This window comes from Anas platyrhynchos, chromosome 1 (assembly GCF_047663525.1).
Source record: "Anas platyrhynchos isolate ZD024472 breed Pekin duck chromosome 1, IASCAAS_PekinDuck_T2T, whole genome shotgun sequence".
In the NCBI taxonomy this organism is placed as follows: Eukaryota; Metazoa; Chordata; class Aves; order Anseriformes; family Anatidae; genus Anas; species Anas platyrhynchos.
Window position 1 is genome coordinate 124313361 of NC_092587.1, and position 72089 is coordinate 124385449.

Here is a 72089-nt window from a genome sequence, read left to right on the forward strand (position 1 = left end):
GAAAATGTTCAGAGGAGCAATCAATACACAGAATGAATTGTCTGTTGTTAGATCTGAACTGCTTATCTGCAGATAGTACATTTTCTTACTCCAGTGTGCTCTAATAAGCATCATGCCTGAATCACAATGAACATCTGATTCCCCTATCAAAAACACATACACATAAAAACAAACAAATTTCACTCTACCTTCACTGTCTTTGACAGCTTAAATTTTAAATACCTGAAGGGATTTTTAAAGTAGTTATAATACGAAATCCATAGTCATAGTCAGACCACTAGGTTTCAAATACCTTAGCCTTTAAGAGATGGAAAATAGCTGAGCAGAATGCAGTTGGGTAAATGCTCCATTATCTTTGATTTCCTTGCATTGAGAAAGAATCCATTAAAGAAAAAATAAAATCCCCCATTTCTTCTATATCCTATCTAATAGAAAATTCTTTCAATGTGCACATCATTACTGGGGATTAAATACTTATATAAGCGAACCATTCTCTTCTGTCTTTCCCTTACTGCTTCCTTGCTCTTGCTTAGGTAACTGGCTCATTTGGTGGAGGACTACTTCTCTGATGCTTTCTTCTGAGGATGGGCATTGGAAGAACTCAGAGACCAATGTCTCCATCCACACCCAGTCAAGGCTGGTGGAAGTTACCACTTCCACCAAAAAACTAGGCTGGAGCTTACCTGCCTAGGTAACAGAACAGGAGGTGGGTGACTCTGGTGGGTTCCTGATGCTCACTTAGCAAGAGCTTGCTGCACAGTTACACTCCTACTTTCTCTCTCCTTTTTAATGATAATTAAATAAGCATACTAGCTAGCTAATAGCTGGTGCTGAATCCTACTGAATCATCTTCCTAAGATATACCAGCAAAAAGACTTGTGTCATGATGAAAAATCCTACCCACTATCAGTTCTTTAAACCAGCCTCAATTAAATCAGCCTGCTGGCCGGGACTATGCTGCAAAACACACTTGTCTTGATAGTTCTGTTTTGACGTGGGAACCTTCTCATTTTGGTCTTGTTAAAAAAAGTTTTTACTGATTTAGTTCGGAGGTGCAGAATGGGAAATTCTGTGATCAATAAGGGCACAAGCACTTGCTGCTTGTTTCTAAATCTTACCTAGACATATATTTTTTTGCTTGAATGTTTCTGAAATTTGACATTTCAAAGTACAGTCATTTGTAAATTAGAGGGAACTGAAACTGTTAGACTTGCAATCTGGAAGCTGTTAGGTCTATGGGGAATGCACTTACCTCTTTTGCATTCCCAGATTTACCGACAGACCTCTAAAAGAGAACTGGATTGAACCTCTGAGGATTATGGTAGCAGCACCTAGAGATCTCCATGGTGAAAAGCTCTGTACAAACACAAGGCAATTGAGAGTCCTCAGAGATACAGTGTAAGCAGATGAAGAAGAGCGGTGAAAAAGAGACACAGGAAAATAAAGTGCTTTCTGCAAGATGATACCAAGACTCAGTGGAATAGCCAAGCTTTAACTCCAGGTTTTGTGATTTTTAGTCCAGTGTCCTATGATATTTCACGCTGTCCCCTAACATTTGTACTGTGTGCTTCCTTTTTATACTCTGAATATCTCCATCTGTCTATATAGACACATCTACACACAGCATAGAGGCATATCTCTCTCTCTCTATGTAGATAAATCTATGTGTATATACAAATTTATCATATAGCCCACATTCCAAATAATGTTGATATTTTAAAGACTTCTATTGAAATAGTATAAGTTTATTTTTCTCCTTCAGAAATATCCAGAATGTCGCACTCTTTTTCCTTCCCATTATGGAAAGGAATCCTTTCTTGCCTTCTGAGAAAGAGGCAGTGATATTGAAATTTCCACAAAGAGAGTTCGTCCCTTGAGTGTTTTTACAGGCATTTGTGCTGAAGAGATGTTAACACAAGCAGCATTTCACATGAAATATATTCCCATTGCTCAGGATTCTGCTACTTGATGCTTGCAGTGCCACAGCTCCCCACATTTCCCAGCCCTCTGAAGATCCCTATAGCAGAAGTAAGAAGCCAGGACTTAATATTTGGATTATGGAAAAATAAAATTAAAAAAAGAAAAAAAAAAAGAAAGAAAGAAAGAAAAAGGAAAAGAAAAGCAAAAGGAACAACATTTCAAGGTTTTCTTTATGTGCGATGTGGGAGGGGGCAAATGATAGGTTTGCTTTGGGACCACTTTAAATCAGCTTTTCCAGTCCTAAGTGGCTAGGGGATTCTTTGTTTGTAACGAGGACCAAGGCAAGTGGGTGCTACCCCCAGTGCTGTGTTATCCTCAGCTCCTCACGGTGGGTTGAGATGCCATCCCCTCAGAAAAAAAGAGAGGAGCTCCCCTCTGGCAGACAAGGTGTCCCCCCCACCTCAGCCAGGACAGGCCTCGCTCATGCCGTCAGAGTGCTTCCAAGGTGAACCGCCCGTGTTATGTAAATGTCGATTTTCATTGCTGCGGGTGCGAGCAGGGATGAACCACCCCAGCTGGCAAGGGAACTGAAGTGAGGCCTCGCTTCCTTCCCCACCTCTGATCTCAGATCAAACGCCTCAGCCCTGCCTGCCGCACCCTGCTCCTGCAACCAGCAGCGCCGCCAGGCTGATGCCGGGGGCACCCGCATGGCACGGCCCCACCAGCAGCACCAGCTCTGGTGGGACAGCACGGGGCTGCCTTCTCCTGATGGCCCCTGCCATGGCGCTTGGTACTGCTGAGGGCAGGAGGAGGATGTCCAAGTGGGAAAGGGAAGGCAGAGGAACAGAAAACACCATATCGGAGCGTGATCCCAGGAGCATCGCTACTAATTGCAGCAAACTTGGCAGAATGGGGGCCTAATAGGCCTCCTTCACAGGATTGTGTGACTAAACACCAGATGCCCTCAAGGCACAAACTGACAAGGCTGTGTAAATCTTCCATAAAATGTCTGTGATCCTTCTGACAGAGACAGGATGTTGACAGGAGGCCATCCTCCTGTGGGGTAGAAGCTGCTGACGTAGGGGTAAAGGTGCATATTTCATGAAAACATCCATTTTCCTGGAAAAGTGGCAAGGCCTCAAGTACTTTCTTTCTATTTTTCTCCCATAGAGCATCATGGCTGTCCATTGCCATGTAGAGAACCGGATGCCTTATGGATGATCTTGGTGTGTCATGGGAGGAGAGGGTTACTTTGGATTTATCTAAGAGCGTTGCAAACCACATGGCCCTTTTCTCTCCAACCTTATCTTTGAAATGTCTCAAGAGACATTTTATTTTTATGACTGCTCAAGGACTATAAGCCCGAGGAGCTGCTTTTGGGAATGCATATGATCCCTGTCACATCAGATGATTGCATCGTAACGTCAGCGCTGGCTGTGGAACACCGAGTAGCTGCTGGGTCTCAGCTCTCCATCTGCAGCTCCCCAAGCTCCAGGGTTTTGCATCTAGAGTTTTAATTTTGGTATTTTCAATAATTTGAAACCATTTATTAAATGGGTTAATGCATGACATCTTACCTCCATGTGTTCTGTGGTCAGCAAAACATATAGAGATTGCTCTTGAGAAATTTTTATCTGTGTTTGTGGTTAATGTGGATGATTCCCTTAGGGAATGTTATGGTACTGTGCCAATGAGTCTTCTTGTTCCAAAGCACAATAAAACTTCACAATTTTAAATCATTGGCACAAAACCTTTTTAGGTTATGTCAGAAATACCAGGTATCAGTTTCAATAAAGTTGCAGCTTTTTTTTTTTTAATGTTTAAATTTATTAGCGGCATGAAAACAGTAATCTGCAATATACCTGCAGGTCAAAATGAGGAAACTAACCTTCTTGAAATGAAGATTTGAGTGCTTTTTTCCTCTTTAAAATTCCACAAAAATAGAACCTTGAGCTTTTTAGAGGCACAATTTTCTGATGGAAAAATATGTAACTAACATCCTACTGTCAGAAAATCTGGGAAATTTAAACATTGTTAGAATTACAAAAAAAAATAATAATAAAAAAATCAAATGTGTATTGGTAACACTTTGACATGAGTTACTGCACACATGAGTGGAAGTGGAGTTTGAGGTCTTGTAATAACATTTTTTTCTTTTGGAAGATAAAATCAAAGTGTTTCTCCAAGCTGCTTTTGTGAAACTGACGTCAGATACAACCCCCTTGATCCTCCATTGGATCTGAATCTCATGGAGCACATCACTAAGCTTCAGAGGAGGAAATAAATACTTTTAGCAAGGGCATATTCCTCTCTGGTTATGGTCAACGTCAGGCTGTTGAATTTGTTCTGGCTCTCCCTGATAGAGAAATAGCCCACAAAATGATACTGTTATGTCAAAAGATAACTGGTTAATCTCATCTTCCAAACTACTGCACCTATTTCTCACTGTGAGCTTGATTACTCATTTCAGACATTCATTTCTTTCTGTTCCACACAGACCTACATTATGCTGCCATATGTCACTGGCAACCTTGACGTCAGGAATGATTACTTTTGTACCTGTGAGTCTAAATGTTAGGGGTTAATTAAATATGTCTCTAATGATTGTTTTTCTTATGTTGCTGTTCAAAGTTTTGGTACCAGGTTGAAAGTGATAAAATCTAGAAAGAGAGAGCAGCCTGGGAAGAATGACTTCATAGGAATACTTATTTTTCTGGAATACGAAAACAGTTTGGTAATGTAGGAGAAGTAGATGACTGGGTTTTGTGCATTAATGACTAAGCATGTGTCACACCAAAGGTCATTCATTTCATATACACTGCAAATACGCAAGCCTAGGTCTGTCTGATGGTGACTAGTAGCAACATTTCTTGTTTTGTCTCCATCATCACGGGTTTGTGATTGTGGTGGGGAGGTCTCAGATCCATGATTTTGTTCATGTCAGTGTAATTATTGCACAGTCAATAGTCATAATTCTCTAGAGATGTGGGAATTGCTGTAGATGGGAGAAATCAGGTTGGATATTAGGAAAAACCTCTTCTCAGAAAGAATGGTTAGGCATTGGAACAGGTTGCCCAGGGAAGCAGTGGAGTCATTGTCCCTGGAGGTGTTTAAGGGAAGGGTAGATGTGGCACTTAGTGACATGGTTTAGGAGGTAATATTGGTGGTAGGTGGACTACCGGACTAGATGACCTTGGACGTCTTTTCCAACCTTAATGATTCTATGATTATATGAAATGGCTTCTACAACAATCAGATCTGTAACCAGGCTATTTTGCCTTTCTCACCAACAAGCAATGGAGTTGACATGAGTGAACTGGAGGATGCTTTATCTGGGTTCACAGACAGGTTTATACATTTCAGGCAAAAGGTGAGCCCATATTCTGAAATTACAATTTCAAAAACGGATCCCATATATACTGAATACCTCCAGCCAGATCATAGCTTGGGAACTATTTATGAAGCCAATATATTTGTCTAAGAAACTTAAGTGAGGACTTCTTCTCTATGAGCAATTATTAATGTATGAAGTTTATTTCTATCTGGCAAGCCAGCAGACACTCATTTGAATCTATCTATAGCATAAGAAAAAAAAAAAAAAACAAAAACAAAAAAAACTGTGCCTGAGCATTAGAATGACCATTTTATCTCATGATGTGAGCACCCTCTGGCAAGTGTTCCCCATCTACCCAGAGATGATGTGTAAGCAGGCCATTAAAACACAAGTTTGAGTACAGCAAGACAACAGATATCACGTGCATAATGAACATCAGTGTTATTGCCTCTGATCAGCTACAGATATAGTTGCAGTAAGGCAAGTGCCTCTGTGCTTCACAGAAAGGCCATGGCACATTGCAGGTAACAATTACTGTTCCACCATGTACCCAGTTATGCCATAACCTAACCTCTGAAGTTAGAATGAAACCAACTGTGATTTAAAAATGACTAGAACAGAGCAGTCCTTATATCAAATTGTCCCTGCCATAGTCAGGAGAAAGAAAGAGTTTTATCACCCAAATCTGAAGTTGTCCTCTCCTTCTGTGGAATTTGTCCTGTCCTTCTGTGGAAGCTCAGTTTCTTTTATACTAATACTGACATAAGTGAGCACCAGCTAACTATGTGCTTTGCTTTCCAGTGATGGCTGACTTTCTCTTGAGTGCAGACAGTTGTCGCTATAGGCTCTTTTTTATTTTATTTTATTTTTTTTTTATAGTCTTCTTCTTAGACTGGCATTTCAGAGCTCTTCTGACACAAGACAAGATTTCTTACAGTCTCACCTGCATTAGGTTGAATTTGACTGCACAACACTGATGAGTTAAAGGAGTGCTGAGGGAAAGGAAACACTATTCCCATGTGTCCCTTCTCTGAACAAATATTCCTAGAATGTCAGAAAAGGTGAGCAAGGGCTTCTAGATGGAGAGACTACTACTTTCTACAAATGCTACCTTAGCTAGGGCCTGGGGTTTTTCACTTTGCAAGTGAAAGCAGTAAGATCTTGTTGTGAAGATCCATCAGTACAAGCTTAAAGACGTGCCTTATTTGCCTAAGTCTAGGAAGAAACTACCATGAAGTTAGATACTTCTCCCTCAAACAACTGCATAGACAAAAGGGATCTGAGTGAACAATCTGGAATTAAAAAATAAATGCTATTCTTTACAAAAATATCCATACTGTTTCAATAAGTTTATAAAAGCAGGCTTTAATTGAAGTGTAGATTTTTTTCCTCACTTGTTCAGAAAAGGTCTGCTTTCCATTTGTAATCCTATGCTGTTATATATTTAATTTCCTTTTTTTTTTATTATTATTATTAAAAATGTATTTATTGAAAGTATTTCTGTAAGACTCAGGAATCTTGGCAATCATTTTTATTGGATTGATCAGTTCCACTTGCATACAAATTTCTGTATTTGAATTAACTCTTGCAACATTTTATTTTATTTTATTTTTTGTCATATAAACTGTTCTATTGATTCTGACATAAATAACACATGGAGTACTCCAAATCATAAAAACATAATTTGGGGGGATTATTACCAGTATCTTCTATGTACCATACAACAACAAGCCCATAAACAAAACGCAACTGTAAGGATCTATGAAATCACTAGCTTGTAAGAACTTTTCTCCTCCTGGCACTGGTAGCTGCCATTTGCCTGACTGGAATTATATCCTTAATTTTGCATGTCACTGAGACACGAATGAAAAACAAACAAAAAAAATCCTACTAATATATCTTAAGTGGCTACTGAGAGGAAAAAAAAAAACAAACATCCAGCTACTCCATTTTTGTTTTGAACTGTTATTTGGGGTGTGTAGGGAGAGAGGTTGCTGCCTTATCATTATGACTGCCTTTCTGATGGAGTAGAGTGACAGCTACATGCTCCTGGAAAGCATCTCTTCTGCTGCAAACATACCAGCCACTTTCAGGACAGCTTAGTCAAACTGCAGCTTAGTGCCTCATTTGCAGTGCTTGGATTCCTCAGTGTGGTTTGCTGTTCCAGAGAACATTTTAGGAACCACTATCTACTTGATCCGTGTTCCTGTTCCTTCATTTTTGCGTCATCATCAGCAATGGATTTAAGATTGGTCACTAATTCTCTTTCCTTACATGGACATCCCTTACATGTTTTTTAGGCATCACATTTGCATGCGAACCGCTACTTAGCTTTTGGGGTTTCTTTTATTTTTTTAGACCCTGCAGTCAGGCAACACAGATTAGTTTCCTTGGATGACTGTCAGGGCTCACAAACGGAAGCCTAGAAGCAAGGCTGAGCTGAAATTTGCTGAAACAAGTGCAAATTGACACAATGGGCTCTAGTTTATAATAAAAGTTGTTGGAACTGAGGTATAAAGATGAAAGTGTCTTCCAAGGGAGTACGCATCCAGTCCATCTGTGTTGGAAGAGATACAGCTGTCATGTGTCTGGGTTTTGTTGATCTTGTCTCATTTTCTGACTGGAAATATCACTCCTTCTGGACTGCTGAATATCTACAAATCCAGGCCAAATGGACATGTATTTTTCAGATCATGTCTGGACAGAGTTTCTGGGCAGAGAAAGAAGATATGGCTGGAAAGTCTGGATCCTAGGCAGATGTTCTGCCTGTGCATAGCAGTTCCACCAAACTGAAGATGGGTACAAGCCTCTGAACGTTCAGCACCCTGCATGGGCACATGCATTGCTGCCCAGGACATCTCTGAATGACCTGTAGAAGAAGAAAAGTCAATGTGATTACGAACACACAAAAAAAAAAAAAAAAAGGGAGAGAAATAAAGATGGAAGATCACTGTGCAACCCTGCAGCTAAATTATGTCTTTGCTCATGTATTGGCCTTGGTTTCCTACCTAGACATTATGCTAAAGCCTTGGACACAATGATTGCATGTCCTTGCCTTACTGATGCAGTAGTCTCTTGTTTGCTGTTGGTTATCAGCAGACATGGAGCACAGCTCTGATGTGCCCAAGATCATTATATGACTGGATTTCTTGCACCAAATACAAAAAAGCCTAATGTCGTGTTGTTCCATTTCACAAAACAGATCACAGCTGCTTTTATTATTACTATTATTATCATTATTATTAATTTTTCACTTTGAAAAGGGCTATTTGAATCAACAGGGAGATGCCCACATTTCATTAGATCACAGAGGAATGGATGAACGGATGGCATTTGTTTCTTCACATGGGGATTTTTTTAAAAATGCAGAGAAGAAAAGGAGAAAAATAAAACAAATGTTCTCATCCATCTGTCAGCAGTCCATTAGCAAACAAGTCCTTGGCAGTAGGGAAAGGAAGAGCATTTACCATGCTCTGAGGTAGGCAGTGGGGCAGAATCAATACTGGCTGACTTGTGGCAGCAGCAGTGCATCATGTCAAGTTGGACCTATCCCTCCAGCATCAGCCAGCTTTATGCTTCTTCCTCCTCCCTCCTCTCTCCTCTCTGCTCACTGAAATTTCCCTTTGCAAACAATGCAGTGTCAGGGGGTGGGTGAGATTCCATATCTCCTGCCAATGCTGGGATTATCTGATTATCACTCAAAGAGAAAGCTTCTTTCCAAGAAAACCTCCCTGTGTGAGCTTGAAATTCTTTGTAGAACTTGCTTCACCTACACTTTCCATGTCTCACAAGAAATCTGTTATCTGTGTGCTTCCTCATTCTTTGAGCAGACTCAGGAGAAGCCAGAGGGCAGTGTGGCTGCCCTCTCCAAGCGGTTCTGGCTAGCTTGCCTCCACTTCTTCAGCTAGCACGTTTAATAACAGCTTAGGTGCCCATAAGCAGATTGAGGAAAAGTTCTGTGAAAAAAAAGGGAAAGTATGATCACCTTAAATAGTGTACTCCAGGGACAGGATGAGGAAAATGAAGCTGTTTTTTATTTGCGTTGTGCTCCATGGAGACAGGGAAGCTTTACTAGGGCTCGGTTGAATAATGAGCTGCTGAACAGAGAACCCTGAGTATTGCTTTACAAACAGTTCCTCACAGAGTTCATATTAATTATCCCATTTTCTTATTAGATTCAGCTGATTTCTCACTCACTCTCACATGACTTTGTGAAAGGCTCTATGATGCCTTGTGAAAACAGCAATGACACATCTATGCTGATATAATCATTAGATAGCCTCACAACTCCTGCTTCCCAGTGTGGTCATTTGCTTGCAGACAGACACTGCTATGATGCTGTGAAAGTCTCTGTTTATGTAAAAATTGCTGCAAATCTGCAATGCAGATCATCAGTGGGGAATAGCCAGAGGGTGAAATCTGTTTTTCAAAGGTGCATAATTTTCCAGTGCTGGGCTATTGCTATGAAGGTTTACCCTCATTACAGATTTGGTTATACAAATATAGGTATTATTATTATATATTATTAACTTTCTCAGTTTTTATTTTTCACTCTTTTCCTGATGTTGCCTTGTCTCATGCTGCACCCAGGCAGGCAATGGCTTCCACATGACTGAATGACTGTAATCCTGCAGCAGGATGGGACAAGGATGGAGGAAAGCACTTTCCTGGGTACTCAGAGATGGTAATGGGCAAGTGCATTCTGATTCAGGCCAAAGCTATTTCTTGAATACAAAGAAAGCGGAAAAATAAACTTTCAAATTGAGTCTGTTTAATTGGTGCTTTCTTTGTCTGTCCAGCAACTCAGGGGTTTATCTGGTTTATTCTGACCATTCGCTTCCCAAGTTGTTATGAAATGGCCAGACCTAAACGGGAAGGGAAGACGGAACTGGCTATAAGTACAGACTGGGGGATGAGAGGCTGGAGGGCAACCTCATGGAAAAGGATCCAAGGACTCTGGTTGATGGCAAGTTGAACATGTGTTAACAGTGTGCATGGGCAGCCAAAAAGGCCAGCTGTGTCCTGAGGCGCATCAGGCATGGCATTGCTAGCTGGTTGAGGGAAGTGATTGTCCTGCTCCGCTCTGTGCCGGTGCAGCCTCACCTCCAGTACTGTGTGCAGTTTGGGGCATCATAATACAAGGAAGGACATAAAACTATTAGAATGTCCAAAGGAGGGCTACGAATATGGTGAAGGGTCTGGAGGTAAAGACATATGAGGAGCAGCTGAGGCCCCTTGGTTTGCTCAGCCCCGAGCAGAGCAGGCGGAGGGGAGGCCTCATGGCGGCCTGCAGCTCCCTCACGAGGGGAGCGGAGGGGCAGGCGCTGAGCTCTGCTCTCTGGGGACAGCGACAGGACCCGAGGGGACGGCATGGAGCTGGGACAGGGGAGGGTCAGGCTGGGGGTTAGGGAAAGGGTCTGCACCCAGAAGGTGGTCGGGCACTGGGACAGGCTCCCCAGGGACGTGGTCAAAGCACCAAGCTGCTGGAGTTCAAGAAGCGCTTGAACTAGGCTCTCAGACATAGGGTCTGTTTTGTGGGTGGTCCTGTGTGGAGCCAGGAGTTGGACTCAGTGATCTTTGTGGGTCCCTTCCAACTTGGGATATTCTGTGATCCTCATATTAGAGGATGTTGTTGACCCATGTTCCTGGAGTGTGCAGAATACCCTTGCTGCCCAGAGACCATGAGCATGCCAGAGGCACTCACTGCTTGGAGCTCATTGCAGAGGTGCTGGCAGTCCTGCTGCCTCCGTGTGGGAAGCTGCATAGCTGCTAAAGTGCAATCCTGTTGGTGAGAGTCTGGTGCCTTGGCTGAGCTGTTATCCCCATTGAAGAGGGTGCTGGGCTGTCTGACCTACACCAGTGCTTGCTCAGTGCCTGTTGAATCACACTTTCCTGCAGAGTAAAGACATTTCTAAGGTATTTGTTTCCCCTAACAATGAAGGTTTTACTGGTTACCTCTTCTGAACCCTTCCTGGTGGGCTCACAGCTCATTTCTGTCTCAGAGGAACAGGAGAGCAGAGTCTGGCTGTGAGCACAAACAGGGCAGTACCCTGTCAGGGCTCCTTACCACCCCTGTTCTACAAGGGAAAGGTCAATGTTTTGTTTGATATATTCCAGACTTGGAGATGAGAGGAAGGGGGATGGGGTGGTGGTGGTGCGGTGAGAACAACACTTACTGACATTGTTGAGGAAAAAAAGAAATGGTAGCATTTCTTTTGTCTGCTTTTAGTAACCATTCTTTTATGCTAGCAAATAAATACTGATTCCATCCTTTGCCTGCATATTGATGTTTGTCTCTAAAACAATTTAGCTACAGCACAAGAATCGGAGCCTTCTGCATTAACCAAGGCAACAAGTGCAGTTGTGGACCTCTCCTTCACACCACTGCTTAAAACGCGCATAATTGTGGTGCATATGAACTTTGTTTATAATCTCCTCACTGTGTATATGCATTCCATTGCAACCTGTGCAATATATCATTACATCTCTTACACTGTAGAAATACTGTATAAAAATGAGATTGAGTTCTGTATTTATAGTCATCTAGAGCCAGATGATGGGAAACATTTTCTGCTTAAAGAATAATCACTGTTAGTGTTTCCTGGAAACCCCTTTCATCAAACAGTGGGAATGTTTCTTGTCCTTAGCATCACATCTGCAAAGTTATAGCCAAGAAAATGTCAATAATTCCATTATTACAAATCCCAGTTTTCAAAGATTAATAATTTTACACATATACAAAGACAAAAGCATTTTGAACTGAAATTTGGCATAAACATTTGTAACCCAAGAGCAAAGCTTGCTTCTGCAAAATGATCTCCACAGTTTTGAAGCTGAGAGAACTCTCAAGGTGCCTACATTTTTTTATTTGCTTGTTTTTTCATTACTTTATTTAGTCAGTTGTTTGGAACTGATACAATCTCACTTGCTATCTGGCAAGAACTCATTTGTATGTCTGAGGCTTTCAATAGGAAAAGAAAAAAGTGGTTTACTGTGTCATGCTTTCTTGTTTTTATAATGGGACTTTCTCTAGATACCAAAGAAAGGGAGATGGTGAAGTTCAACTGGTGCAGCAGAATCCCTTTCTCGCTCATTAATTTTCCCTTTAAATATTCCAGACTACCATTTTTAATGCCCCTTTATACATAGCTGAGTAGTATGTGTAAGGAGTATTTTTCAGGAAAATGTCATTGCATAAAGAAACCAAAATCCCAAGTAACTCCCCAAGCACTTGGAATAAAGGAAACCTAATTTATTGTAGTTTTTGAGTTAGAACCACTTGATTTTACAAAGATACAAACTGTAGTTGAAGTCTTTTCCATAGCTAGACATTTTGTTTTTCATTCTTTCTCTCCTTCTTGCCATTTCTTTTCTCTAATGCAGATTTTAGTTAGCTTGCTCTCTGTTTTTATAAATTTGGCTGAAAGTTGTATATTTGACATCTCTTCCCTTCTTCCTTCTTCCTTCTTTTTTTTCTTTTTTTTTTTTTTTCTTGCGAATTGGTGAACAAGATCAGGAAGTATTGCCAGGTACTCCTGTTTCTACATAATTAAAAATACACATACAGCAGGAATGCACAAATCTCATTAGCTTAGAGAAGAAGGCTTAAAAAAGCCTTCTGTCTTTCTCAGTTTTTGTGTGACAATGTCTCAGTTGTCCAAGAACCCCTAATAAATTAAGAACGTGCAATAATAGTGTGAATTTCTCATCAATCATTGCCCGATTATGTTTGGGCACCTACGCAAAATGTAAATAAACCAAAGTGCCAAACATAAGGCAACATGCCCAGTTTCATTTTATTATGCAACTGGCAAGTTGCTACACTACAGAAGTGCTGGTGAAGATGAATTTGAACAGATGTTTTTTTTGTGCTGGCCTAAAATCTTGTGTCAAAATCTAGGACTTGGCGATATTCTGAACACCCACATTGTTCATGTTGATTATGAAGGAGTACAGCCTACTTCAGCTTCTTCCAAGAGACCTTGTATCCCTGCTTTGCATTTCTGGACTGTTGGCTTAAACAATCCACTTGCTCTGTACACATGCACTTGCTTCCTCCCTCAACCACCTCTCCAAAGCATGAACAAACTTCCTGAAGTTATCACTCTGTATTTCAGCTTGTAAAACACAGCATTTCAGGATTTTTTCACTAGCTGCCTTGGCTGCTACTCCTGCTGTGGAGCTGTGGCATGACGGGTGCCCGGAATCTGAAACCTAAGTGGAGGAAGTGGCAGGCATTTGATACACCCGTCCGTGCACGTAGCACTGCAATAATCATCCGTCAAATTGAATGCTCAACATCACAGACTAGACAGCTTGAGTAGGAAGTGTACGCTTTCATGAGGAGTAGTCTTTATTCTGTCATTAAACCGATACAACTGGGTCAGAAACAACCAAAGTGAGTTCATGATTAATGTGTTAAAGGCAATCGACTGTAACTCTGTCATCTTTTTCCAGCTGAGGGAAGGGGCTAAGTGAACTCTTGGTCAATCTGTGCATAGAACACCTCTCTGCTTTGAGTTGTACTTATGCTGGCTCGGAATTAAAAATGTTTCTGAGACAGTCATTTTTATTTGGATTGACCTTCAGATGGCACAATGTGCTTAAGAGAATCTGCAATAAGAAATGTCTGCCAGACAGAGGTGCCCCTTCCCCTGAGCACTGTCCACACCAAACCCAGAGAGAAAGAAACAAATCCACTGGCCTGCCAAGAGAAGGTAAAAGTGCGGAGAGGAACGTCTACCTAGACGATACTTACCTGGATAGACCTGCACGCCACGCCAGGTCAGCTCTTCAATAATACAGAGAAACCAGAAAGCCTCATCACAGGTGATCTTCATATAAACTCAGTGGGAAGCACTTGAAACAACAAAAAAACTGATTGAACAAATTTCCTGAGTACTTTGGCTTCAGTTAGAGTATTCACATACTTAAACAAGCTGGAGTCTTCACCTAAGTGGTGACCTCAAACAGAAAACAGCATATGCTATGTAAGTGCTGCAAGGGTGTAAAACATGTGTGGACACCCTGTATGGCCTTCTGCCTTCCAAGAGAACACATTAGGGAATAATCTGGTGTTAACTGAGACTGTTCTTAGGACTTACACTTTCGGTAATTACTATCCCTATTATCATCAGGGCAGGGGGAATTTGTCCTGTAAAAATATTTTTTGCTGCAACACTGACAGGATACCTTTAGTATAATCAGGACAGATAATTCCAGACCTGGAGAACTAGAAGAAAGTGGAAAAGTCATGGCAGTTGTTTAATGTCTGATAAGTAAGTTGTGAGTATGTCAATGGCAGGTAACAGTGCTTGTCTTCCTCAGGAGTTCTGTAGCATGACGTGTCATCTATTCTTGTCTGTAGAAATCACCCCAAAACCTGCATGAGATTTTCTGCTTGTACTTTTTTTTTTTTTTTTTTTTTTTCCAATCGAATTATGCTGATATAAAACTGTTGGAATAGAGAGGAGCCTCAGGGTGTCTGTCATCAGTGTCCATACCAATATGACGAGCATTAAAAAGAGACCATTCCTCAGTAGTGCAGAGGACGAGCGCTGCAGTGGATTGTATTTCTGGTACTATTATTACAGAAAACTTGCAAGAAACATACATGCTGTGGATGAAATGGGTATGGAATCATAGAGGCTAATGATAGAAAAAGGCCACTTATGTCAACTGCTACATTTCCCTGCTGATATAGGATTGTTCCCAATGAGATTCAATGTATTTTTAGTGCTTTGTCCAGTCTGGTTTTATATGTAAATAACAAAGATTGTCTGTCATAAAGGAGCCTGAAATAGTTTTGTTCTAGTTCTGTCTTCCCTTTTCCCCTTCTTATTCAGGCTGAATGGGAACAGGAAAGACATTCATTCTCTCTCTCTCTCTCTCTCTCTTTTTTTTTTTTTCCCTCTCCTTTTTGTTGTTTGACCCTCTTCATAGACAGGATTTCTCTGACCTGATTTTTAAAAAACTGCATTTGGACAGTTCAGCATTATATCCTACTTTATCACAGGTCTGATTTAAGAGGTCTCTTCAAAATGCAGAGGCTGTGTTTGACAGGAAACAAACCCCTTGCAAACCAACCTGAAAAATAAGTAACAAACAAAGCAGTGATTTCTGCTCAGATAGGAACTGAAATGGAGCTTTTGCATGTGGTTTCTTCTATTCTGTGTCTCATGCCTCACATTATCATCGATGTTATTGAGGTTCTGCTCACTCTCTGCCTATCCATTAGGCATAGCCTTCCAGAACATTGGATGTGGTTCCCCTTTTTTTGACTTTGCACCCTTAGAGAGTTGCATATCAAGAGGACATAAACTGGTAAGGCATGGCTTTCAGAAAATTAAGTTTTTGGTTTGAAACTTATCTGTATTAGGAAACAAACTTCTGCTTAGTGGTTTGCCACTATACATACCAGCAACTCAAGTAAAGAGACCAAGGAAGTTACAGCTGAAGTGTGCTTATCTTGACAAGTGAATGGCCCTCAGCATACCTTGTCTTTGAGCCATGTACAGTCACATCTCTGCTTTGGATTTGGTGAACCTAATACCTTCTAGTCAGTGAAACAGTGGACAGATTAATGCTCTCTTTGTTTCTGATGGGAGACACAATGGGAGCTACCATCTAGATGGTAGCCTGAATGAAAATATAGAGAACAAAATGATCTAGGGATTGAATTAATACCAGCTGAGTGAGCATGTCCTATCTGCAGCAAAAGGAACAGAGAGATGAAAAATGAGGACACACACAAAAAAAAAAACTTGTCATTTGCTACTAAGATAAAGCTGTGGAGAGAGAGAGAGTCCAAGGAAAAAAGAACTTGTATTACGGATTGTGCTGGCTGAAAAGAGCCTTGAAATAGAAACTCAGTCCTATTTACTGTCCATGCTGTGTTCAGGGAAACAGGGCTCCTGATGTCCTCATTCAATAATCAGCCTTGCACAAAGCACCCATCTCCAGCACCAGTTTCTTTGCCCAATGCAAACAACCCTCAAGGCGTTCAATATTGTCTAACTGCTGCAGTTGCTTTCATAAAAGATAATAATAATAATAAAAAGTGCTGCTTTCTCTCAGAAGAAAACAAAGGCAAAGCTGCAGGGTTTTACCTGGTGCCCATTACCACCCAGTGACAGGCTGAAGTATCGTGGGCTTTGAGAAGTCCTCCCAGAAGCTGATGAGAGCAAAAGCAGCCTTGGCCCTTACTTCAACTTACTCCTGATTTACATCAGGGAAAGAAGAAACAGCATGCAAGGGCATGGGGATAAACTGTGCAAAGAGGAAGAATGTTCACCAGAGGGAGAGTGAAAATACACCAGAAATGGAAGACTATTGACAGCATGTATTGTATTGTCAAGCACTGTATTCACATAGGTTTTTTCCACTAAAACATCTGATTAAGGACACTTGACAATAAGTGTTGGAGCAGGACGTTTCTGTTCTCCCAGAAACCCAAACACCGGCCTTGGATTTATGGCTGTCCTTCCCAGTATGTATCTCCTCACATTTGTGACATTGATTTACATAACCACAGTGAGCCAGTCAGCTTATGAATCTATTTCTAATAGAATACTTACTGATAAACCAGTTTCAGGCAATCAGGAAAATCACATCTGTGTCTTAGCAACAGAAAATATTGCTAACCTGAAAAACAGTCACCAACAACTTCACGCTATCACAGGAGAAGTGAGTTATTTTAAAATAAGTTCAGATTTGTGAAATGGCTTTTTCTTTTTCTTTTCTTTTTTTTTTTTTTTAAATACCATAAGTCTAGTATGACCCAACTTTAAAAAAAAATAAAAACAACACTTTTTTTTTTTTCTTTAATCATCTTCCTTCTTGCCATGCCTTCTTACAGCCCTTTCTCCTCAACTTGTAGCTGCCTGCCTGGCTTTCTGAGTGTGGTCTTCAGGGTTTACCAGTATCTTTCCCAAGAGCTGCATTTTGTATTTTCTGGTGTTTGAGTTTGCTGCTTTTCTTCCATTGCAATTACAGACTGCATTTTACAGGGTTCCCTGGTTTTTATATGCTCTGCCTGCAACAGTCACCCAGATTTCCTCAATTCTTTTTTTTTTTTTTTCCTTTTTAACAACTCACTTCAGAGCACTCGTGTCCCTTTTTGTCTTCTATCACAAAACAACCAACATTTTGATTTTTTCAGTATATTTATGTTTCCATGGTGAAGAGAATATTATAATCTTTTCTTGTGGCTTACCAGCTTTGAATGGTATACACTACAGATTTACTTTTTAATCTTTTGGCATAGTTTTCCGCTTTGAACCCTTTGTATTCAAGAGAAACATATTTAAAACCAGGTGATTAGTAGATATCTGCACTTCAAGGCCAAAAAAAATGGTAGTCTGACTTCCAGAAAATTTCACCCAGCTACCCTTATCCTGGGTTCAACATCTTGTATTTGCCTAAAGCATGTCTCCCAGAAAGGCACCTGGGCTTGAGTTAAAGGATTCACATCTTCATGTGGTAGTCTGCACAAATAATTAATCACTACCTTGAAACATTGTTCCTTATTTCTCATTTGAATTTGTCCAGATATAACTTCCAGATACTGATTCATGTTTGGCTTCTGCTAGATTAAAGTACATAAGGTACTTATAATAAAATGCTGTTCAATCTTCTCTTTGACAGGTTAAACATATGGAGCTCTTCAAGTCTCTCACTTGATGCTCTTCCTGAACTGAATCATGCAAACGAATTATGTTGCACCCAGCATGCCATGGGGGGAAAACAAGGGGAACATGTTTTGCACAGAAACATTGTGCTTCAGCAGGGCTTGGGAGAGAAAGAAGAGGAGGAGAGGGAAGACTAGGCAGGGCAGGAGACAGACAGCTCCCTAGGCAAACTGCAAAGTCATCTGGGGATGAAAACAGGACTGTATGTGTCCCATTGCTTAACTTAAGCAGTTACTTAACTGCTGTTTTGAAAATAAATAAATAAATAAATAATAATTAAAAAAAAAAAAGACATGGGCAGAGATTGCTTAGAACATAATTCATCTCCAACTGCATCTGCTGGTGGTTTGACCCTAGCAGATCCAGAAACTTACCTGGGATGTACAGGCTGCATGGTTCTCTGCGACTTGTCCAAGTTATCAGACAGAGGCATTTGGTCATCTTCATAGTGTTCTGGAACAAAGAGGCTGTGCAGGGGAGAAAAATAAAACAGTTTTTGTTTCATTCTCTGTAAAGGAATATTCTGTCAGTCGTGTATCAAAAAACATAAAACTCATCTGGAAGAGCATTAAAATTGTACTTGTACTCTCATACCAATACAGTGTCATCAAATAAATAAATAGATAATAATAAAAAATCCTCAAATTAAAGTAGTATTTCTATCTAGGTTGGCATTTTTCATCTGCTTGGATATTTCGCTTCATTTTTTTTAATATATATTTGGGTTATATACTATGCATAAACAAGTAGAAGTATCACTTGTTTTTAGCTTTTTAAAAATTGTATAGAAAACACAAGGTTAAGGACAAGATCTGTGCACAGCAAAAAAAGTAGTTCCCAAAGATTCTTATAAAAGATGGCTCCAAGGAAACAGTATTCGGGTGAGCAGGCCCAGGTTACAGGTTTAAGATTACAATATTAAACTTTTAAATACCACATTGCCTTGTCTGAAATAGCTAGTGTGTGGTTAGTTCTGTATCCTTGTAGAATTTTAAAGCAAAACCAAAAATGAGCTTGGTGAGCCTAGACAAATACCTTGAAGCATATGAGATTTTTCCAAGCTAGGCCAACTTGTTTTTTCTGGGTTGTATAGTAAGTTGGTTGCGCACACGAAATGTTTCAGTTCTTGGAAAATTCTAAGTATTGCCAAGACTGTTTGATGTGATAATCTATCCCTCTTGACTGTTTTGAACACTTCTTATGTCTTCTATTTTCCTAAAGTGGAGTTTGATATTTATTATCGTAAACTCAGTGACTCAGAGATTGAGAGGCAGAGAGCTCTTTATCAAAGAATCATACAGTCATGGAGCACTTTGGGTCAGAAGGGACCTTAAGGACCACCTGGCTCCAACCCCCCTGCCATGGGTAGGGACACCTCCCCCCAGCCCAGGCTGCCCAAAGCCCCATCCAGCCTGGCCTTGAGCACCTCCAGGGATGGGGCACCCACAGCTTCTCTGGGCAGCCTGTGCCAGCGCCTCACCGCCCTCTGAGTAATGAATTTCTCTTTCTACTACCATCCAAAAAAAAAAAAAAAAAAAGAACAATTGTAGGACCCCCTTTCATCTAACTGTAAACAGAAAAGATGCTTTCTTCTAAGAAGGATTTCAAAAAGGGGAGAAGAAGAACAGGAGAATTCAGCAGCTCCACCAACGGTCCTCCATATAGGGTATCAGATAAAATGCCTCAGAGCAGGCTTTTGAGCTAAAAGCTGCAGAGCAGAGACTCAACAGTGCTTCCCAGAGGTACCTGGGGCTTGTGCTGCTGGCTGGCACCGGGGCACTGTGAGAAATGACCTCCAAGAAGCTGGACACAAGCAGCGAAGGGCCTGCTGAGCAGTGATGTGTGGAAGGTAGGAAGATGCACATGGACAATGTGTGGAAGATGGGCACCACACATGGGAAGTGTGAAATAAAGTTAACAGACTGCTATACAGACAGTGGCTACACTTGAGATGATGCTATGTTCCCTTTTCTCCCCCTCTTAAAGCTTTATTCCTTGTTTCACGCTCAGACTTACGAGAGGGAAAGTGCTGCCTCTTCAGGACAAACTAGGAGGAGTATCTTCTGCCTGCAAGGTTCAGCTGCAAGTCTTGTTTTTAGAAGGGACTCCCACATCTTACGTGGCCAGGTGCTGCCCCTCATGATTTTCCATACCTTCATGTCCTCCTAGGCATGTGGGACCTTACAGATGGTCTTCACATTTACGAACTTGTTTTGCATTACAGTGTGCTGAGTTTAACAAGACCTTAAATAGAAACTTTATGCTGGGTATTTTTGATACCGGATGAGATACATGTCTTTTAGGCATAGAGAGCGAATTATGTCCCCAGCAAAATAACAGACCCATGATTTCTGAGGAACCATCCAGCCTTCTTTTCTGCCTTTCTCTGACAGCCTCTTCAGAGAGCAAAATCTAGAAATGGTGGTAATATTTAATTCTGCACAATAAAGGTTTGGTACAGTGCTTTACACACATTGCACAGCATTTCAGGACTGGTAGGTGCTCTACTACTGCTATCTGAGGAAATTTAGGATTACCTCATCATTTCAGGCTACTTTTATGTAATACCTCATATATCCTGTTGAAATAAAACTGAATGCATGTGTATCAAAGAGCAGAAATCAGACTGTCATTCATTCATTCATTCAGTTCTCAGTATCAACTGACTCTTGTGATGAAAGCCCAGATTTGATGCATTGGTCTTTTCATTGCCTCAAATGACAAGGAGTCTGGTCTCTCTCCTAGTTCATTAAGAAACATGTAAAATTCCCTCTAATTAATTTTCTTTCCCCCCCTTTTCTCTCCCCTTACTTCAACCCTGAAAAAGGGCTGAAATCTAACAAACAGAAGCAGCATAATATTAAATTTTTAAAATATGCATACCAATACCATTAGAAATAATTTGTGTATCCAAAGACACCCGTAATTTGCAGTCTTCTGGCTAGTTCTCATTATCAGTTTCAAAGCCTGGCCCTACTTCTTTTGGCCTGGACTTGAAAAGATGTGGTCTGGGCACAAATCTCTGGCATTAACTATGTTACTGTAACTAAACAGGACATCTTGAGTCCTTTACATCTCATTGTTGAAGTCAGTGGATGGCACAAGGTCTTTGTTTTTCTTTGCAATTAGGACTACAGATGGCTGTCTTCCACACGAGGCAATTAGAGCAGTCCTCTTCAAAATACCCATTATCGGGTATCAAAAGGCCAGGTGATAAATTCATGCCCACCAACATGACAATTAAAGTGAAATGTGTAATGCTCCTTTGGATATGACATATGTGTAGTCACTAAATTCAACAGCTCAGACACCTTCTCCCAGCACTAGCTCTGCTCTGTTCCAGTTGGCTCCTTCCGTACAGTTTTGCAATACGCCAGATACTTCATTTACAGCACAGAGGTGTATGCCTGAACATATTTGCAGGCCAGGAGGGGTTTTTGGCTGGAGATATTTTCTTTGGATCAGGGAGTTAGCAAAATTCTGTGTGGAGCTGGCAGCAGTGGCTTTGTACGGGTTAAGGTGCCAATTCAGCCACGCTCAGCCCCTGCCGGGTGGCAGGCAAATGCTTTGCTGAGCAGATCCCTGGGTCACCTCTGAAGGCAGCCCCAATTGTCAGAAGGCCATGCATCTCCTGTGCAGGTCTGGAGTACTCATGCAGGCTATAAATGTACAAAACAATGCATCTGATCGAGGTGGAAGTGCCAGCATGTGGAAGGACTATGTTTGTCGGAAACAATTTTTTAAGCTGTCCTGTATATTCCCATTTTTTCCCCTTACACAGTATAGGAAGTGAGAGAAGAGAACAAAGTCTTCTTTACTGATGTTAAGCTCAGCTTGTGGATGAAAAACTGGCCCAAGTTTCAGCTTTCACAGCAGGTTTGAGAAGTCTGTATCCCGTGCTATTAAAAGTGACTGAATCTTGGAATTTTATCTCAATTTCACATAAATTTGAATAACCCAGAACTTTAACTCAAGTTACAACAAAAATTTAAAGAGATTTTGGATTCATGGATAGTTCTGTTTACAGAATCTCTTCCAGACCGATTGCACATGCATTTAGGAAACAGCTTAAGTTGTTCCACTGTCATTTTTTAAGTATATGAAAAGAGATTGTCCTTCCCTTGCCCCCTGGATGATAATTGCATTTTCGATGCAGAGAGGCCCCAGCCTAGGATATGTGGGCCCACAAGTCAAGCACTAGTATTTCAGGGCATGCAGATCTAGGTTTTTGTTCTGGCTCATGTACAGAACAGAGATCGGGATTCAGATTTCAAGCAATCCAGAATTCCTGAGGTGCCCATATTTATGGCTTGGTTTTGGGCTGAAGTACATTGTACAGGAGCAATAAGTGAACTGAAGCATGGAAGTACAAAGCACTACCAAAATCAACTTATGATAGGCCATTATTAACTTCATCACTGAACAGAGAAAAAAAAAAAAAAAGATTTAATTTAAACTACCACTACTTTCCTCCCGACTTTTCTCCATCACATTCCAATATTGCTCCCTTATAATCTCCCTGAACTTACAGAAGACTTGAAAAATAATGTTTGGTAAGCATAGTCATATGCTTTTGATCAATATTTTATTTTGAAACATGGTGAAGAGTTGTGTTGTAGTATGAAAAATGTCTCTCTCTAAACATCATTTTCTAATGGACTTTTTTATGTCCCATAAAATGTGCTAATTTTTACTTGTCCTCTGCTGTCAATGAAACAAACTATTATTTCTTTCCACAGAACCAAACTCAAAACAAGAATGTCTGGAATATCAAGAGTAATGACATACAAAGTCCCTTCTGGCCCCAGCTTCTATTGAAAAATAATTGGATGAATTGGTGATGCTTACATTTCATCTAGCCTGCCACTATGAGTAATTCCATGGTGCCTTCTTGGCCAAAGCTCAGCCATTTAAGCACTTGGTGAAAATCTATTTGGATGGACTTGGTGTAGGAATATGTCAAGCAGCAGCAGAGTAAGAATGAAAGCTCTTCGGAATACTGTTGCATATGTTGTTACAGCATCTAACACTCTGCAGACTGCATCCTGACTGTGACTTCAAGTTTCTGCTGCAGTATAAATAATAAATGACAAGGATGCTAACAATAAAAGTAAAGCTGACTTGGATACAAACTGTAATGTGATGGGCAAAGGATTTCAGACAATGGAATAGGCCCTTGTGTGGTGTAAATTATCACAGTACCATGTGATGTCATTGAAGCTATGATTTACCCAGAGAACTGCCTTTTGGATGTTGCCTTGCCAAGAAATCATGATATGGCTTGTCACATCTCAGAACGTATTAATGAACCAGAACAAAATAGATGCGAGCTTGCCAATGCTGTTATTGGGATCAGGATTTCATAGGATTCATAGGAAAAAAAATATTTTTTTTTCTTCCAAATTCTCAAATACTCAATTTGAAACATGTACATGTATATGAATATTTTTTTCTTTCTTTCCTTTACTTTTTTTTAAATCTTTTTTCCTGTCTTTTGGTTCATTTGTTTTCCAGTGACTTTTCTTTCTGTTCCTTTTTTCCTGCCTTATTTTCAGAAGTTGCCAGACTTCTGGAGCATCAAAGGAGAAGGAATTTGGGAGAGGACTGCAAGACAGGGATGCCACAAACAGAGGGTGGTTGAGATGAGCTGAGGGAGCAGGGGAGGCTGGTGCTGCAGGAAGTCCTTGGCATGGTCACTGCCTTGAGCCACTTCACTCAGTCAGCTTTTGTGCTGATTTTACCTGAGTTTTGAGATTTCAAGATGCAATCTGTGAGGGAGAGAATCAAAAACAAGGAGGGAGAAAAGGTAGAGATTTTGCCAAAGTCAACACTCAAGCAGCAGTTCCCTAGACCTCCCCACTGCTTAATGAAGTGAGAAGGTGAACTTGAGGCGTAGGAGGTAGCCTCTTCCTCCTGCTGTTTTGGAGGTGAAAGTGAAGAACAATGTGTTAAGTGCAACCAGCTCATTTCTACCTCTTATCTTTTTGAATAGGCATTTACTTCCATGTGAATAGTTGCATTTGAAAAGTTCTTTTAAAGTTCTTTTTTTTTTTTCTCTCTCTTTTTCTTTCTTTTTTTTTTTTTGTAGCTCAGAAGTCGTGTATTTTTTAACAAACCCTCCTGTAATGAAGAATCACAGGGTGACACGTACATCTGTCAGCCAGCGAACTCACCCGTTAAAGGCTGTGAGGCATGAAGCTTTGCCTGTTCATGCCTAAGGTGTGCATTTATAGGCTGATAGACACAGAGTGTGGTATGTGCTATTGCTTATTCAGGGCAGTCTGAAAAGGTGCTGTCTTGATTTCTCTTTGGCAGCAGGGTAACTGCTGAGAGGGGGGCAGGAGGATCAGAAAGGATAAGTGTCGTCTAGAGTGAAGCATTCTCAGACAGCCCCATGACTTCATATGAACTTGTCACACACCGAGTCATTCTTTTGGACAGAAATACAGCAAAGGCAAAGTTGTGGTCTAAGCTTTAGACACTACTCAAACACACACAAATAGATATATGAACTTAATTCTCTACCGAGTTAAATGAATGCAAGAAGACAAAACACACACTCAAATTGTAAAACCCAATGATTGAGATCAATTAGTGCAGGAACTCGAAGGATCTCAGACCAGCTTATCATTCTTCTCAACATGCACGAGTTCGAAGATGAATAATAATGAAGAACTTGCTTTTAATATAGAAGAGTCTCATATTCCATGTGACTTTAAGTGCTACTACAGTACTTCATGGGTGCTGTCCTTCAGTAATATACTGGATGTTGACTGCCTGACACTCTACCCTTTCTTCATTAAGCATCTCTTATTTCCTTCACTTAGTTGTAAAAATGCTTCCCAGCAAAGGCTCTTTCCATACGAGAGGTCTGTGGACACCTTCCAGACACTAATCTGGGAAGTTGCTCTACAAGGGTTTTCCCCAGGATTTCATAAGTAGCTGTGCTTCTGCAGTGGTTTGAGGGACCCAGGATGATCTCTTCATTGGTGGACAAGACCTTTATCGAAACAGGACAGCTGCCATGGACAGATCTTCTACCTGATGCTGAGGAGACCCCAGAGGAGGAGACAGTCCCACTGTGAGAAGATAAGGCACAGAAGGTCATGGAAAGGTAGCAACCAGGTGGCTGAAGTTGCTGTTTACTCTTTGTGAGAGCTGTAAAGAAATGGGGTAGTGCCTCTTGGCATGGAATGAATAAGGAAGCTGAAAAATGTGACTTTGGAGTGGAGGGGAGAGCTCACAACAATGACAATGTAAAAACAAAACCACTAAAATGTATCTGTGAAATTTGGTTCTGCTTTTCATGAAACTGGAGAGAGCTGATCTTACAAAAACAAGCGCTTGTTGAGGTTGCTGTTGTATGGAACTAGCGTGTGATGTTTTTCTAGCAGCCTCTCTTCACTGTCATCAGAGTGCAATTTCTCTAGAGTCGCTGTGGGATGCAACAGATTTCTTGGAAAAGAAGGCTGTGTTGACACCCACAGGCTAGTAATGTTTTCACAAGAAGGAACATGACTTTACATTTGACTCTCTTGAAAAGAGATTAGCAACACTGTGATTTATAAGAATTGCCAGGGTTTGAGGTTGTGTGTTTTTTGTTTTTTGTTTTTTTTTTTTTTTTTTTCTTTTTTCCTCTCTCTCCAAATCTAAGCTCCAGCAGGTAGGTGTTAAGTGAGTGAAGCATTTCTGGCAAGATTTATGTGCCCATACAGTAGATGGGAGTGAAATCTGACAGTCTAAAGGAGGAGGAGCAACTGACAAATAGAGGGGGTGGAAAAGGCAGATTGGCTTGGAATTTTTCTTTCCTATTCCTTAGCAGTCAAAACCCTTTGAGACTCTTCTCTTGGGTTGAAATTTTCATTTGCACAGACATTTCTCTTCCTTGTCCTTTTGTTCTAGCAGTAAACATGGGAACACAGCATACATGTGGAAAGCAGCCATAGCCAAGACTCCCTGAAAGAATGCATTTTCTAGAAATAGATGACAAGCCATTCCCCTAGAAATGAGATCCGTTCAATGATGAAGTTATCTTAGAAGAAAGAAGCCCTTTCTCACTGGGGAGTCTCAACGTTAAATAAATGGTACTGGAAGAAATTGTAAACTACAAAAGTGTAGTATACTGGAAGAAAGTGTATACTACTCCACGTATACTACAGTATAGGCAATCAAAGCCTTTACTCTCCAGATAGGTATAAACCATCCTGCTTGGTGTTTTTGATCAAATGGGTTCTTGTAGGGATTCTGGACAGCAGATTGCTTGCCCTTGTAGGACCATGGTAGTAAGCAGTGCAAGAACTTCTTGAACATTAAATAGGAGGCAACCTATAGTCTCATAAGATGCCCAGAAAAAGGTAAGGAACACTTGATGAATAACATATTATAAAACCAAAATGAATAGAAATAATTCCATTAGTCTCATGAATCCTAATGACCAATAATAGAGGAATAAAAAATAGAGATAAAGTTAGGCTGATAATGGCATTCCACTTACTGTACTAAGTCACATTTTCAAAGAGACAGAAATATAGAAGCAGGGTAAAATGCTGAATACATATTTAAATATTAGAATTTGATCTTAAGTAAGGATCTCAAGACCCTTCAGAAATACATTAATTCTGAGCCATGGATGGAAAATAAAGAAAAAAAGAGCCACACTTGTCAATTGAATCTTACTTCTTTAGTCCATGGAAAAAAAAAAAACCACACACACACATAAACAGATGGGTAATGATACAGGTTTTATCTGTAGCAAAATCTCAATGTGTGATTGTATCTAAGTTCTATCAAATTTGGAGGGCCCTTCAGCTGTGGAAACCCATTGCCTCCCTCATAGAAATGTAATAATTATGAGGCATTTCAGAGAAAACATTTTGACTGAAGTGGTGTATTTTTTGTTGGAGGTGCATCACCAAGAAATTTCCCTCCAGTCCCAAGGCAAATACAGGAAATTTGTTAAAACCAGTGTCTTTGTAAGGTGGAGGGAGTGACCTGTGGCTTTGTACAGTAGCATTGGTAAATATAATTAGTAAAACTGATCCAGAATCTTTGTTAATTCTCCTAAGCTGTGATTACTTTCAAGGTTTTAAAACATCCTGCTCTTCAGTGGGAAGAACATGACATGTTTTGAAGTTTCTCAGGAAAAGTAAACTTGTTCTAGTGAACTTGATCCAGTGAAAGATAGCCCTGCCTATGGCAGGGTGATGAAGGTCCCTTCCAACCCAAACTGATGACTCCATGATTTTATGAAAATGAGAAAAAGACAGTGAATTTTCAGAATTACTGGTTGCCTAGGGGTTAAGCTCTGAAGTGAAGCAGAGAAGTTTCTAGGATCAAGCCCTTGTACCACAGACTGTTTACTTAATAAAATAACATCAATGGGAGGCCACAAACTTGCTTTGTCTTAAGAGATCATGATTGTTATGGCAGTGTGTAGGTTAGGAAAACTAAATTTGGGTCCCTGTTTTGCCAAAAAGTCTACTACTCCTATGTCAGTGACCTGAATGCTAATGCCTTGGCTAAGCTGAGCTGTTCTCTTTCTTTGTTTGCAACAAGAAATTCCACTCTGGATGCAAACAATTTTTCTGATGAAAGCCTAAGCAAAATTGGTGTGTTTCTAAAAAAGATTTATGTTTTGACAAATCAACATCTTCCAATAAAAAATGTGTATCACTGGAAAATTCCCAGCTAGCTCTACTGATGAGTAAAGTTTTGCTTTACAGATGGAGTTAATAATAGTTTATAAGCTAAAGTGAAAAGGATTTTGGGTGAGCTTCCTAAAGAGGAAGTGAGTCAGTGTCTCGGCAGGAAAGTGTTCCAGATAGGCAGGGTTGGAAAAGTTACAAAACAACCCCCAACTGTGTGGAGTCACAGGGAGTGGACAAGGGATTATTGTGTCCCAGGTTGCAGAAAGATGGAAATTAGTAGGGGGTCTTGAATACCTCTCAGCCCATGTGTCTCAAGGTATGGTCTCCCATCTCGCAAGCTGAGAGCAGCTCAACTGAGTCATCCCAGGGAAGGCGTAATAGCCAAGGAAGAAGCAGGTGTTGCAGATGGGTGGGTGATTCAGTGGATGGTGTTATTCCTACTGAGTCAATGCTGAAACAGTTTGTAAGCAGGAAGTTGGGGACACTGTGTGGCTAGAAGATCTGCTTTCTAAATCCAGTGACATTCAAGGAGTCTGAGGCTCCTCAGTACTCTTTCCACAGGGTTAGTTGCCTTTAATTTTTCTTTGGACACAATATTTTCAAAAGCAAAAGCCAGAGAGGTGTTTCTAAGGTGACTTTCAGTGAGATTTTCAATCCTGAGAGTCCAGGTCATTTTTGATCATGGACTGGTGTAGTGGTTTTACTGAGCTGGGCAGCTGAACTCCACTACAACCTCTCTCTCACTCCCCCTCCTCAAAGGAAAAGGAGGCGGAAATATGATGAAAAGAGCTCAAGGGCTAAGATATGGACAGGAAGATAGCAATTATCATCATGGGCAAAACAGACCCACTATAGGGAGATTAATAAAATTTATTGCCTATCACTAGCAGACTAGAGCCATGAGAAACTAAAACAAATTTAAAAACACCTTCCCTCCACGTACCCTCTTCTATGTCCTCCCCCCGAGTGGCACAGGGGATTGGAGAGTGGGGTCTGTGGTCAGTCTCTAGCATTTTGTCTCCGCCACTCCCTCAGTGTCCCTCCCTGCCCCTGCTCCATGTGGGGTCCCTCCCACGGGATGCTGTCCTTCCCCTGCGGGGGCTGCTCACAGGCAGCAGCTCTCCAAGCACTGCTCCCACACGGCTCCGTCCCACGGGGTCCATCCCCCAGGAGCAAACTGCTCCAGCACGGGTCCCCCACGGGTGGGCGGCAGCTCCCCCCAGACCGCCTGCTCCTGCGGGGGCTCTCAATGGGCTGCAGCGTGGAGATCTGCTCCATGTGGGACCCATGGGCTGCAGGGGGACAGCCTGCTCCACCAGGGGCCTCTCCCTGCACAGGCCACAGGGGAACTGCTGCTGCCTGCCTGGAGCACCTCCTGCCCTCCTGCTGCGCTCACCTTAGGCTGCAGGGCTGGGTCTCAGTCCTTCCTCTCCAGTTGCTGTTGCGCAGAAGTCTTTTTCCTTTTCTTAACTCTGCTCTCCCAGAGGCCCACCCAGCGTCGCTCCCTGGCTCGGCTCTGGCCAGCAGCAGGTCCCTTTTGGAGCCAGCTGGAGCTGGCTCTGGTCTGACATGGGGCAGCTGCTGGGCCCTGCTCATAGAGGCCACCCCTGCAGTTACCTGCTGCTAAAACCTTGCCAAGTAAACTCAATACAACTAGTATTTCTACATTATGAAGACATTTTTGAAAAACAGAAATACTGTATTCTTGACTGACTTCAAAGCCCTTCTACTGGTTCATAGAAACTCTTGGTCCAACGAATGGGTTGGACCATCACATGAAAGTTCTTTCTAGTGGGAGCAACATATGTTTTGCTTTCTTCAGGGCACTAGGAATGGTGCTGGCATTCCACAGGTATACTTAATGAAACTGAAGTTCTCTATGTCCATCTTGTTCTTTGTGGTACCAATGCTGTCCTATAGAAGAAATGTGGAACTGCTACTTCTCTTCTGACTTACTTAATTCATCACAAAAATAGGAGCAAATTTTACAGAACATGTACTGTAATATTCACCAATTATACAATTACAAGAACCATATTACTTCCCTTCTGCTGTTCCAAAGCTCTCTTGTAATTTAACTCTTCTGAGCAGGAATGATGTTCCTCTCTCGTTGTTTCTCTGTGTATGTATAGACACACATACACCGATGTATACACAAAAATGTAGACGTTGTACAGCACTGAGGAGGAGGTTTTGACCTTAGACACTGTTGTTGTTTTCCCTGTGCTTTTCACATTTGGGTGTATCTTTCTTCTTGATGGAAGTATTAAGGGTTCAGAAGGTGGGTTATTTTTCCTTCCACACTTCAGCACTCAAAGCCTCTTCCTTTTCCTTTCATTCCATTACTTTCTCACTTGGTCCTTTCAATTTCACAGCATCTTTCCCTCCAGTGAAAAAGAGGAAGAATGACAACAACATCTATGAACCTTGTGAAAGGAGCCACAAAATTTTGTCCACATGATGCCTGGGAGCATGGAAGATAGTTCTGCATTTCTCTGCAACATGAGTAAATGGTCCTAAGATTTAGGCTGGCAGAGGTGGCCTTCCTACTTCTCGTGCATGGAGCACTTTCTGGGAAGAACACACTTTCTGAACCCTCATGTGAATGGGTAACCAGCAATCCCCTCCAGATTCAGGAAAATTAACTTGGTGTCTTTTCCTAACCCATGTTTGATATTTGCACTTACTGGTTTCCACACATTTTATGGAGCATTGCTCTTGGGTTTTATCTGCTAATGCTCTCATCCATTTTTCCTCTGCCTCCTCGTCTTCTTCACTGAGGGTCTGTGTACTCACACTACCTCTGTGGACTAAGATTCAGAGAACAGATTGTAGATGGGCTTCATTTCTGAAGTGTTGTAATGACATACACATATTGTTTTATTTCTAAATAGCTATTTTTACTATTAAAGTAATCGTTTATTTATTTATTTACCAAGAACAAAATAATCCAAACCATTATCTGGGGAAATTTTTCATTTCAAGATAAGAGGGGAAATTTTGATGTTCCATTTAAAAATTACATAGTTTTTAACAACCACTCTGTTGCCAAAGTTAGAATGCTATATTCTACACTTTTTGAACACTGACCACAATCAATTTGCCTTACCACCTTTCTGCTTTGTCTTTGTGCAGGTAATTTTTTTCAGTGTCACAGAGAAAGTTTGTGCCAGAGCCTGAAAAGGAACTGGTTCCTGTTGAATACTGGGCTGGTACTTTAGACACAGCACCATCCTTTTGCTAAATCACAAAAACCAGCCACATCTAAGGCCAGCTGAGTCTCCACAGGGGAAAGACGTGTCATAACAGCAGCTAGAAAAGAGAGGCCATCAGGATCCAGAGTCTTCCTGCTATGGCCTCTATCTCTTGCTTCATCATTTTTATTACAGTCTTTTTAAAATAAGTATAGACTGTATTTTGCTTTCTAGAGAGGAGATGAAACAACATCCACCATGCTCAATATCAGTTAAGTTCAGTTACATTTTCCTCATCCCTTTAATGGAACAGATATTGTGATGCAGGCTGAACCTCAGATAGGATGCTGTTTCCTTTCCTCCTTGAATCCTTTCCAAACAAAGTCAGAGTTGAGTGACATGGCTTGAATTCATCTCAGTTATTATTCAGAGAATAAAATGAAGAGTAACAGCATGTATCAATTAATTTTTTCTCATCCACATCCCAGCACTGTCTTTCCACAGTGAAAGTATCAAATACAGTCTCTGCTTTCACAAAGCTGCTCTATCGTGAAAGTATTTAACAACTGCTTCCTATTGAGTTTAGTCCCAATTTCTCTACTGAATACCTTTACCAGTCAGGCATGGCCAGTGGACCTGACTGAGAATTAGACAGGAAAGTAAATTCTAATGAACTCTTAAATCATTATTTTTAATACCTGTACAAAGCTCCTGGACCATTTCATTTTACTTATATCAATATTTGTATTGTTCTTTTTAATACAGGTCATGAAGGAAAAGATTTCAGAAAATGAAACAGAAGTGTTTACTATCAGTTTTTACTACATATAAGTCAGCTAGACTTGACAACTGCTTTTTGATGTCTTGGCCTAAGAGCACCTTGAGGAAACAATCCTGGACAGCAGGAAAAAAGGAAATAAGGTGCTGATCAAAAAAAGTACAGAACAAAGTTGATCATTACAGTAATTTTTACTTTGAATCACAGTGAAACAAACAGCATGCAAAAGTCCTATAAACACTCAGACTCCGTAGGGGGAAAAAAAAAGAAAAGAAAAAAAAAAAAACAAGTTCACAGAGCAGGGAAGAACTTTAGGTTTTGGATCTGTAATGTCAAGCACAGTGGGGCCCTGACCCTGAACTGTAGTTCCTTAATGCCGTGACAATGTACGTAGAAAACCCTATCTCCTAAGCAGGTAACTTTGTCAGGTCTGGTGAGAAAGAAATGTCCTCAAGAGCAGGTTCTCCCCCTTCTTCCCACCCCTAAAGCTTTTACCTGGATTCCTCGTGGAGGTTCAAGAAGAGATGCACAACTCCCAGTCCCTAAAGCAGCTCCTTATGGGTAGCAGAGGAATGTTCTGCTACACATTTCCAGAGAAGTTTGGCCCTTGGGATAGCCTCAGCAATAGACACCTGTATTTCAGATACCCAGACTGAGACAGACCAAAAGACATTTGCTGGAGCACGGTGTGTGCTCTGGCACTGTCTTCAAGGTGAACATGACCAACCAGGGAGAGTTCAAGGAGGATGCACAAAAAACCTTGGACATGTGGGAAAATAAGCTTCACAAAAACAGAGCTGAAGCTCCATTTATTTAGCTTACTGATGGAGTCCACAGATGGCTTGATCATAGTTTATTAGCTCTTAAGTAAAGAGAAGGTATTTGATATTGAAAGGTGATGTAAGTAAGGCTGATTTTTTATTTTTTTTTATTTTTTTTTTCTGAAGAAATATTTTTAATTTAAACAGAAGCTACTTGGATCAGGAGAGCTCATTCACACAAGAGGGAACAGTAATTCCCTTAGGGGCATTAGGGGATTTAGTGGATGAAATACTGCAGATGTTTTGCAGGAGGCCGGAGTAGATGATCACAGTGGTAACTCCTGGCCTTGCAACTTGACTGTTTCATAAAACTTCTGTGTGGAGGGATCATAACAGAACGTAGCACAAGATTTCAGAGATGCTTTATAAAATCCTACCTCAGCACTCACTGGATGTGTCTGGAACAAATACTAGGCTGCCCCCTCACCCCCTGTGCCCCCCATTCAAATTTGGATAAAGAATGTTAAACTGAGCATAAAGCTAAATGACAACCTGGCAGAGAAGTGGAGGGGTGGCTAGAGCTATGTCACGGGTATTTAAGATCTTTATAAGTGATTGTGAACAAAAGATAACACACTGCGCCACCTCGGAGAGAAGGCAAATATCATTGCTGAATAACATGTCATCTGACGGCAGAAAATAACCCTCGTGTACTACTTCCAAAGGTTATTTCAAAGCTTGCAGTCGGCATGTTATCGGGACCTTGGATTTCAATGTTTGTGTTAAGCAATGTTGTTAGAGAACTATTTTTAAGGTGGTTTTTAATCCAGGATTTGAAAATCTTTATAGGATATAGGTAGGAGGGGGACAGCAATAGGGATTCAAGCTTTTTTTTCCCCATTCCATGCCTTAAAAATTGCTAAAAAGGATTGTTGTACCAGGGGGCAGCCAGCCAATACAAAGGTGTGCTCGAATCAAAGCAGGAGCTGTAGCTAATGCGTGTTCCTGTGTTTTCTCCATGTCGGTGCAACTTTTGGTAACAACTTGTACACGGAGCAGCACGACGCTTTCACAGTGCCCCCTAGTCGAAAGCAGCTCAGAAGGACAGACCTGTCCGCAGAGCAATGCTGACTCCCTGCCCTGCCTCCTGGCTACCTGCCAAGTGTGTTGTTGATGCTTCTCACCCTCCAGAGATGACTGTAACACACCTGCACTGAAATACGTAACTGTAAGCAAGCTGTTCCAGAGGGGTTGCTAGTAGGCTCTCCATGGTCATGTAGCTGACTACTGCTACTGTTGCCGGGCCCGTAATCCATCGAAAAATGAAAACCTGTGCATTAAGATATAACGTCTTAAATGAAGTCTCAGAATACGGCACTAATTATTTTCCATTACTGCTATAATTACAAATTTTCCGCCTAGTAGGAAATATGAAAGTCTTTTTTGTTTGAAATGTAAACAATTTCAAATGGCAAAATTCCCTTCGGTTTCCAGCCAGCTCACTTGGGCAGCAGCGCTGGCCCAGGAAAGGACGTTACCTTGCAAAGTGAGCCCAACCTTATGTTACTCTCTCTCCCAGTGGCGTTTTCTTATTTAGACCTCAGGATTTTTGCAAATGAAGGAGAGGCAGGTGTGTGCTGCAATGTCCCAGCTACCCAGCTCTGTGTTCCTAAGTCCATGTGTTGTCCAGTGGCTGCACGTAGTATTTCCCACATCCCGGAAGAGACATCTTGCCAGTTTGTTTCCAGGAGGATGCTGGTTTGACGCTGATATTCAGAGACAAATATTTATTTGGGGCTGTCCTGTTTATTTATCCTGTGTTGTTTTTCTTCCTGGACCAGTGGGAACAAACAACAAGTTCATTTCCATGTTGGGAAATGAAGGTTGGACTTTTCAATAAGCTCTCTGCCCAAAAGAAGGTTGGGGTCCTGGTTTCCACCTGGGGCCACACTCATTTTTTTGCCTTATGACTGCTTTCTGCTTACTTTCACTGTGATCTTCAGTAGCTCTGCAACCAAGCAGCATTCCAATGTCTTGGTCTGCGACTCTTCTCCAAGGGAATCCCAATGGGCACATCTCAAGATGTGGTCAGTGGCTTGGGGAATGGTTTTGATTGTTTTAGCCATCATTAAATGGGAGGGATGCTAGGAGGGTACAAACAAAGAAAGCTGTTTCCTTATTTATGTTGAATGCAGGATGCTTAGTCCACCATCAGCTTTAACCAAGTCTGATTGATAGCCGCTGATTTATAGCCGCTGTTACCAGCATCTCTTATGAGGATGAGCAATGTTTACATATTGCCTAACCTTTGCCTAAATTCTGTGTACTTTTTAGTTATAAAGACCATTGGTCAAAATGCAAGGAGGAATGTACTATTACCATAAAACAGCAGAACTTTGCTTCATGCTAGGCAGCTGCGATGCTCATCAGTTTAGAGAGAGCACATATGTATATACAGCAAAGAAAAGCATAACTTTTTTTTTTTTTAATATAAAGCCTATATTATTAAAGAATCGAATAGAAAAAAAGTCCAGCAAAATAACAGTTGCCATGTAAATAGTGTTGAGAGAAGAAAAAAAAAAAAAATGCTGTCTTGACCTTGAAAAAAGCATGACGCTTACATAGCACATTTTGGAGAAGTTCTGTGAAATTTCCAGGTGGTTTTAGTTGTAACAGGACACCTGGTTGTTAAGCTGTATGTCTGGAAGGTGCTTGCAAGGTAGAAAGATCACAGATTATGGCTTTGGCTACTGTTCAGCATAGGAAATCAGGGAGAGCACGAATTTACTGGGTGAGGGAGTGTTGTCAAAGCTATCCCAAGCACTGGTTGCAACACTGCTGGGAGAACCAGGGCTGGGAGAGCACTTCTGTGGCTGCTGCACTTTGCTACGGCAGTGGTAGCTGGATGAGAGCAGGTGTGACTGTGCTTTGCCTACCCAGAGCACATCAGCACACCACAGTGGGAAAGGGCACTGGAAGAAGGAGGGTGTGTGGGGGTGCTTGGGGTGTTACAAACACTCAAAGGATTTTTGGATTTAAGGGCTGCAGTGCCTCAGTGCTTCAGGGAGTGGATTTGGCTATAGACAGAAAGTAGCAAAAGAAGAGCCAAGACCCAGACAGGGAGAAAGTGCAAAGCAGAATTTCTCAAAAACACAGTTTTACCCCGCCTTTGTTAAAAATTCAAACAAATACCCACCAGCTGAAAAAGTATATTGAATAATTGGACTTCAGATACTGTGCCAATAAAACACACATGGGCCGTGGTGATAAAAGGTTTTCTCCCAGTGGAACAAATCACTTATCAGGCTATGATACAAAGTAAGGAAACATTTCAGTACAAGTGAACTTTAGCTTCACAATAGCTGCAATAAGGGAACGCTGATTTTCGGCTGCCTTATTTGGAGGAGAACTATCCAGACCTACCCACAGCCTTTACTTATCTGCTATTGTGTAATTTTTAATGTCATATTTGCTTGTACGTGCCCCATAATGACCATTTTCCACTAGAGACATGTACAACTACTATTTTGTAGCCTCACACATTTCCTTCAAAATTTCTTCTCCCCCTTTTCTCAGCCATTTTGCCTCTCACTTTCTTTTCATATCTTGGCCGTTTCCTCCCTTTATTCGTTTTCTTATTATTTCTTCCCTTTCTTTTGTCTCTTTCTTTCCTTTCTCATCTTTCATATTCAGAGCCTGACACAAAGCCCGTACACTGTCATTTGCTCTTTTAGACCCTTTTTGCTCTTTGATACATTTTCATCAAACGCTTGAGAAGAAAGAGAAAAATTTGGAAAAGCTTTTTCTTTTGTCTTGGGATATTAATTCTTCTTCATGTCCCTTCACTATCCAAGGAGGCTAGCAGCTTGCCCAGGAGAGGTTATTAGAGCTGCATCCATACTGTGGTTTGGGATGCCAGGGACTGGAACAAGACAGAGTCGTGTGATGTAGTGGCCCACAGTGGCACCTAATATGACAAGAAATTTGAGATTCCCCTGAGAATCACTGTTAAGTTGATTGCAAAAGCATTAAAATCAAACTTGAACTTAACAGGGAGGGAGAGAGAAGTGCTGAGAAGTGCTGCATCAGTGTCCTGTGCCACCATCCTGTGCCAAGCTGTGACCCAGGACTCAGTGCCCTGACTGTGGCTGGTGCAGAGGTCTCTGAGAAGCCTCTGCCTGGTGAGCCCAGGGGACAGGCAGGGTGGCCAGGTTGCTGCAGGTGCCAGCTGACCTGCTTTATCTTCTCTTCTCCTTTCTCTCTCAATGTGAGGTTGAGACATTTGTTCCCAGTGCATTACTCCGAGGATTGTTTCTAGCAGCTGTTTCTGCCTATTGCTGATGACACCATTGTTTTATTTTTCCTGGATAGATAGTCTTGAAAGACCAATATTTAATTCTCATGAATGTGAACAATCTAGTCAGTTTGTTTGAAAAACAAAACGGCCCTCCAAGCACAGCAGGTGATACCACACTGGCATTATTTAGAGCCACTCCTCACTTCTAATCTGGTTTTGCTTGTTTGTTTTCACAAATACTGGAGAAATGAAGGGAATCTCCAAATTCCACCTGAGGAGGACATATTTCTCATGTTCAACATATGTTTGGATGACATCCATGACTTAACAGGAGGTAAAGTGATCCCAAATGCATGACCCCACACTTGTATGAGAGAGGCTAGCCTACATAGCCTAAGCTAAGACTGTTTCACTTTTCTTTCCTCTCCTTAGCCAAGAAAAGGGGTAATAAAATGCTAGACTACTCCCCCCGAATGGAGGCAGCAAGTAGTGCCACGTATGACCTTTTGTTCCTTTGACATGCTATCTTATAAGCTGGTAGCTTTAAGAAATGCAAGGCAGAAAATTTTAATCTCCTGGAACATGATGTAAAGCCATTTAATTATTTTTAAGACATTCTTTGAGAATGACTGGATTGCTGCTTAAGGTGGGGCATGTGCGTGTGAGTAAAGGTTTGCACTTAACCAAAAAAGGCCTCCCGGGTGTCCCAGAGCTGTTAAAGCAGGCTGTTTCCTGGGCTGGCCTGTAAACTCTGGGCACTTGGAGATCCTGGATGCTCTCCAGACATGCTGCCAACTTGCAGGCAAGCACGAGTAATTCTCAGGCTCGCCCACTCCTAGCCACTAGCCAAATTTTCTATTGCCCTGACAGCACAGTGCTTTCCTCTGGTTATTCTCCCCTCAAACACCCAAAGCTCAGCTACAGCTGACCATAGGAAAAGATGCAGACTCCTGAGAGTTAAGGATGGGTGAGAGTTGGATGTTTTTGGTCTAGAGGAAAGGCAATGGGTTTGAAAAATTGTACTTTCTCAGAATGGAACAAAGACACTCCATTTTTCTTCCAAATTTTCTGAGCCCAAAATAAATTCCCCCAAACCACCTGTAAAAAAAACAGCATTCACTGAAGTGCTTTCAGTGTTTCATTTTGTTAAAAATGCAATACCTCTTTCTTACTCCACCTTGAAAACATGATTTTTTTAACATATTATTTAAGTACGAGTCCACTGTAGTAAAAAGTCTTTCAAAATGAAAAACTGAAGCATTTGCTTCCAGAAAATTCAGATGAGACTTTCTTGGAAGAATTCCTCTAAAAGTTTGTTTTTCAAAATTGTCTATCTTTGATGAAACCCTTTGTTTTTTACAAACTGTCATTTTTTTTATTTTTATTTCTTTATTTATGGTGGGAAATACGTTGCCATGGAAGATTTCCATGCAGCTCTGTAGTGGGCAGGCCCATGAAAAGACCATGTCTGGGGCTTTGGGCAGCCAGATCTAGTGGGAGGTGTCCATGCCAATGCCGGGAGGGGAGGAACCAGATGATCTTTAAGGTCTCTTCCAGCCTAAAGCATTCTATGATTGTATGATTTACCTGTCAGTTGTGGAAAAGAGAAGTGTTTGGACCAAAAACTGAAACGAGGGTCTCCTTGGCCTTCTCCTCTCACCACAATGTCCCTACTTCTGCGCCCCATCTCTGAGCTCAAGCCTGTCCTAGAACTCCCCAAAAATGGGCTGAAATAAGCTGAAATGCTATCCTAATTGAGTGTATGGACATCCACAGGAGTACAGTAAGATCTAATTCTGCTGTACAGTGGCTATGAGATTCAGTGCTCTTCTCGCTTGTTATTGTATTTTGCTCTAAGAGTGTTCTCTCCAAGGACGGGATCCAAAGATTACTGAAGCCAACAGAGAAAATCCCTCAGGCTGAATTTTCCTGGAATTTAGAAAATCCTGGCATTTATTGTTTTTAATTTCAAAGGAGGAAAAAATGCTAGCTTATTTATCCTTTTCTCCTTACCAATGCCAGTTGTGGAGCTACTGGCTTTTGAACTGAGCTCTGAACTTAAATTGCAGTACAATTTAAGTTGTAGAGCTATAAGTGGAGCTAAAAGAAAGCAGTTCTTATTCTGGTAATACAGATATTCAGTTGTCTCTCAAAGTCTCAGCAAGGATAATATTCCTGACCTGCACATCTTTTAAAACCAACTCCTCTGCTCTGCTTTTCACCACCTCCTCCAATGGCTACTAAGCTTCATTGCTTTCGTTCTTACACAAAAGCTGACCTAAAAGAGAAACTAAGCAGGCTTGAGGGAATGGAGATGTTTCCCCTCCTGAGTGGGGCAGAAGAGCGCATGGGGCTGCTTTGTTAGGGAGAAATTTACAGTTTTCCACCCATTCCCAGCCAATGGACTGTGTTCACATTTCAGCTGACCTGACAAGGCTACATGGCTCTCAGAGAGTTTCTGTGGCAATGGATGAAAATATTTGTATCTGGATTTGTCTTCTGCTGTATTTGTCAACACCAGTAAAGGTCAATATTTTTCCTTCGTGAGGGAAAGATGTTGTCTAGCTTTACAGCAGCATGAAAGCTGAGAGGAGAAAAGCAAGCAGAAGTTTTGGCAAGGGGTAAGTCCTTCAGGATCCAGGAACCATTAACCTCTTAAAATGAGATTGTTTCTTTTTCTGTCCTCAGGACACTTCAGTCATTCCCATAAGTGCAGATCCTTCCAAGCAATGTGGAGGAAGCTGAGCCTTGTTGTCAAAGAGTTAGCAAAACTCCCCAAAACTTCCTGTTCATCTCTTCAAACAAATATTGCAGAGGCAAAGCAATAGCCTCATTAAGACAAGGGAAAGAAAAGAGGTGAAGTACAATAATTCTCCTCTTCCTAACCCCAGCATTTCATTTCTGGCTTTTAGACTCCTCTATATGTCTAAACACAGCAACAGAGCACAGAAAGAGAGTTTCTAAATCTGGGACAATCTCAAGCCTTGTATTTAATAAAGTCTCAAGGAAATATAATGTCTATTCTGCATATCTTCAAAATAAATCAACAACCAAAGCATGATGCCTATCCTAGTGTTGTTAGAATGAGAAGCTAGATTCATAAAATATTACACCATGGAAATGTAGAGTAAGAGTGCATTAAATCAGAGTCGTGCCCAGCACATGGATATTTTTCTGTCAGTTCCCAGTCTCTACAACCTCTTTTTACAGTATTTTGTTCAAATGTAGCTCCTCTACATCTTTTGACTAGAAAATGAATACATCCAAGATACAGACTGCTTGGCAGCATGAAGCAGCAGACATTTAAAAACCTATTTATCATTTCAAGTAAGCCATTCCAGGCTACTTTTTCAGTGTATGATTGGAAGTAAATTTGAAAATGTAGAACACTAAAATAAGAGAAATATGGAGACAAGACTATCTGTAGGCTCTTGGTTTTGTTCAAGGAGATCAGGATACTTGACAAAAATAACAAGAATATTTACTAAGAGTAGTTTCAAACAAAAATTCTTGGTTTTCCTCAACTAATGGAGAAAAAAAGTTGTCAAATGGCATATTTTAGGGTTAAAAAAGCAATGGCTGTTACTCATGCCCAATATTACTTGTAAGTGAATACAGAAATAACTCGGCAATGGTTTGAATTGGCATTGGATTTTTAAATCTGGTGGTTCTGATTTTAATTTAACATATCCTGTGGTGCAGTGTGTGAAATATGTACTTAACCCAGATTGTTGTGAGATGAAAGCACACTTGTGTTTATTTTACATTATTTGCTGTAGTTTGTTGAAAGCCAACATTCCTGGGCAGTGAATGCAGTAGGGATGAATCATTTGAACTAGGTGAGGGGTTAGCAGCTGGAAGAAAATGAAAGTTAAATGACTGCATTAGATTTGAGTAAAATGGGTTAAAAATGTAACGCTAGAGAAACCAACATCTTCATTCTGAGATAAGGAATTATGGCACTTATTTCTGTTGGTTATCTACTGGTGTTTTCAGTGGCAGCCATGACTACAGCTAACTATCATCACACATTTTCTACCTTCATTGTCGAGGTGCTGAAGCACAGTTAAAGACAAATTACTACCGGGAGCTGTAGCAAATGCCTGGAGTGATAGTACAACACCAGGGAGTCGATCCTAATGATTTACTATTCATATCACCATAGTTCGTAGGAATCTTAATCACGAACCAGGACACCTCCATATTGAGTATTGAATGGCTAAGTAAAAAGGATGGGCCCTGTCCTGGAGAGCTCAGCACTGAAGCAGAGGCCAAGGAAGATGACAGAGTAGGCAAAGAGAAGGGAAAGTACGAGGAAATGATGGAATAGCAGTGTCTGGCAGATCAGAAATGAGCTCAGCACATGGGCAGTCCGCAGTAAAGATTTTCCAAGAGCATCCCAGAGGCTTGTAATGATGATTTTGACAGAAGACTAGGGAGCAGCCTTGCAAGTGTTAGTGGTGTGCCCGTCTCACACCTGAGGAGCTGTGGGAGGGAACGAGCAAAGGTCCTTGTTGGAAAATCTATCAAGTAAGCATGAAAGGCTCATGTTAAGGGCTAGCTGAAGGCAGGAAATTATATCTGGTTAGTGAACGGGGTGCACGGGGGGGCCTTGAGAGCAGAGGAAGGGAAGGGACTTATGCTGCAGGTGGCTGAGAAGGCAGCACTGGGGAAGGGAGCAGAGCCATGGTCACCTGAGAGCAAAGGATGCTCGTGGCAGTGCTTGGGCTGAGTACAACTTGGATGAGACAGTGTTTGCTGAGGCCAGGAAGGAAAGGAGGTGGGAGTAGCTGCAATTTGAAATGCCAGAAGTTTGTACAGAAATTTCAGCTGAAGGGAGATGAAAGGCCATATTATAAAGACAGTATCTGGGGGGGGCGGAGGGCACAGAAGCCAATGGACTACTAAGTGAGGATGATGGCTTCACGTATGCCTGGCCAGCAAGAGTCCAGTGTTTTCCTCAGGGCTGTGCAACTGCTTCATGAGATTTCACAAGCCGGTCTGCAGAGGTTTCTTGCTGGTCTGACTTTCTTCTGTCTCTCAGGTATAACTGAACACCAAGGGGGCTGAGGACACTTTGGGATGTCTCACATCATCCTCCAGTGTTTGGAAGACCAGCATTCCAAAACCAGAGGGTCTGAAAGCTGCTCATATCAGCAAATCATTTAGGCAGAGACTCTGTGGAGTACAAAAAGCTGGGGTAGAAGAAGCAGAATAGCAACAGAGGGTTTCCTTGGGCTGGCTAACAAGTGGATGGCACAGACACAAGGCTCATCATCACCTGATTCCCCCTGATTTCAATTTTCAGAGGCAGCATAGTTAGCCCTTCACCATCCAGTAGGTCTGATCCAGATGGCAGAGAGAGCAAAAAATTCACCCTGAGATGGACTGCAAAAAGACAGTGCCTCTCTGGGGAGTGTGAAGTGTAGGAGCAGTAAGGTGAGGATGGTCCTGTGATTTTGGGCCTTTGTATGTCTGTGTTGAGCGTACAGCTTCCACAGGTGACATTCATGCAATTTTTCATCCACCATAGGCTCTTGTCCTTCAAAGCGGGGATGCTTTGTGCGGACGATGCCCTCGCTAAGCCAGATGGAAGTGTGAACGCGCAGCACCTTCCCTGCTCGCTCTTTGCGGTATTCCTCTCAGCCTTCAAGCTGGGAGACGGCGAAACCCAGGCACTGAAAACCGACCCGCACCTCCACCGCTGCCGGGGCCGGCAGAGGTCGGGGCTGCACCGCGGAGCGGCGGCAGCCCGGGGGAGCGCGGAGCCGAGCAGCTCGGGCTGGAGCGGGTGCTTTCGGGCTCCATTCAGAATAAAAACCCTTCTTCTTCCCACCCCCCCCATTCTCCCCGCCATCCCGTTACATAAATTTAAACTTTTCCATTATCGAAGCTCTCAAGTATTCTGAGAGAGGTTACAAAATGTGTTTACTTACAAATTTGGAAGTAGCGACAAGACGCAATGCAGTGAATTTGTCATCTGCTCATGACTAGCAGATGGTCCTCCTTCGTTGCAAGCGAGCTGCGTGAGTCACGTCTTGCCTGGATGGTAGAGTGGATCCGAGAAGCTCCCTGGCACCAGGGTGGACGGTGTCGCCCGTCGCTACTCATGCCGCCTGCCCACACGGCGGATGGGCTCTCTTGCACGGGGAGGATTTCACGGGGCCTTTTGCAAAGGTTTCTCGTCCCTCTTTCTTCCTCGATAGATAAATTTGGGCAAAGCTCCTGTCTATAGAGACTGCTTCACGTGGCTCTTGCAATGCAAAGGGATCTTTAAATGGGAACACTTTACATTAACATTTTGCAGATGAGCTGAGAGAGATAACTGTGAGTTATGTATGCTTAAACAGACTCATTCGTTAGCAATGGGTGAAGCCAAAGTGGGAATGCAAAAGAGCCAGTTGAGACCCCTTTGCCTGAAATCAGCACTGCTGTAGATGATGCTGTGTTAGCTCAATTCCCTGCACCAAGGCACAGCATGCTGGAGGTTGCTCTAAACTACGCTGTTAGTCAGTAACCAAAAAAAAAAATAAAATAGCATAAAATAAAAATTAGGGCAACAATGACTGCATCAGTTCAGGGGTCTGTGTGCAACTTGCAAGATCTGAGTTGCTAGTCCTGGTAAACAAAAGAGGCTCTGTTTTATCGTAGGTGTGATGCTTTATAAGGACAAGGTTATCTAACACCCTCTCCTGCCTTCTCCCTCCAGTGCTTGAAATAATTATTTGACCATCTATAATCATGTTGATTTCTTTTGTTATTTTTTTTCCTCAGTTATGACACATTCCTTGCTTTGTCTTATTGTGTGCATTTGCACAGATGATTGGTTTTCCTCTGCTTTTTTTTTTTTTTTTTTTTTTTTTTTTTTTTTGTGGATTCTTCACAGGGAGCAAGTTTAAATAAATGATACAAAAATGAGATGCTAAAAGTGATGGGAAAAATTCAGGGAAGACACCCACCTGAAAATGTTTTGAAATGCTTTTTTTTTTTTTTTTTTTTTTTTGCAAGGTGGCTAGGTTTCAAGCTGACAAGCTCTCTTAAAATGAATTCGTTTCCAAAGCTGTCACTTATTTATATGGCATAATACTTGTTGGTCTTTGCTGGATGCAAGAGTTCTGCTCACTTATACCAGTGCCATGTAAGTTATGTGCTTCTGCCAGATGCTCATAGCTGAGTTGAGCTAGACTGCCTTTAGGTAGCAGAGTGCATGTAAATAATGTAAAGAAACAATTCTGTCACTTCTTGCTTTTTTCTTTTCTTCTGAAATGTTTTCTTGACCATCTTTCATAGAAGAAACCTGCAGATCAATGCAAGGCTTCATTTCATAGTTACAGATGAACAATGCTCTTGTTTCTCAAAGAAATGCTAAAATGCATGGGAGACGGGGAGGAAATCCTCATTTATTTAATCAGAAGCCATACACTGTGTGATCTGAAGAGCCAGGGGGTGGAACAAATGTGTGAGCACCACCGTTACCTGCTGGCTTCCCATGGTGCTTTAGACGACTGTCACAGCTGAAGGAGGGTGGATGCCAAAACCTCTTCCCATGCCCCAGGAGGAGCTTGGGGTGTGGAGTTCTGTCTGTGAAGTCAGCAGAACCACAGGATCATCCCAGGGCTCCTGTCATGCTCCAGAGAAATCCCCAGTACCTGAAACTGGGGGTGAGGAGGTAGAGCTTGGGCTGATGGCTCTGCCTGAGCTCCTAGCAGCAGCAGTGAGGGTGCTGCTGCTGGATTGCTGCTCAGTATGTGCACATGACAAAAGGAGGAAAACTGAGGGCAGTGGGTTTTATCAGAAACTTAGGGGGTTGCTTGTGGAAGTGGATCTTCAGGTTTGGGAAGGGTGACATTCCTGGGAGCCTTTGGGGACCCCACTGCCTGTAACCACCAACAGGAGAGTCCTCCAAAGTGCCAAGAAGATTCTTGTCCTCTTGGCTCCTGACAAGAACCTTCTCTCTCCTCTCATTGCTGCCAATAAATCCAGGATTAGGAAGCTGACAGCCGCCTACACACTCTGGAAGAGTACAGTGACCACATGCAAAATTTATAGCCTACAATATTGCCGTAGGTGGGGATGCAAAATAGTTTTGCGGGGTTTTTAGGCTTGGGATTCCCCATGGATGCTGGCGGTGACATACATATCCTGATACATTATGCCCCCACAGCCAGGCACGCTGACAGGGAGGGCTGGCAGGCCACCATGCTCCGTGCCATTGCCAGGTCTCAGGGATGGATGCTTCCCTGCCCTAAGTCCCAAATGCTCTGGCAAGGTGCAGGTAACCTATGCACATCTTGAGCCTGGCTTTTGCAGCACAGTCAGAGCAATTTGTCTCAGGTCAGCAAGGCGCTTCTTTTGCTCTGTCAAAACCCTAAAGCCTTGGCTTGTTGCCCACTGGAGCAAACTCATTCTCCAGCTAGGATCCTTCCCTTAGGGCCTCAGGAACTCTCTGTATAGAAGGTCCTGCACAGAGAGACTCAGCCTTCTGCTAAGCTTTCCTAACAGAACCCTGTTTGCCTGCTGTACCCTGTGCTGTGTCTGTGACTCCTCTGACCAGGAGGAATGAGACACTGGCAGCAAGATACTGGGGTCACCTGTGGGTGCAGCTGCACCTCAATCCCTGCTGCAGCACCCTCACTTGCTCACAAAGAGGAACAGCCCGGGGGAGAGTCCTACCAGGCAGGCACTGAAAAGGTGCGAGTACCACTGCAGACTCCATTTGTAGGCATTTGTAGGCAAGTTGAAAACAAACACCCTGTTTTCCCCTGTGCATCCATGCACTAACACAACCCCAGCCTTTGCAGCCTTTGGGACCTCTACACTGTGCACAAGTCCCAGGGGCCACGCAGCCCCTCTCCTCTCTGCTCCAAACCCTGTGCTGAAAATTTAAGGACTCAGAGAAACCAAACATGAAGGAATTCAACAGGAATGAATGGCAGGGTGTTAGCCTGGTGGCTCATCCCCAGCACTGTCCTGCTGACAACATACACTGCTTGCCGCTGATCACTGTTGCTTCACCAGGCTTGGTGACCTGGCTCACAGAGGGGAAGGAGGCAGTAAAAGGTCTGTGGGAGGCCCAGGAAAGCTGGTAAGAGGTCTGCAGGGGGGAAATTAATTTGATGGAAGTTCTGAATAAAAGGAAGTGGCATAGTGAGCTTATACAGCCTTGACATTTTTCATTTCCCACAGTGTTTGAGATCCAGGTCGTGAAATGCTAAGTAAAAGCATAACTCGGGAGGATGAAGTGCTGGAGTTGTACCAGTCTCACCTGTGTCTTCACTGATGCTGTTGGAAATAGTGAATTACAGACATGAAATTTAGATGCTGTGAAGGCATCTATCCAGCAGTAGGACCTCACTTCCAAGCTGAAACTCTGGTGCAGTGGGACAGTTTCTAGTTGCTTTGATTCCCCTTTTGAGTATACTGGGATGCATATCAAATATTGTTTATTCCTGAGAAAGAACCATTTATTTCTCCCTTGAAGATGCTTAGGGTAAAAGGGAAGCTCTGAGTTATACAGTCTGCAGCTCACAATGAAATTCTACATAATATACTTGGGAAACTGAAAAATTAGCAAATGCTGGAAAACCCATCATTTCAGTGCTGGATATTTGGGAAAAAAGAGAAACCTAACTTCAAAGCCAGTACAACTACCTCTCTTCTAAGCTATTTAGTTTAAAGCTAGCTCAGTGAGAGCCATGCTGAAGCTGCACACTGAAACCAGACAAGCCTATAGATGGAATATTAAAGAACAGCTTACTGATAGATAGCTGTAATGAAGAAGACAGATCTCTTCATTCTGTTACAGAACTAATATATGACAGCAGTCAGTCCACACAGCATCCCCATGCACCAGCTCCCAGCATAAAAGTATGAGTGATATTCATCTATCTCAAAATGACCTTGTCGAGATCAGCTGTTTCATGTTTAATAACTGCTTCGTATATCACAGATGAGGAAACCACAATAGAAGGGCAAATCTTATCAGAAACAGAATTATATTTCTTGATTTCCAAATCTATCTTAGCCTCAAGCAAGTGAGAAGTTTGTAGAGCAATGAATATGATTATCCATGACTGAAGCTACAGGTTTCCTAGACTGGAAGGACTGCTAAATCACCAGATTTTGTCTCATCATGTCACTGAAAGTGATAGCATACACCTGAGGAAGATTGCTACATCCAAATGTTTATTTTTCTGACTAGAGCATCTGACCTACTTTTACCTACCAAAGGAGGTACGTGATGTTCTTATTCGAATGTCCTGAGACCATCTCAGAAATGGGAGCTTTTCCTTTTTCAAACCTCCCCAAAACAAAGCTCTGCCTCCCACAGGGCTCAGACCTGGGCTAGAAACCTCACACTCCCCTTCCCTGCAGTGTTTGCACACCTGGCTGAGATTCTCAACAGAGACAACCTCTCCCAACAGATACAACAAGCACGTGCCTCTCTCTGGGAAGAAGATGTGACAAGCACATGGATGTCATCCAGGTCACATAAGGGAGAGCTTCTGAGCCCTGCTGCACCACTGCCCTGCTGATAAGAAGTCCTGCAGGAGGTGGGAGTAAGGGGCTGTGGGACCAGAGCTCAGGACCAAATCTGGATCAGCTGCTGCATCTAACTGCAAAATAGATGCTTGCAGCTCAACACAACTTTTATTCTCGGCATGTTAAATTAAGGAAAAAAAAAATGGCTAAAGAAAGCCAAACCTCTCATCTCAGGGGATATAAGATATGCCTTTATTATTAATTTGTATATTTGCCTTGCTGTGGTTGTCTTCTGAAGCTGCATAGCAGGAATGTAGCTGGAGGCTTTTTCCAAATTTGTATTATTTGGGGTAGACTGGCTCTGAAATAAACCTGAAACCTGAGGGGAATGGGAGGGTGGAGGGTGTGCTTGAGTGTTAATCCCATGAGTGTGCTTCCCAGCTGCTTGGGCTCTGACTGGCAGCCCAGCAAGCATGCCCTGTGCTTGCATTGCCACCTAGAGCAGCAGCATGTGGCTAGCTCCAGAACACAGTGATATGGGTCTATGGGGCTGCTAACTTCTTCCTTCACTTTCTGACTACTGATGTCTTCTTAGGAGAAAACCAAACTGTAGCACAGCAAGCATACAGAGAAAGGCCTTGGGAAAGAGGAGTGAAATGGGAGCCAGTTCAAGCATCTGTAATTAGCTGATGGTTGGGAGCATTTATGAAATCTCCCAGCAGTGGTGGCAAAGGGCTGGATCTAGAGAAGTGGCAGCCCTCTTGCCTGGTGTCTTTTATCCTGGCAATGTCAGCTGCCGTGATTTAAATCATGGAAAACTCCACCTTCTTTCTGGCCTCTGATCAAAATCAATATTTTAGAGAGAAATGCAGAAAGGTAAGGAGTTAAACGGAAGTTCAGATAAGCATATACTGGGAAGATGAGATCCTCCAAGCACAGTGCACTAGAAAGCACCCACATTAATCTGGGCAAGGTTCTCATCAATTGCTGTGTGCAGAACTAGCTATTCTTGGACTTGTAAGAAGGTAAGGGATTTATTTTCTCAGCTCCATGGAGTCATGCTATGAGATATCACTAAGTAAGAATAATTAGGATTTGAGCTTTCAACACACAAGATTTTTATCTTTCCCTGTGTTTCAAGTCCTTTCCAAAAAGACCTTTCCTAAGTGGAAGCCTAGATTTCTGTATCACTTAACTATATAATCCTTACATGCTATCTCTTTATGTCTATGCAGTAGTGGCTGCATTGCTTTCCATTCCAGCATCTCTAGAAGGGCTTGGTAATTAATACTTTGGTGTGATAACAAAATAAAATACTGAAGAATATTTTAATTTGAGCAGTTCAGTGGTGATCCACCAATGCAGATTTAATTTACCTGGTGATACCTTGACTACAGTTAAGACAAATCACAGGAATAATTATAGTAAAATCTAAGTGGGGGCAGAGCAGTCACTTCAGGGTATTTGGTTTCATGGTTGCAATGGCAACGTGAGGAACTTGCACTAACATCACAGAACAGAATTTTTGGAGTGTGGGAAGCAAGTGTGCAAAGGCTCTGATGATTAACTTTCTGGCACTAGCTGCTTCCCTGCGACACTGCAATCATTACTTCAGGCAAAAACAAATTGTTCCATGATGTTTTGTTGCTTCATCAGCAGAAAAAAAATGATCAGCTCAATTTTCTGCCAAGGTTGATCTTTCTCTTCCTTTCTGTGCATATGGAGGGTCCCCAGGAGATGTATGGAGGGTCTATGATGGTATAGTGTGAGAAAACAGAATTAAGGTGGGAGAAGTGTAGTGATCCCTCACACGCAGCCAAAGTTATGGGGATGGAGAGGAGCCCAGTGATAGCCCATGTTACTGAGGTATTTGGGATCTACTGAGGTGTTTAGCTTTGTAGAGTAATGAATATTTATTTATTTATTTATTTGCTAGTTTTCGGAGGTTCAGTCTTGATGTCTTATAAAACTGAGTGTTATTCAGATCTGGACCACAACCTATCACTGCTAATTCTGCCCAGGTTTTATACTCAATACTTTTTCTTTGAAGGCAATACAGATACCAAATCGAGTGACCCGGTGTCAGAGATCCCAGGAAACTTAAACTAACTAAAATTAAAGATTAACTCCAGGACTTAGAGGATCAAACTGCCTGACTCCTCACAGGTAAGCAAGTTAGGACATAGACACTGTCTTTATGAGAGTTGGAATGAACTTGATGGGGATCTGAGAACTTCTATCTACATGTATTCCCATCTACCCTTTTACTCAATAATGACTGGGATGACACTCATTTTGGGCTATAGTTGAGACCATTTCTACAAAACCTGTTACCCCATTGGTAGAACAGTTGTCATACGCTTGGCATCGTGATTTTTTTTTCAATTCAAAAAGACATCATCATTACCAGGAATGATTTATACAGAACTACTTATTGATGAGGTAAGAGCTCGCAGAATTCTCTCCTAAGGAGTGACTTCAAACAGATCATGTCAGAAAGGAGAAATAATGTCACTGTTGTGAGATAACTACTTTTCAGCTTGGTTGCTTTATTATCATTCATGGGGAAGGTATCTTGTGCTAATGTAGCTCCATTAAACTCTAATTCCTCACCACAGTTTGGAGAGTTTTGCTGCTGACTATAATGGGACAGGGACTTGGATCAGACTGCTAATGAGCTGAATGTTTGCATATGCTTGAAAGCAATAACTCATGATCAAGATAGGATGTGCTCTGTTGCTAGCATGCTGTGCACACCTCTGCTAAGATCTCTTGCTGCTTATGCTCTCAAGCTCAACCTTAGACATAGCAGAAGTTTTTTTATCTTTGCGTCTTACCTGAGATCATGGATGGTCCTGCTACCATTCTCCAAAGCACCTGGCAGGTTGAGCCTGCTACTCCTGCATACAGACAGCAGTGACTATGAGCTTGGGAGCATGGAGGCAGTAAAAAGTGTCCTGCCCTGAAAGGGAGCAAAGATCTGGTATGGCCCTGGTAGTGGAGGACAGAAGAAAGGAGCCTTGTAGGAAGACAGAAGTGGCAGAATGTGGCAGGCAACGTGATCGAAAGGGGCCCTGGAAGCCCAGGAAGCCATGGAAATGAGAAGATGTAGGAGGAAAAGGGAAGGACAGATACTCACTTTAGGTATGCTAAAGCAGCTTGTCCTTTACCTGAATAATTTCATGCTAAGGCACTCACCCAGTTATGCATCTTGGGTATGCTGCATAAACATAACTACATATTTTTTTTCCCAGACATGCCCTCTGTTGCAGTGACTGAAATGATCTAGGATAATTGATTGCAGTTATTATAAAAATAGTATGATTCTATAACACATCTGTATCTCTTAAATTCAAGCCATTCCAAAATCTTACTGTTTTCATCAGTCACATGCTTAGAAATGCTTTCAACACACTAAGGAGAATGATAAAAAATATAAATCAGGTGTTCAAATCTCCACAACCATTGTAGCTTGAAAGAAATTCAACATCCCAAGCAGAGAAACAGGTTTTGTTACTTAAAGATGGTTTAGATGTCCCACATGTTCTAGGTACATGCACTGTGGTTTTTACAATGGTGGCAAAATGCAAATTTCACCCATAACTCTTCTTGTTGACATAGTGGATAACAACAAACGCATATGTGTGTGTGCATTTAAAAAATATTGTTTTGAAACTGCTGGAGAAGGGAGTGTAGAACATTGTGACTTCTCCAGATTTTTTGGAGATAAATATATTGGATTGCTTTAGAAACAACGCTCATTTTTAAGTTAGTTAAAATTGCTGTATTTAATATGCAGCACGGACATGTAGCCTGTAGCTCAACCAAGTACATTCAGCACATCAACAAATTCAGTGTTAAATAAAGAGAGAAATTTTGCAGGATCAGAAAAAGAAGCACGACACAAACAAAATAAAGAATGAAAGTCTGATAACAGGAAAGGAGGAGCATCTGCAATATTTATGGCTGATTTTCCATTGCCCTACATCCTTGGTAACAATTACATCAGAGTTCATGTGGAGATTGCTATAAAATATTTTTAAAAGGACAGGCTAAATGGAGTAGTTAGTCACTTTTTGCTGACGTGGCTGAATCTGCTTTGGGTTTGAGTTGCTCATGTGGGTTAAGCTCTGGAGTCCCAGTCCTCACAAACTATTCTAGTGGATAAAGTTACAAATCAATCAGATTTTAGTGGATCAAGGCAAGTAAACTCACTTCTACAAGCATCACAGTCCTCCAACCTATGACATCTAGGGGTACCCTGACATTAAATACCCTGCACCTGAATCATCTTTCATAGGAGACACTACTGGTTTTGCAGTAGGGTTTCCATCATTGCTGAGAAGTGCTTTTTGAGCACCTTAGCCCTGAGTATTCTGGAATGTGACATTCAGACAAAATCAGCCCCCTTGAAGCAGACTTGGGTCTCTCTAATCACATGTGGCTTTACTAAAATCTAACGAGGGCATTTAAAATACACCTTGTGGATTTGTGTCAGAGAACCAGTTCAGTACAGGAGCTCTGAGAGCACTTTGCCCATCCGGCTGCAAACCCAGTTTGGTTCTACAGGACAAACCCCACCCTGACATGAATAGCCAAGACTCTCTTTGCCTCAGTGAGGTGGTATCCACCTGCTTGGATACATGGGGATTGAGCCCGCTTCAGTTAGACAGTCCCTGCTGTGATGCTAGCTGGGGGGAAATCCAAAACAGAAGCGTTTCTCATAGATAGATTCTTCACTTTATGCAAAATGTGTTGTGACACATTATCTCTTCAACATGTAGCAAAGTGTACTTCGCAGCGATTGAAGAAATTCAGTTAAATCTATCCTGTACTTGTGTTCTGCCTTGTTATTTATAGCAAGTGTGGGAGTGTGTTGGCCTCTCCTGACAGCATATCATGGCCATCTTACATTCTGAAAGCACTTTTTTGTTGCCACAGTAAATGTTTAAGAAGTTTAATCTTAAATTTGAGAGAGCTTTTGAGACGGGTCCGTCTGAGACACATTAACAGAGTTAGACCAGGAAACGTGCATGGAACAAACTCCCATGCTGTTATGACAAGCAGGGTTGCTGGGAGTTGGCTACCTCCATGCTTGCAGCTAAGGCATGGCTTCGATGAGCTCTCAGCAATGCCATGTGGATGTGTTTGTCCATGGCATTTCAAGAAAGAAGTGTTTTCTGAAACACTCTGCCTAAGTGGTTTAGGAAAACCATTCCCAAGCTGTTGCGGAGAGCTCTTTGCATGACATGAACTGGAATCCTAACAGCAAGCATAATCAGAGACAAAAGAGTTAATTTTGCTTCAAGAAGAAGACATGGAAATAATTTTTTCTCACTAATTAAATATGAAACTGACTAACTGCATGCAAGTGTAATTTTCTTATCTTATTAGCCATGTTCATTTCTGAAGTGAATAACTACCCGCACTGGTACAGTATATGGGCAGAATAATAGTCGTACTGATTTTTACTTTAATCTCTGAATACAATTAGCATAATTTAAACCATTATAAGCTCCAGCAGATAGAAATCACATTATGGAGACTGTAGGTGGAGAAGTGGGTGGTCACATGCAGAGGGAAAACTGGAAGAGCACTTAAAATACAACCGAATAATAAGCATGCAGGGGAATGTAAAGCTACATGAAATTCAAAGGCACATTATTTCTGGTGATGGGGGAGAGAAGTGGATAATAGGGAGCAAGGTTCAAGGACTTCTACCACTGCAAGGGCTGATTCCAAGATGTGCTGTATACCCCACCATGCTTGTACCTCTGTTGAATCCAATCCTGTTTATACAAACAGGGCTTTCAGGCAGGTGCCCAGCACCCTTCAGGTGATCGCAGGAGATATTTGGGACAGCAACAAGAGGCCAATCAAGTGCAGAACATGAAACAGACATTTACACATAGGCAGAAGGGACAATGACCTTCCTCAATGGCATTCTTTAGTTATTTGTCTTCGGGAAATAACACCAAGGTTTCTCTTTTAAGACACCTTGTGTGGTGAGATTATTTTTTGTGGAGGTAGCAAAGGGCAGCAGCACTTCCCTTTTCCTTGCTAGCAGGACATAGGTGCAATAGTTTATACAACTGCTTATGGGGCATAAATCCCAAATTCCATTTTCTGTCACAGCAAAGGAGAAAGATCCCAGTGGAGACTTACAGATCACATCTTGTCTGACCAGGTGAAGACGTGAGGAAGCCAAGATATGGTGGGGGAAAGCAAGAGGTGAGTCGGAGGAGAAACTGGGGAGAGGGAACTGGGATCATGGGTGTGAAGAGCAGATTGTGTGTGAGATGGGGAATAGAAGAAGGAAGAAGAAGAGGGAAAGGATAGGCTGAATGAGGAGGCTGAAATCTCTGGGTTGAAAGCTAGAACTTAGTGAATGGGCAAAGGCAACCAGTGAGGGAAGAAAGCACTAGGAACAAGAAGGAGAGAGAGGGACAAGTTGGTGCAGAGAAGCCCAAGCCTGAGGGTACTGGGAAGAAGGTGCTCCTGCCACAGCCTGAACCTGAGCTCAGCGCACTCACATCTTCCTACTCCTCTGCTCTCAGCCAAAATTGGTAAAGCCATTGGCAAGCCATTATACCTCACCTGTTACTGCAGCTGCACCATGGAAAGGAAGCAGGGAATGCAGTTTAAAACCCATGAAAAGAGCACTTTTTTGTCATTTGACAACATACCTGCCTTCTTCATTTACATCCTGTGCCAGTTTCTGCTTATGCAAGAAATCATCACCACAGTGTTTTCCAAACAAGTAATAAAATGAAGCTCATGAATGTAGCCTGTTTAACCAGTAATAATTAGAAGTTGGCCATAATTAAATTTCTTTCTGTGTCCCCTTTTTAATAGCTGCAAGGGATTCTGTACAATTTGATTCCTTAGAACAAACCCATCTGAAAAGTTACCAAAACAACAACTGAAAAGCTGTGCTGAGCTGGGCTTACATATATTAATCATTAGGCAAATCTTATTTATATCCTGACAATGTAGCCAGAGCATGCTTTTGAAATGGACTAGAAATGTTCATCATCTCATGACTGTGAGTATACTTCAGACAGGCTTTACTGCTGAAAACCATTACGTGACTTTGACATATTTTCCACATCAAATCTATTGGTTTCCTATCAGCAAGACATTTCTGACATATAGACCATGGACTTCACTCCTAAGTGGCTATTTTGTCATTGCAGTACCCTCTGCTATTTGAAATTTCTTCCTATGTAAAAAAAGTTCTCTAACTAAAGTTCTCTAAAATAAATTCCCTTCTACATGATAGACTTTACTGTGACCAAATGGCACTTGCCTAATCAGCCTTCCAGATGGGCAAACATCAAATTTGAAGTCCAGGGACTTGGATAGTGGGCCCAGGTGCCTCAGTGAAGTGGGGTCATCTGAGACCCTGGAGTTCTTCAAAACCCTTCTGGACAAGGCCAAGGGTGACACCTTCAGCCATGAAGTCAGTCCAGCTTTGAGCAGGAAGATGGTCTGAAGACCTCCAGACCTGCTTTCCCACTGAAACAGTTCTCTGATGCTCAGCCTACCATGGCCGTCAGGCTGGAATTAGCTTCATCCCTCTATTTCCATCTGCTTCCAATTTTTAGCTGTCAAATGGGGAGGGGAGGAGAGGAGACATCTTTAGCCTTGTTCCTACAGAGCTTTCATAGAGATGAAAATATTATGCCTTTTGGATCAGTCCCACTTGCATTTTTATGCTGAATTAAGCAAAGCTACACTGAGGTATGCAGTGTTCTCTGTGTTGGGGGGGAGGAGATTGGACAGAAGATCTGTAGAATCATGACTCAGATAAATGTATATCACCTCTAGAAGTATGGGCACTGTGTAATATTTTTAGATGAGCAGTGTGCATAAAATAAAGATATATACATACTGTACGATTTTACTTTTAGCAAGGATGACAGATGATGACATTCCAAGGGAATATTTTCAAGATCTGATTTTTGTTTATTCAATTAATACTATCTGTATTTAACAGATCAAGATTGGCAATTGCACACAAGCACCCTGCTGCAATAATTTCATCAAAGCCAGTTCAGTAATTGATGAGTAGAGAAGCAGACTTGTTCCTTTTTTTTTTTTTTTTTCCTAAAAGTTCTATGCTTTATAGGCTTTTTAATGAGGTTAACCTCTTTAATGCAAGTAACTGTAAAACAGGTAGTGGTATCCATCTCTGAAAAAGAGACACACAAACACGATGTTTGTATTTTTGAAGGTGAAAATGAAGAGAGCGAGTAAAGCATATTAAACTTTGCTTAACACTCTTTAGTTCTGCTAGTTGAATTAGAAAAATGTTACGAAACAATATGATAAGGAGGACACCCCTTGCCCAGCCCAAACTCTTAAGAAATAGCAGCAGTCCTGCAGCTTTACACTTGTATCTCAGTGCCAGGGCTCTATATTTAACAAGCTTTCCCTGGCTCCCACACCCAGATGAATTCATTGGAATGCAGAAGGAAAGCAAGAGCTCATCTGACTCATTAGGAGGCTGACACACAATTACCATCAATTAAAAATGCCTTCTAGAGCCACCGTGTGAATTTGGGTGTGCTTAAATAAATTAAACCATCAGGATCTCTGTAAGCAGAACTTAAGTTTAGTGTTGCACTCAGGAGTAATGCAGATATGATTAATCTGCAAAAAATAATTTGTTGATGTGCTGACATGTGAAGGGATCCTCAGAGAAGCAAGGCCTGCTGAAGTTTTTCATCTTCCACTTCACTTGTTTGTGACTTGCAAGCAATATACTCAAAGAAAGGCTTCTCTATATGGGGAATGTATAGAAAAATACCTGCTGTAACAAAAATATTTTGTTGATGCCAGGTGGTTTTATATCTTTCCTTCACTAGTCACTAGTGAGGAAAAAGGTTAAAAGGTAGAAGTGCGATAACAAATGATTTACAGATTGCTTCTGTTTTCAGTGTATCAAGGTTAAGATGGTTTGTAAACACTTTCTTAATCCAAGACCCTACTTAGGCTTGTTAGACTTAGAATAAGGCATTCAGGAGAACTTAAGGAGCTTTTGTGCCAAACCACCAGATTAAGTTCCTTCTGTCATAAATGTTCCTTGAAAAAAATTATCTCAACATGAATTATTCTGATTTATCTAACGTTTTTGACTTGCACTTTTGAAAGTTGAAGTATTGTTGATTAAGTTTTTTATTACAATTAAAAAAAAAAAAAAAAGAATCACAGAATCACAGATTGGACAAGGTTGGAAGGGACCTCTGAAGATCATCTAGTCCAACCCCAAATACAGTGTATCAATTAAATAAACATGTATACACAATTACAGGAGTACTTTTAACATATATACAATAAAATAAGTATGTGCCTATGCTATAATTATTTGTATTCATGAGTCATAAGAAGCAGCCTTTGCCTGTAGAAAGGATAATAACTCATTATCTAGGATTATTGTATTGTTTCTTCATTTTAAAAAAATATATAATTATTGTAGCTATAGGCACTTTGGGGCATGAACTGCTACTATTTATATTCTGGTGGTGCCCAAAGGATCCTTATGTTTAGCCCTTTATATGCTTATGCTCTTCGTAAGCTTATACTGAAACACAACTAGTCCCACCGGTGGAAAGCACCCAGACCTCTGTCAACTCATTTAGTAGCTGGCACAGCAGAAATAATGAATAACTCTACAGTGCAGACATAGATCTTGATATAACATTCACAGATCCTTTTAGTTCACTTACAGGTGCATTGTAGGACAAATAAAAAGTCCAAATCCTTTTTGTTTTATGTGTTATTGTTTGTTTGTTTTTTTCATAAATGCCAAATGGTTCAGAAACTTAGATCTGTTTTGCACATTGGGTCTACTTCTAGCTGGAACATTGTGTAGAAATTTGTAATGGGAGAAAAAAAGCTACATATATGTTCATTTTTATGAACATTGTAGTATATTTACTCTCCTACCTGCAGTAGGCTGTTATTCTGTGGAGGCAAGTGTGGTCAGAATCCTCAAAATGTCTGAATGCTCTTTGCTGACAATTTAGACATACACACGTACTCAGTGCACTGAGGCCAGAAAATTGCTAAATATAAATAAGTTCTCAAGGAGAACACCTGCAGTTATCACAATACAGAAGGATTCTTATATGCCCAAGTCAGAGGCACTCACAGCTGAAGAACACACTAGGTCCTACGTCACTCAATGTTATCAGGTGGATGTTAACCTTTTTCACAATATAGGGTTTTGTTTAATGTGTTGTCTACAAACAAACAGGTACTAATTTTGTTTTTGTATAAAAATCCCTCCAGATATCAGGAGAAATCCAAATGTCGAGCAGAAGTCAAAAATCTTGTTTTACTTATAGAAAAGAAAATGCAGAATGATTTTTTCAGGGGTGGGGGTCTTATTGTTTCTCAAAGACAGGAATGCTGTGCTAGGAAAACTAAGTGTCAGTAAAATATAGAGGTGGTTTTATTACCAATATAGATGCTGCTTTTTTTTTGGAAATACGTCTATAAGATTTAATGCTTACTATCTCCCTTGGAGTTGTATGAATCACGGAAGAAGGTGGAGCTGAGGAATGGGACAGGTGCTATTTATCAGGAATATTTGAAAAAAGCTACCAAGCTGAAATGAACAGAAATCACAAGATCCATTTGTTTAATGATCTTTGGTCATTTTCAGTCTTCATTTAAGCATATTTATATTTATACTTGCAAAAGTGGAGAGTGTGCAAATTTGGTGCCAGGCAGAAAGGCTCTTTCCTCAGGTCAGTTAGACTGAATTCATGATGGGGGAAATAAGTGTTTAAAGCCAGAAGCAACGTGACACTGCTTATGTTCCAGTGGAAACTGAAATTTGTCTTGCTACACACATAAACTGAGTGTGTCCTGGGGCTCACAGGCCCAACAAGTGAGTTATTTGCAGCCACTGTAGAAAAGACCTTCAGAGCACTGTAAGAAATGGTAACTTCCATGAGGGTGCCCAGCACCACCTTGTAGAACTGAATAGCAAATAATTTCACAGACTTCACATAATATCATTTCCATCAGTGCTTCAGCAGAGTGTTTCAGAAAGGAGAAACCTCTAGAAAATTGCTTATTTTCTGGTAAATTCTGTAGGCTTTTGAGCAGCTCTTGTACAAAGCTGTTGGTTTAAATTATGTTAATCTTCTTCACAGGGCAGTGATAAGCAACTTTCTGATTATGAGAACAAAACAAGGAAATAATGGGACAAATTCTCTGTGGACATAAATCAGTGCAATACCCTTGAAAGCAACACACAGCAGACTATTTCATTTGCTATCCAGCATGTTCTAAACAGGGGAAGAATGTTAAAATTCTTCTTTTTTGTGCCGAGATTAAATCCTGCAAATTTGCCATGGAAACCGTTTTTTTTTTTTTTATTATTATTTTTTTTTCTTCTCTTCCCCCCTCCCTCCAATTTTGCAGTTGAATTATAGTGGCTCTTTAGGGACAGGAGGTGTGAGCATTGTATTTTTGGAGTAGGGGGGGTCTTGGAAGGGGATAAGAGAGAGAAATCAGGAGTTGTGGAGAGGGAGGAATACATCCGTCTTCAGAAAGCGAGTTCATGTCCCTGAGCTCCCGGTGTCAAGAGCTAGCAAAGGGCAGATGCTTCTAACAGTTGGAGAATCGAAGTACGGAGGAGGCAGTCCTTCTCCAGAAGCCGAGAAAACGCTCCGCAAGGCGGGGTGGCCCAGGCTGACCCACTTAGCGCGAGTGCCTGCGCGGGTGCAGATGGAGAGGGTAGGACAGGCAGGAGGGGAAGCTCCCGCAGCCACGTGAGCTGACTCACCAGCCCTGCTTGGCAGCACAGACCTGGTTGCCACAGCCTCGAAGGAGGTGGCAGCTTAGAAGAAAACCCCCCAGAGTGTAAATAAGGCTGACACTGCCTGGTGAGGAGGAAGGGCTGGGACCTGGGGCACAACAAAGGTGCCTGGGGTTCCCACCATGGTGCCTGGTGTTCCCACCACCCTGCTCCAGTAGCACTAGCACCCACACCAAGGCATGCCCACCCTGGCTTGACCACACTGTGGGACACTTGGGCAACCTGAGGGGTCCTCAGAGGCATGGGTAGGGTCTGCATGTGCCTTTGTTTTGGAGGAAAAACTGATTTTTGCATTGTGCCTGCGTTGTTCTTTTGACACCACGGGTTGTTTTTTCCCATGTTTGAATTCACTCTTTGCAGAGCATGTCAAGGGGAATTCAAAGGTTATCTCGAACTCTTAAATTAAAAAAAGCAAAGAAGAGAGCATGGGGTGGAGGCAGAAGGAGAAGTAGCCAACATGGGCTCGGTTCCCCATTGCTTCACCCCATATGTGCTTTTGCTTACATTTTGCTCAAAAACTGTCCTTCCATTTTGCACTGGATGCAAAATTTGTGCTGGTCCCTCCCTTTTTAATAAAGTCAGGACTTGTAAATTTTATCTGGCTGACAAGATTTCTGGAGCTAGACTAGTTCTGCCTCTTACCAGTCCTCCAACAGGACCTTCGGGTCCATCTGTCTCTATTCCCTATTTATTGGTGATTCCAGGTTTTTTGTCTATTTCTCTCAGATGGACTTTCTTTGTCATTTTCTCCTGATGGAGCATTTCATCATCCTTCTGTTGGCACCATGTCATGTCTGTTTGCTTATACTAAACATGAGGAATTTTTTTATGATGCCTCATCAACCACATTGAATTTTTAGAATGATTTGTTCCTTCCTACTTCTTTTACTCACTCATACAGTAGACTTGTTCACGACAGAAATGAGACATTTCAAGGATGATTAGATGCTATAGCAGCCTAGCACAAAATTACATCTTTCTGCCTTGCTGTGTTTTTAATGTGGTACCTCACTGACTTCCACAGTCCTCAGCTGTTCACCATTTTTCCTTGAGGATGTCCACAAAATAGCTTGAAATTTTGAGCAAATTTATACTCTGACATGAACTTCAACAAACCTTCAGGGACTGAAGGATCTAAGGAAGGGTCAAGAAGACTTACAAAATTCATTTTTTGTATGTTAGTATGTCCATGGTTACTTTTCACATTATTTGTAACCCTTTGTTATCCTGGAGCCAGAGATATCGTAGGGCTGGATGACAGCTGCTATGTACACCTGCTGTATGTAGACATAGCTGAACCCAAGGGATCATCTAGTTTCATCTAGCTTCAAGGCTCAAAATCTCTGTGTAGGAACATGCTGTTGTCTCCTTTCTTTAATATAGGTGCTTCTAGACCACAGGTTGGACACAACATATTGCCTTGACACCAAAGATCAGAAGTTTAGATCCTGCCTTTTTTCTTCACATATTCATTGTTTTGAAACACATTCTTAAGGTGACCTGCATTTAGCTGTTTCTTTTTGTTGTTTGTGTGTGTGTGTGTGTGCTGCTTTATGTTTGTTGTACTTGCACAAGTGACTATACAATACATAAATGAATGTGTCATTTTTCCACAGTGAAATCCAAAACAAATAAAAGCCTCTACACAAACCTCCCAGAAAATCAGCTCTGAAGTTTTGGGCAGTTCTCCCACTTGCAGATGGACTGTCAGTATTCTTCCAGCAGAGCTTTCAGGTTCATCAGACTGTTTGTTCCAGTCCTTCATCTCTCTGATTGCTACTCATCTGCTTTGCGCTGGTGTTAAATTCTGTATATCCACTTCTGTGAGTTCTGCACAGCATTGAAATGACTGCTGATTCAGAAGGTAATGGGGATTTTTCTTCCAGGTCAGTAAATATAAACTTAGGATTCAGCATGCAGACTGGTGATGTTGAAAGACCAGCTTCATGCTTTCAGCCCTAAGCAGGAAAGTCAGGCTGTTATCTAAAAGGGTTAGAAAATAGGGAACTGTGAGGCAAAGCAGAGTCCACGCTTTCCTCCAGTAAACATTTGAAAGACTCACTTACATATGTACTCTCGTGATTGAAATTTGGGACACTCAGGATTTCTGCTTTGTCCACATTCTTGCTGTGGTGAACTTTGGAGTCAAAATTATTGATATTTCCCATAAACGAAGATGCATTTTTTTTCTCCTTCTGAAAATTTAAAAAAAAAATTCTTGCACCCAGGAAAGCCTTATAGGAATCATAGAATGAATCATAGAATGGCTTGGGTTGGAAGGGACCTTAAAGATCAGCTAGTTCCACCCCCCTGCCATGGGCAGGGACACCTCCCACCAGCCCAGGTTGCCCAAAGCCCCATCCAGCCTGGCCTTGAGCACCTCCAGGGATGGGGCACCCACAGCTCCTCTGGGCAGCCTGTGCCAGTGCCTGACCAAGCTCTGAGTGAAGAATTTCTTCCTAACCCCTAATCTATATCTCCCCTATTTCAGTTTAAAACCCTTCCCCCTTATTCTGTCATTATCTGATCGAGCAAAGAGTTGCTCTCCATCTATTTTATAAGTCCCCTTCAAGTACTGAAAGGTTGCAATGAGGTCACCCCGGAGCCTTCTCTTTTTGAGGCTGAACATCCCCAGCTCTCTCAGCCTGTCTTCATAGGAGCGGTGCTCCATCCCTCTGAGCATCTCTGCGGCCCTCCTCTGGTCCTGTTCTAACAGAACAACATCCTTCTTGTGCTGGGGGCTAATGGGAAGATGGAATAGATTTTCATATATAGACACAAGTGAAGCTTGGAGCAAAACAGAAGTACATTCATGTCTCTGAAGGCCTAGACTACCATCCTAACTACCAGAACAGCCTTCTGCATAAATAAGGGGATTTTGCTTGAATAAAGCTTCATGAGAAATGCAAATTTGACAGAAACTGCCTGAATCCTGTGCTGCTGAGGCTTTCTTTGCAGGAGCACCAGATGCCAAAAAAGAAGCGAGAGCAAAGTGTGAACCCAAACCCACTTCTCAACAGCAAAGAATGAGAGAGAGCCTATTCCTGTCACTGTCTCATGTGCTGGGGCAGCTTCAGTACCAGGGCAATAGCAAGGCAAATTAATGTATATGAATAAAAAACGTGTGACATCTTCGCTTTCTGTCACACTATCTAAATCTTCCCAGAAGCTAAGAAAGACCACTTATAACCATGAAGCAGAAAAAGGGTATTCCAAGCCTCTTTGGTTAGTATGGAAATTAAAAGCACCCGTGGCTCCTTCCTCACTTCCCTTTTGTTGTGAAGGATGCGAGGATAGAGGAAAACCAAAGTAAGAAAGCTGGAGGTCTCCAGGCTGATGCATTTGTTAAGCAGCACTTGCTGCTGCTGCTGTGAGTGGCCATTTCTGAGCTATTAGCTCCCTAATTTGGCCATTCATTTTGTTGACAGTGTTCCTGCTGGCACACTTAGGCACAACGTGCTGTAACAACACTCAGAATCAGGAAACAGGTGGATGAAACCGAGCAAGCTATGAACAGGAGAAGACAGCACAGTCTGCTCTCAGGTGATAACTGCTGTAGCTGGGTGTGTTTGAAGGAGGAAAAGCTAGCATGTATAGACTGGAAGCTTTCCTTTCCTTATATGCAAGGATCAGCATTGGAATATATACAGGAACCAGGCAGAGTGGTTGGAGCTGAGGTGGGACCTGACCCTGAGCTCCTGCCTGGTTTTCAGGGTCAGCACTGAGCAGCAAAGCTCCATGAAAGTAAGGAAAGAAAGCTGGATGTGGGGGAAGAAGGTGAGCCAAGAGCACCAAGAGGTGAAGGAAATCAATACCATTATCTCACCAGCTTCCTTCTGAACCAGAGGAAGGGCAGCTTGCAAGCGCTGAAGGTAGAGAAGATCGGGGCAGACAGGAGGGAGACCAGAAAATCCATAATATCCTGGCAGTGCTACTGGAGAAAGACATCCTTGGGAATTTTATGCAGTAAAAGTATTATTCAATTTGTTTATAGACACAAAAGGAATTTATTTATTTTTTTAAAATCTCTTTGCATCCTCATTATCATGGATAATTGGCTGCAATTTAGAATTAGAAAGAAGAGTGAAAAGTGAGATTTTGGTGTACTTGAGAGTACATATTTTAAAATAGTTTGCTTAAAATCCTGTAAAAGTGTATGAAAATCAGGTTTTCACATTTTCAGAAGTGTGATTTTTTTTTTCTTTCATGTATTTTAACAGGACATTCTAACAAAATCTATGTGGACAGTATGGGTGCATGATATGGTATTTCTCACCTTGCATTAATAGGATTTGAAATCAATAGCTTCGGGGCTAAAAGATGAGCGCCTTCCAAAAACAAAGGACTAACTCCTGTTATTAGCAGCTGTAGTAAAACATTCATGTTGGCTACTTCCTTGAGCATGATAAAGATCGATACAGAGCTAAGTAGGTTACTGTAGGGCAGCAGATATTTCCCTGATTGCTTTGTGTTGCAGAGTAATGGATGCAAGGCTGGCATCCTTGCAAAATAAGAAGCTTAAGATAATTATTAATGAATTATTATTCAGAAATATTTTTATTATAGGGACTCTATAATAGTCATTAGTGATAATGAATTAATATTGCCTCAAGGTGCATGCTCGCTATGAGGCACTTCTCTGTGCTCACCTTCTCATCTGATAGAAACAGACTTTCCTGCAATAGGCAAAGATGTTTGGTTACCTGAACTGCAGGCTTCACCCATAGACGTGGCACCCCAAATTAATGTTGAGACTGATATGAAGATATGAAACCTCTTAATTCCCCATCCCTTGTGTAACTTTTTTCTTTAATTGTAGTCCAAAATCAGATAGAGTTACTAACTGTATGCTTTTATTTATTTTCCCCCCTGTATGTGCAAAGGAAATCCTTTCCATTAATCTTTTCTTCCTGCACACTAGGGGTCTTGCAGCTCAGGACTGACCCAGGATCATGTCCTCAACTTCTTTGTACTAACACCATGTACGGAAGCATGCTTTTACTTATTCTGATGCACTGAAATTACATGATTATATATATATATATGTATATATATAATTTTATTTTATTTTATTTTATTTTATTTTATTTTATTTTATTTTATTTTATTTTATTTTATTTTATTTTATTTTATTTTATTTTATTTTATTTTATTTTATTTATTTTATTTTTGCATAGGAAATGCAGAATTGCCCCAACTTGCTTGAGAGTCTGCGAACTGCCCCCAGATAGCTGAGACAGGGGGAGGACCTTGTTGAAGTACAAGTGGTTTCACACAGATGACCTGTTCTGATTTCAACGATTTAAGATCCCATTCGGACTCTTTCCTATTTAAAGTATAAGGGAAAGAGCAGATCAAAGAGCACCAGACAGAGATCTGAAAATGGATACACATTCAGTCGAAGGAAAAAATGGCTTACATTTCATATACTTTCTATTTTCATCCTGTGCGAAACACTTTCTGATCCAGAAATCTCTCTCTCTCTCTCTTTTTTTTTTTTTTTTTTTTTTTAAGTGCTTGAAATTCAGGATTTCTAACACTGAAAACCACATAAGATTGTTGGCATTTTGTATACCTTAATGTTACAGGATTTTTATCTGGAGGTTAGAATATATGAATCAAATAAGGGAGATGTTACTGAGTATGGATTAATTTTGAAAGGAAAGATAGAACAAAAGGTTATAAAGGCGTGTTTGTTTGTTTGTTTGTTTGTTTTGTGTGTGTGTGTTTTTTTCCAGAAAGTAAGATTTTAAATTTCACTTTGAACTGTAGTTTTTGAGTATGAAATCAATTTTGGGAAAATTATTCCACAATGAAATGCTATTATGCGATAACGTGTATGACAACATACATTATGATAAATTATAATGCATTTTCTGAGCATGTAAGATTTTATTTATTTATAAAATAATTGTCTTTATACGTTCTCTATTGCACAGAGACAAAAACTTGCTAATTAAATGTTGTTTGTTTTTCCAAAAACATACACACATATTTTTGACTTTTTGTACTGACTAGTTTATGTGATAAAAGTGTGAATTATATCAATAGAAAAACTAGCCATTAAAGATATGTTGATACTTTATGGCATTTGCTAAATTGTTTAAAAAATGTTTAGATTGCAATAAAACATCTTAAAATATTATATATATCCTGAAAGAGGTAAGTAATTAAACTAAACCATAGAACTACATAAATTATTTTTTCATTTTGTTATGTAGTGATACTAAGACCAATGTTTTCCTATCAACATAGATAGGATATTTCTCCCTATCAGTTATGCCCTACTTCCTTGGAAGAAATAGAAATAAAGCTGATATTCCAACAAACTATTAATGCACATATAAAATGCCTTAAAAATAGAAAAGAAAAAAAAAACACATAATTTTTATTGGTAATTTAAATAATATTTTACATTTTGAATTTTTCTCAGTCACTATTTCATTGTCACATTGACAATGTTTTACACAGTTTTACAAGCTATAAAGAAGTCAAGGAATATGGCTGAAGTCATAATTTCTTTATCTTATATTCTGAAAGTAAGGAGAACTAAGCTTTTATTTTATCAAAGTTCTGACAAAAAGTACTGTAATGCTGGGATTTTCAGGTAAACTTCTAAAAAGAACATTAATGACTGCACTATTTTCTCTTGTTGGCTAGAGGGAAATGTTCTGTGCTACCAAAAACAGTGCTCTTGTTCTGCAGTTGTAGTTTAAATATGCTTTTCCTCACAGGTTACGAATTCATCCTTTTTCCGAAGTATATTAAGCTCCAATTCTGTAAACACTTAAACCAGTACTGCCAATAATTTCAGAATCAGGGCTTTAAAGACTTCTGAAAAAGAATTAATGGTTGAGTCTGGCCTGCAAGCATAAATGTGAGGGTGCAAAATCCAGGATCAAATGCTTCATTCTTTCTTGATTGTAAATTGAATTCAGGTTATACAGATTTGGCTAAAATTAGGCCCTCGGGTAGTTATTTGGTTCAGTTATTGCTATTAGAAAAATTGTTTTAGAGGAAAGATGGAGGGTATTTCAATTCCATGTGTTCAGTTTTTTAACAAGGCTGGACATTAGAAAAAAAAATACTACATAGTAACAGGAAAAATCACTTCTTGCAAATCCATTCTCTAATGAAAATTCTTCTAGCAATCCCTCTTCTGTAAATTGGAAATAAATTTTGGTGCCATGTTTTTACAGAAGTTTGTTAGATGTCATCTTTTGTTAAAAAGAACTCACATAGAAGATAGAGCCCATCCAATGCACAGTAACAGATTAACAAATATCTAAATGATGAAAAAAAAAAATCTGATATGGCAAACATCCAAAAAATTACTAAGTATTAAAAAAAAAACAAACAAAACCAACACTTTTTACATGTTCAATCAATTTTTAGACATCTATTCTCCATAGGGTTTGTTGTATGGACTTCTTCATTTTTGCCTTTTTTTAACAGAATTTGTTCTGCATCTTTTGAGGAGGGTAGTTCTTTTATTCCTCAGTCAGCTTTCTCAGATCTTCAGATTTTTGTTTTTTGTTTGTTTTGCTCACATGTTTTTGTTATTGTTTTTAATTTTTAAGTTTCTGTCAGTTCTGAGGCTTTGCACCTTATGGGCATTTTTCACATACCAAGAAAACATTGAAGCAAATTGAAAATATTTCCAAACGTTTTCTCTAACCCTCAGTGAAGCTCTACTGCTTTCAAGAACAGCAGTAATAACAATCCCCTGATTTTTGCAGTGCTTTCAGTCCCTGTTTGCCCAGGTCTCAGACCTCTGACCCCAGAAGGTAACGGTATGTCCCATTTTCCATCCCTTGTTGCTCCACAGACATTTAATGGTGATGCATTTGCATTGCCATCCTGCTACAAACTCAGTGTTAGCCTCATTTGCACTTCTTCACATCACAATATGACTATATATATTCATATATTTATTTATTTATTTATTTATTTATTTATTTATTTTAATTGAAAAATGGCTAAAAGCCCTTCCTGACCTTTTTATCTTGCTGGCAATGCCACTGCCTCTCTATTAATAACAGGCTTTGTGGAGTGTTTTGTCTGCACTGGCAGCAGAGCTGCTATTTCTTACTCAGTTTGGTATCTGCAATAACAGTACTTTTTTGAAGTGCAAAAGACATCTATAAAAATCAAGCCCATTTCCCTGTTTAAAATCAGCCACAGTACGGCAGCTCATTGCTGCTTCCAGCTCACATTATGCTTTACATCTTTTTGTTGAAACTCCATCTGCGGTGATTGTCGGTGAGCAGTTGCCATCAGCGAAGGTGAAGGCCCCTCACTGAAGTGGCACGCATAATGTGCTTCGTCAAAGAGTGTGTTATGCTTGTTTGGCTTCGATGTTTACTGAATTCTTGGGCAAGATCTTCAGTTCCTAACAATGTCCTGTGGAGCCAAAGCATCTGTGTGGAGTGGCATTGTCCTTGAAGGCAATGCTTGTGGGAAGCTGGGGAAGAGAAGAGCTATTTTTCATTTCCTAGGAGACCTTAATTTGTCCCTTTCAGATAGACAGTGCCAGTGAGGCTGTTTCCCTGTACCTGCTCTCCACATGGTCTGCACAGCTTCTGAGAGGTCACTTGAAATCCTGGACTTTCCTGGATAGAAATCATAGTATCACAGAATCATAGAATCACGCAGGTTTGAAAAGAGCCTTAAGATCATTAAGTCCAGACATCAACCTAATGCTTCAACTCCAACACTAAACCATGTCTCTAAGAACCACATCTACCTGTCTCTTAAATACCTCCAGGGATGGCAACTCCACCGCTTCCCTGGGCAGCCCATTCCAATGCCTAACCACCCTTTCCATTAAGAAATTCTTCCTAATAGCCTATAAAAACCTCCCCTGGTGCAACTTGAGGCTGTTTCCTTACATCCTATCACTTGTCACCTGAGAAATAAATACTAAAGGAGTGGTTTTAAAAGGAGGAAGCTCATGTTGGTGCATCCATGTGCAAAATTTACACAGTTCTTGATGGACCTTTATGAAATAGTTTGGTATGTGGGGGACTGCAGTGGTTTCCACAGGAGCACAGAAGTCCCAGAGAGCCAGCTGGTCCCCTGGGGAGGAGCAGGGCGCCTTAGCAGGTCTCCAAGCATCCCTGGTCATTCCTGGCCCAACACTTGATCCAGACTCTCCCTCCCACCCTCAGGCCCCCCACCAGCCCTGTCAGTAACCCACTCACCCCAAGCCATGTCAGTGGTGGGCCTCTTATGCCAGCTCAGAGGTAGTCCTGAAGCCGGTCCCCCCTACCAGGGTGGTGTCCATCTGCAACCCCCCTGGATGGCCAGGAGCCACATCTGCAGATGTTTTCCTTCAAGTGGTCAGCCAGCTGATAATTGGCATGGATGGTTTGTATTTTCCCCACTGGCCTCATGTTTTCTTCCACGAGTCCTGCATTGCCTCCTGTATTTTACCTTTCCTGGCGAGGCTGTTTCTCCCCATGATGCGTACCTCTCCCTGTGGGCCAGTTATGTAAGGTATTGCTGCTCAGTGTTTATCCAGCCCTACATCTCGATCCCCCGTAGAGAGCACATTGTGTATCCCACTGGCAGCAAACAAAAGCAGCTTCCTATACAAAACACACAAGCCCTGCTTCTGTGCCTGCATGTTTAGGCAAACACACTTCTGCGTTTCGGGACGCAAAGGAAGAACGCTATCCGTGCCTGCTTTCCCAGTGATGCGTGGCTCCAAACAGCAGGAAAAAAAAAAAATCCTCCTAATAAGGAGAAAAGAGCCTGCTTCACTACCCTGTGCCATATACACATCGTTCCCTTCATGCAGTCACACAGTTTTAAGTGCAGGCAGCTCTTCCAGCCAGCAGTCACAGCCACAGTCGTTTCAAAGGCAAATGCATTTGTTTTGTCTTTACAGCCAAGGGGCTCCCCTTTCTCAGGAGGCTCCTTAGGTTTCAGCTGTTGAGAGAGAGTAACACTTTCTCTAAAAGGGGAAAAAAACAGTCAAAAATCCCACCTCCCCAGGCCCTGGGTTCTAGCTGATACAAGTGTTTGACACTTCTCTTGTTGTGGGGCAAGGTGTAGGTGTTCTTGAAGAGAAATATATATATATATATATATATATATATATATATATATAGTTACTTTCCTCATTATCTCTTCCTCTCCATGCCTAGATGATTTGTGTCTTCCTCTCTTTTACCTCCAGCCTGCCACTACCCACAAGCTGCATTTTATGTAGTTGCAGCTTGTTCATTGCAGACATTGGACTGAGCCCCTGCAATCAAGCCTGATCTGTAGCAATCCAGACCCTGGCCATTGGGTGGCCTGGGCTGGGGGCTGTCTTCTTAGGTGCTGTGGCTCAGTGCTGGGGGCCACCTGCAAGGCCACCAGCTCTGGGGCAGCTCAACTGCATCCTCCAGGTAAGGGCATTCCTGCAGGCTGCCCCTGCACAGGGTGCATCAGCTTCTGGGTGGATCAGACTGACCTGATAAAGCCTGGGCACAAGGTTTCCTGCTGCTTCCTTCAATTTTCCAGGGCCAGCACAAGAAATAAAAGGGTTTTCGAGCTTAGGTGCAGCGGATGGTCAGGCTGGGAGGCTTGCTGGGCAATGGGGCAGTATGCACACAGTGTCACTGCCAAAGGAAGGCACAGCTCTGAGGCTGGGCTGGCAGATTACCCTGGGAAAGGGAAGAAAGAAATGGTCCAGGCAGGTTGGATAGAGGTCTGTGTGCTCTCAAACAGGGGATTTTTAAGTGAGCAGAAGCTGGGTTGCGAAGAGGTGGAGGAGCTTGGGAACGCTCTGAGCACAGGGGGAAGGCCAGGGCTGGCAAGGATGAGTGTAAAGGAAATAATTAATCTTTAATGAAAGTGTGAGTGGGAGGCATAAGGGGATGGCTGAGGAAGGATGGAGCAATACTGGAGAGGGAGAGGTTGGGGATTGAATGAAACAGCAATTGTTGCACAGAGTATTTGTACAACAGAAAACAAAGCAAACAAAACAAAACTTTCTCTTGCTGTTAGTGCAAGCTGCTCCATTTTTTCCTACTCTATGAAACTAAAACACTCCCTGTATCAGCCTCCAGCTCCTCGCCTACCTTTCAGTTTCTACCCTACAGCAATGTTTACCGAATTGAGAGGAGCACCCCTCCTGAGGAGGAAGGGAAGCAGAGTCCATGGAGGGAACAAGAGATGCACAAAGTGCACAACTGCTCAAGTGGCTTCTGCAGCCCCATTCAGGCTCCCCGTCCCTGAAAGCAGGTCCCTTGCAGGAAAAATTTCTAAGAATTCCCTTTTATTCCCTAGCTGAATCTGAATGCACAACAAACCATAAGTATGTTTTTAATATAGGCAGTTAGAGACCCTTATGGCCAGCCCAGCCACTACACCTACTGACAGCCTGTGCTGTCCCCCCGCAGCCGGGGAGTGTTGTGGCTCCTCGAGCAAGGATCTGTCAGCAGAGCACCATCCCTCCCCATCTGCAGTTCCCAGCAGCTCCACAGCTGAACACGCTTTCCTAAGGGTGACATTGGCTCGCCCAGACACACCTGAAGTCTCACTTTTACATGTTCAAATTGCAGTTCCCTCTCCAGCTCTGTTACCATCAGTAACCTCTTCTCCTTCATTTTCATACCTTTGTGTTACAAGCATCTTGCATATTTCTTTGTGATGGGAGCATGGGATTGCTAAATTTCTGTGAAGCACTGTAAAGCTGTCTTCCTCTGCCTGAGAAAACTGGAAACTGTTAAACACATCAAAGGTATTAGACCCCGTTACTGTCAGGAGCAAGATCTGTGTCCTTTTTCACTAGCACTCATTGCTTACAGACACAGAGTGAAGTATGGTTTACATTTCTCCCAGTTGTCTCCCATATTTGTAGAGTGTCAGATCTGATAGAGCTTTTAGTCACTCTGTTTTTCTACTTATGTATCTTTTTTCTCTCTTCTTTAAATTTTATGCTTTTCTGGTGCTGTGAGACGTTCAATGGCTTTGAGGGACCACAGCTCTTCAAAATCATCCTCTCCTGTCAGTGTCTGCTTCCAGCTGCCTCTGCTCAAAATAAAACAGACTTCTGCAGACCCTCCATACATTGTACATCCCCAGCCCTAAAGCCACATGAAGGGATGGCTCCCCTTGCTACAGATCTTTTTTTTTTTTTTTTTTTTCCTTGCCCCCAGGAGGAGCAGGACCTGCAGACCAGGAGCTGGAGGCAGGTGGCTGCCGCTGTTTAACTGTGCACTCCAGAGGAAGTTGTGATACTTCACTGCTTCACACAAATAAAATCTGCATGGAGGAGGAAAACACACACACACACACAACTTTGCAAAAGCACTACTGGGAACAAACCCAGAATAGGAATCAACTAGCTCTGTTCCATTGCTGATTTTTTAAAAATACGTATAAAACTTCCACAGAACCGTGTGTGATCTCCCACCTGCTAATTACAGATTTCTTACGTGGGCGGGATGCAGATTTCAGTTATATCAGCGTTAATCTAGAGCAACTGTATTGATGAGCTTACAGCAAAGGTTGATTTACTTTTCTTTTTTTTTTTTTTTTTTCATCCATCTTAAATGTCATTTTAAAGGGACAATTTCTTTTTGGATTTAGATTTTTTTCAGTAAGTTTAAGAGAATGTTGACTTCCCTCTAGCAAATAACTGGAATGATGTCAAGGAGATGAGCTGCAAAATGATCTGTCAGATTGGCAAAGAAGCTTCTCTGACATTTTCTACAAGTCACAGGTAAGCTGCTAACACAGGGAGGGCTTGGAGGTGTGAAGTGTCATAACACCTCGAGGATCACTTTGCCCGAGGATGGCCCCAGTGCTCTTCATCTGGTGGGGATCCCTCCATTGACTAAGGATGTGAAGCATCCTCTTATTCGGATGTGTTTCATTGTCAGTCCTGGTGCTGGCACATGCATGGGCAGGCTGAGCACAGGAGGGGAGCAGGGTGCAGAAAAGAGACAGAGGTTTATAAAGCTCTGGAGTGATGGGCTCCACTCTCCTTCTCCTGGACTAGCTTTTCCAATGAGGTTAAATAAAATCATATTTTAAGGAGCCAATTTTACTATGGGAGTTTATTGTCTGGTAGATGAAGAACAATTTTTCAATAAGTCATTTTTTCAAAGTTCTTGAATGTTTAAGACCTGAAGTAGTTAACCTGCCTTACAATG

At 41.5% G+C, this 72089-nt stretch overlaps 1 long non-coding RNA gene across 1 annotated transcript; it reads right to left on the bottom strand.

Moving 5' to 3' along the window:
* Positions 1–6776: 6776 nt before the first annotated feature.
* Positions 6777–43397, bottom strand: LOC139999553 (uncharacterized). The gene is made up of 4 exons (XR_011805015.1): positions 42557–43397; positions 18318–18410; positions 14013–14113; positions 6777–8123 (listed from the first exon to the last, which is right to left on the bottom strand). It is a non-coding gene; the product is annotated as an uncharacterized lncRNA (long non-coding RNA).
* Between the last annotated feature and the right edge of the window lie 28692 nt (positions 43398–72089).